General features: G+C 40.7%; 1 long non-coding RNA gene across 2 annotated transcripts; it reads left to right on the forward strand.

The window, feature by feature from the left end:
* The first annotated feature begins 30155 nt into the window (after positions 1 to 30155).
* Positions 30156 to 39998, forward strand: LOC101706958 (uncharacterized). 2 transcript variants are annotated; one of them, XR_015446693.1, is made up of 4 exons: positions 30156 to 30463; positions 31533 to 31661; positions 34256 to 34419; positions 39671 to 39998. It is a non-coding gene; the product is annotated as an uncharacterized LOC101706958 (long non-coding RNA). The 2 variants fall into 2 exon arrangements; XR_001183401.3 differs by lacking the exon at positions 34256 to 34419 and having other exon boundaries at positions 30176 to 30463.
* The last annotated feature ends 32091 nt before the right edge of the window (positions 39999 to 72089 follow it).

Here is a 72089-nt window from a genome sequence, read left to right on the forward strand (position 1 = left end):
GATAATTGTGAAAGAAATGAACAATACTATTGATGAACTACCTCCTCAAAAAGCTCTGATCCAGGTAGTTTTATAGCAAAATTCTTATACTTTTTTGAAAAACAAACTATTCGTGCCACATAAATTCTTACAGAAAAATTAGATAAGATTTTCTGTTCATTTTATAACTCAACCATAACCTTGATACTATAACTTACAAGAAGAACACAAAGTAGGAAATTGTAGACTGATCCCACTTATAATAAGACAGTAAAATTCTAACTAAACTAATAGCTCTAATGTGGCAACTCAACAAATAAATAAATAGATGGTAAAATTACAGCTTTTTTAAACATACAGACTATTAAATATCATAAGCCTATATAACAAATCACTTCAAGGACATAGGAAAAAATTAACATAATTATTTCAATACATATCAAACATTTAATTACCAATCCTGAATGTTTTTAAAAAGTGCTTAGTTAGCTGGAGAAACTAAGTTTAATAAATATCAAATAGATTTTCTGTAAAAAAAAAAAAGGGCTTAGTAAACCACTAAAATATATTACCATAACAATCCAAATATTTATTAGATCAACAGTGAATATTTTCATTCATGGAAAAATGTCACAAGTGTCCCTATAAATACCAATTGACAAATAAGTAAGGAACAAAAAAAAATTCATGACTGTATTTAATATCATATGCATTCATATGTATCTGTGTGTATTCTAGCTGATGTGATACTACACAAAACAGATAAATAGAAAGTGGACAGAAAGAGATAAAATTTTCTCCCAATGTATAATTGCTTGTGTAAAAACAAAATAAAATAGGCACCATGTAAATGAGCAAAAACATAAATTAAGATTCAATAGTATTTATATTTTTATATTACTAAATATATACACACAATTGAATAACTATGAAAAAATTATACAATTCACAATAACAATACACATGATACTTAATATAACTTCAAATTGTACTGTGTAGGACAAGTAGAAAAAGTATAATACTTTACAGAAGGACATAAAAAGAAAATCTAAATTGGTGTGTAAGTGTTAAAAGAAAAATATCAATTCTTCTCAAAAGGGATCTGTAGGCTCAAAGTATTTTCAAAAAAAATCCCAGCGTCCACATTCTTTAAAAACTCCTTCGGAGAATTTAAGGTGCCAAGTAAGATACTCCACAGTGAACTACGCAAGCAAATGCCCAGAAGAACTTCAGCATCATCAGGCAACATTTCCTGAGCTTGTAACTTTGAACAAACAACAATTACCCGCACTGGCAACGAGAGTCCTGTGCGCACTCTGGAGCACCTGGCCAGCATCTGAAGGCTCTGGCAGGTGCTCAGGTGTGCCATCAGTAATGAGACCAGCTGGTGCCAGCAGGGAGCAGAGACTGCTCTGAGCAAGCCATCCTCAGCTGGTCTGTAACCTCACAGCCAGCAACAGCCTGCTACATGAAAAAGTGAACAGACTGCTATAGAGCTGCAGCCTGAGGCTCCCAAGGAGAAAGGGCACTAGAAATGGCAAGGTAATGTGAGCCGGGAGCCAGAGGATGCTGCTAACAAAAATTTGAGAAAACGGTGTTATGTTGACCACCAAAGGAGAACTTGAGCCTAGTCTTGCTTCTCAGATGACTGAAGGGCCACTGTGATGGCAACTCCCATGCCTGGGAAGAAGACAGAGGGCTAGTGGACTGGTTTCTACTTGCCCCAAGCACTGCCATACTATAATGTGACAACCATAGGCTGACAAGTGCCAAAGGGAATACAAATCACCCTGCCCCACTCCAGGATGTGTCTCTTTACCATAGCCCAATGTGAATGCCAAGGTGCAGAAGAGAGCAGAGGATGGGCTCTGTGGCCAGGGGGCAGGAAGGGAATTTCTCACAGGTGCACCATGTCTGCACAGCAGCCCCTGAGAGTGTTCAAACACCTCTGGCACATAAAAAGAGGACACTCTTCCCCTGCTCACCCACTGAAGATAATCTCTGCTTCATTGTGTGAATCCTCCCAGCATTCCTATGTCCTTGGACATCAACTCAGACTGGGATTCCACCCTTCCCTTCCCACCTCACTCAAAACTATAATTTCAATCTCATTCAAATGTCTGCTTGTTTTATATGAGAAGAATATTTTGCAACTCTATCAGAATAACCACTCTGAGCCCCATATTCCCTGGCACTTTGCTTCTATTCTCAATAAAGCATGTGTTTTGCCTCGTCTTTTGCTCTCATTAGTTGACTTCAAGTCTGTAGACTATAGGCTTGGAACAGTAGTTTGCTCACCAAATATTCTCAGAATGCTTAATAAATATTTTAGGGGCTGAGGATTTAGCTCAGTGGCACCGTACCTGCCTTGCAAGTGCAAGGTCCTGAGTTCCATCTCCAGTACTGGAAAAAATATATATATTTTTGGATGAGCTTGATTTCTACTCTGCCTATGATTAAGCTTTGGAGAAGAAAGTGTCACTTCTTCCTGTGGCATCTTTTAAGGTCTATTAGGACACAAAAATGGTTAAGTTCTTGCATATTAATTTACTGAAGAAAAGTACAGCCCATAGGCTTCCTGTTTTTGCCTGAATTTTGCCTATCTGGCTTCTTGTAAAAATGTCCAAGCAGCCTCCTCTAGCAACTTGCCCCAATTCTATGTTCATTCCAAACACTTGCTAGAGACCAGCTTAATTTAATTTTGTTCTGACAATATGATGTTCACACAAAAATTCTTGAATGTTTCACACTTGCCAATGTTTGAACATGGATTTCTTTCACACTTTCTGTTATATTTTCTTCTGGAGGTTCAGTTTGGCAAACTCTACCCTCTCCTTTAGAAGTCCTTTCTTTGCCAATAAAAAAATGTTTCTAAGCCAAAATTTCATCCTTCCATTCACACATACATATATAGTGCATATACCTCATGCACAACTCAATATAGAGTCTCACCGTCCCCGTGGAGTGTGCAGAGGGAAAGGAGGCTGGTGGGACATGGGCATGCACATCTGGTCTCCTTGTGGAGACTAACCTGCCAGCTGCTTGCAAGAAGCCCACCCCAGAAAAATGGGGTTGGAAAGAGCAGCTGTGGAGCCTTTCACTTCAAAGATTATCATTGTACTTCTCAGCTTCAGTGTGTGTGTGTGCCTGCCATACAGCAAGAAAATGATTCCCAGTCTCAAGGTAGCCAAAAGCAGAGCTACAGTTGCAGCCAGGATGACCCTTGCAGGAGAGGGTGTGGAATGTGGCTCTTCTCCCAGCCAGAAATGCTTGTCCTGGCCACCCTCCTCAGCCTCAGAGGCATGCAAATCTCCATAAAGGCAAAGAAAATGCACACGTATGCTGAACAAATGCTGGTACAAGAACCAAAAGAGCCCCTCATCTCCTGAAAGCTATTCTGTACAAGGTGACAGAAGGTAATTTATTCCTTCCGTGGACAGGGGACTCCACTGATTGACTGAGTCTGTCATCACCCAGTACAGACTCACTGGCATGCAGGAGTCCACTCAGCTGCTGGCAGACTGGCTTGGATATCACAGCTCCCTGAGCTGCACCGACTTCAAAGTCCCTGCTTTATTGCCATTTCTGCCACTAGGCACCTACGCAGCAAGTGTAGTTCACAGCAACAACATTCTATGACAACTGAAAAGGATAAAATGGCAAGTGAAAAGGGATGAAGGAAAAGAAGAAGAAAATGTTCAAATCTCTGCTACACGCCCCCTTGAGCATGCTGGGAGAACTGGTGTCCATTGCGCAGGAACAAAGGAGGCTGTGTAGAACAGCAACAGGCAGAGGTATCTCATGTTCCAGGGGGGCAGCAACCCCCTCAGGGGCATCTGAGAAGAACACAACCTCTCACAACTTGTCAGCACATGGGCTCTTCATCACATCATCAGCTCCTAACTCACCATGCAAGGATAGTGGGAGGATCAAAAGCTCTGGAGACATAACCCTGAAATATTGAGTTTTTGCTCTCTTTTTCCTAATTATAAATCAGAAGAGATTCCTTTAGCCACTTTGAATCGGCATTATATGTAGGCGGTGGCCCAAGGGAAACAGGAAGTGAACCCAGAAAAGTAAACCAGGCATTTGAGGGGTTGTTCAACCATGAACAGAAAGTTTCAGTTAGGCAAGTGTAGAATAAGTTCTAGATCTGTTGTACAAAGTGGTACCTGGAGTCAACAATACAAGACCATACACTTAGAAATTTGTTGAGAGTAGATTTCATGCTAAGTGCTCTTACTAAAGCAAATAAAATAAAATGAATCATCCAGTTATATAACAGCAGCCACACAAAAGTAAGTTGAAGCAAAATCTTAATGGAGCAGTTTGCCAGGCACAGGTCATATCAGCTTCCCTTCTCTGATCTATACCTTTCAAGTAGCTGTTCAGGTCTTTCTTCCTTGATTCCTCAGGCTGAAGATACAGCAGAGCCTTTCCCACATCTGCATCCCTGTACAGTGCCCAGGGGATGCTAACCAAGCCAGCTTGAGAAGTCATTCACCACAAGCCATGGCCCAGCCTCCAGGAGGAGGCCTTGCTTTCTAGAACCATCCTCTCTCATCAGCCATAACTGAGAGGACTCCAAGACCCCATCACTCTGACAGAAGGTTGCAGGCAGAGCCCTGATGCATTTTTATTTTAGTCAAAGTAATCCATTGGGCTTAGTTGTTATTTTTTAACAGTCATTAAGGTATAACTGGTGTACAATAAACCATACATATCAAAGTGTACAATTAAGGGGTTTTGACAAATATGAATAATGTTCACACCAAAGATATACACATCCTAACCCAAAGAATCAATGAATGTTAATTTAAATGGGACTTTGTAGATGTGATTAAGTTTACAATCTTAGGATGGGGAGATTTTCCTGGATTACTAAAATAGGTCCAGTGCAGCCCAGTACAGTGACATGCACTTGCAGTTGAGCTACTTGGAAAACTGAGGGAGGAGGATTACTTGAGCCAAAGAGTTTGAGGGAAGCCTAGGCAACAAAACAAAAGCCCCACCTCAAAAAATAAAGAAAAAAGACACCCCCTACGTCTCCACAAGAAGGCGAAAAGAAAATGAAAGGAAAAGAAAAGAAAAAAGGAGGGAGGGCTCAGTAGGAGGGAGGGCTCAAGGTCCTGCTAAGAAAAAGGTAAGAAAGTCAAACTGAGCAGAAGGTGAAGTGAGAAGCAGAAATTGAGAAGCAGGAACAAGGGTGGCATCTAGAAGCTGAGAAAAGCAAGAAAACACATTTTCCCCTAAAGCCTCCAGAAGGACTCATCTCCACTGATACCTTGATTTTGTCCAAAAGAACCATTTGGTACTTCTGACCTCCAGAACTATAACAGTATATTTCTGTTGTGTTAAACCACTACGTCTATGGTAATTTGTCATAGCAGCCACTGGAAACTAACACAGCATACATCTATGAAATCATCAAGACCATAAATTATACCTCCTTCTTACCTTTCCCCATTGTCCCCAGGTAAACACTGCTCAGATCTCAATCACTACAGATTAATTTGCATTTTCTAGAATTTTATGTAGTGTAAGTGAAACACTCTTTTTTGATTGGCTTCTTTCACTCAGCATAATTATCTTAAGTTTCATGCATGATTTCTTCATACATCAATAGTTCATTTTTTATTACTGAGTAATATTCTAATAGACATCATAAGTCATATATTCATTACCTGTTCGATTGTTTTCAGGTTTCAGCTATTACAAATAAAGCTACTACAAATATTCATGTTCAGGTCTTTGGATGGTGTTATAGGGTTGAATTTTGTCCCTCAATACAGGATATATTAAAGTCCTAAATCTTAGTACTCAGAATGTGACCTTATTTGGGAGGATTAGTTAAATTGAGGTCATCCAGACTATCGAGGGCTCCTAATCCAGTATCCTTTTAGAAATGTCCTTATAGAAGGTGACAGTTTGAAAATAGGAAGAATGCCACAGGACAATGAAAGCATATATTGGAACTATGCAGCTGTAAACAAAGAATGCCAACGATTGCCAACAACCCACCTGAAGCTAGGAAGAGGAGACAAGGAAGGAGTCTTCCTACAGATTTCAGAGGGAATATGGGCTACTAACCCTTGGTCTCAGACTTCCAGACTCCAGAACTGTTAGACAATATATCTCTGTTCTTTTAAGCCCCCAGTTTGTGGTCCTTTGTTACAGCAGCCCTAGATAACACAGATGGACACATGCTCTCATGTCTCTTGGGTAAATGAGACAATCTAGCTGAATCTCATGGCAGCTGCATACTTAATCGTTTAAGAAGCTGCCAAATTGCTTCCCATAGTGGCTATGCCATTCCACATTCACACCAGCAAGACATAAGAGTTCCAACATGACCACATCTTTGTCAATATCACTTTTATAATTCTATCCAGCCCAATTAAAGTACAGTTGCACTAAATTGTGGGTTTATTTGCATTACCTGCATGATTAATGATTTGGAGCATCTTGTTTAGTGAAGGGTCTGTTAAAATCTTTGGGCTGTTTCAATTAGGTTGTTTGTTTTCTTAATATTGGGTTGAAGGGTTCTTTATATATTCTGGATACAAATTTTTTTTAAAATATATGTTTTGCAAATATTTTCTTCGAGTCTGTGACCTGCCTTCTCATTCTCTAAACAATGTCTTTCAAAGAGACAAAGCTGTTAATTTGGATGAGGGTCAAGGCAAGAGCCTTCTGAGTGCTCTACTCAAACATATCATATACAATGAGATTTTTCAATCTGGCTTATCAAAACAGGCACTTTCGGCCGGGGATTTAGCTCAGTGGTTCTGTCGCCTGCCTGGCTGCCTCACAAGCACAAGGACCCAACAATCCTCGGTACCAAAAAAAAACAAACAAACCAGGCACTTTCTAACCCTGCGTGAGTGCTGGGCACTGTTCCTTCTAATCTTTTCCTACGTTTCTTTCCCTGGCCTCATGTAGATTCCTCACACTTTGGTGCTGATTAGTGCTCTACTAAATCTAAGAGATGGGCCTTTGCAGATCACCAACATTCTCTCTATTGTACTCTTTATTTGTAGCCCTGTCTGCACCAGCACACTGTCATGGGAGCTCTAGCCCTGTGAACTTTTTTTTCTTAATGTTCAGTTTCATTTCCTCACTTCAGGGTGGCCACTGAGCTCTGCCTGGTTGCCCTGTACCTTCACTGTGGCCTGAGAACTCTCTAGAGGCAGCAATCCAGGGCGACTACAGGGTTCCCACATTTCCTTCTCATCTTATTGTAGATAAGTAAGTTAATTAGATATCTTGTAGGCAGTTAGACAGGGCCTCCCTTAAGGCACCCGCCCTCTAGGAGCCAAAACTGCAAGGAGCCAACAGGGAGAACAATTGAGGCACATTCACTGGTTAGCATTACAAAAACAGGAGGCACTATTTCCCCTGGGGATAGATAGCAGTGATTGATATTCTAAATAGAAAAATTCCTTGTTTGTGACTTGTTTCCCCATTGGATCCCCATTTAATCAATATTACCCAGGTGACTGTACTTGTAATCTTATTGGTTGGTCATGGTTGTGTCCTACCTCATGCCCACCTTGTAAATTTCCATTGGGTCTTATAGTTTTGTCCCACTTTGTACCCCACCACCACCACATGGCTTTTATGTATAAAACATCTTTGAAAAGTGGGGTGGGTGGGCAACCCACTTTCTGGTCCCCCTTCTGTCTCTCTTAGGCAGAAGCTTTCTTTCTCCCAATAAAATTTTTCCTATTCTTAACCTCCATTGGCCTTAGAATTCATTCTTCGATTTTAGAGAACACGAACTTGTGTTTTGCATATCTAGCAGGTTTGGGAGTTATATCTCTTCCCCCTATATCAATCTCACATAGATCACAGTTTTTCACAACAGATGCCCAGTGCTTGTGGCTCTGTCTTGTGCAGTGTTTTAGCCCTTACAGGTAAGAGAGCCGCAATTCTTGGTTCTTGTCTTGGGAGGAAATAGTACCCTGTCCCAGTATACTCTAATGTGGGACTCCCCACATCAATGCCTGCTTCTGAGAAAAGAGTAGACAACGGGCTTTGTGGGGTAGGCCAATATGAAAACTCCAGCTTCTAAACAGAGCCAAAAAACTATAGTTTCCATCGCTGATATCTAGAGATGAGTGACACAGGTATCTCATTTGCTTTTTTTCTTTCTAATTGAAGACCCAGCAATACAAACACCTCTGTCATTTCATACCATGCAGGAGAATGGCAAATGTCCAGAGAAGAGGAGTGAGGAAGCATAGACCATTAAACTTTTGATCTTTGGGAATGACACATCATGTTTCAATAGTAATTTGAGATGATGACTACCAGCCTTGTCTGACTGGAAATGGGAAGGAGCTGGAGAAGCAAGGTTAACTCAGGACTCACGACTGCCTTCCTACAGGAGCCTTTCCTGGGGATGCCCTGCAGCGGGGCTCAGAATACAATACCTCACAGTAGGGTACTTTGCATGCTGAACACACTGAAGTAAAGAAATTGAAAAGACCTTAGAAGCAGCCTCAAAACCTAGGACTTTCTGACCTTCTCCTGTTTCTCCCACAAGTGCACGATGGAACTTTCTCTCTGAAGTTCTCTTACTGGAAGCTTCCCCAGAAGAACACAGTTGCCTTCTATCCCTTCCCTAAAATCTTATTAGCCAGGGAAAGTTAAATTTATATCACAGAAAGAAAGACTGAGAAATATCACCACATAAAGACATTTGTCACAGTCACGTCTGTTCTTTAGTCCCATTCAATTTCCAGCATTATTTACAAACTATTGTCTTTGGACCCATTCACCCCCTCCCCTCAAAAAATATTTATTTCTTTTTAAGAATACCTGGAACCCCACACTTCCTTCTCTCCTGTGAAAGGTATGTGAGAGTCAACCTTCTTTGAGTTTCATATTTTGTATGGCTTCCACATATGTGTGCATGCTAAACAACTATGTTGGTCTGTCTATTGCTGGTTTATTTCAGCAGATGCAAAGACTTCAACCTTCAAAAAGGGGAGGAATAAATCCCCTGTTCCTAAAACTTCATAGAAATTAGACTGAAAATGAACCAAGAAATCAATAGTCCTTCAAAGAGGCATCTTTATGAGAGCACAGAAGCTCTTCCCGTAAACCACATCCTCACCTTCCAAAGATGCCCAGGATCATGAGACTGGCAAGGACAATGAGCCTTTCAAGTGCCTAGGTGCTTGGCTCTGTCTGCCTTCCAACAGAGGCAAACTCTACCTCAAGGGCCATTTTCCCCTTGAAACATGCCTCAATTGAGAGGTAGGAACTGACTTCTCTGACTACCATTCATTTCCTCAACAGATGCTTATGGAACATAGGCTAGAATTTCTGGAGATACAGAAATGAGTAAAACACCAACATCATCTGGTTGAGAAAAGAAATGGATAAACAGGCACTCAGAAGACAAGCAGAAAATGTATACTACAGACAGGTAGAGATGAGGACAGCCGACTCCTAAATATTAATATCATAAGATAAAATAAAACAATTAATATTGACTAAGCCTTTCCACCATCAGGCCACCCAATGGCTAGAAAGGTCTAGCTCTCATTGTGCTCTGCCTACAAGTTCCAGATTTACCTTCCCAAGACACCCACACTAAGTCTGCTCACTTTCCACTGAGCACTTTTTCCTTACGGAATATGGTACCCTAAACCAGCTTCTTCATAAGGAAACCAACCCTAGCTTCCATGACCAGCAAGAAATGCCAGGTGGTCTTTTGGAAAAAGACAAAACAGATTGGAGTCCAGTCATTATTAGCTCTGTGGCCTCCAGAAAGTGGTTTAATCAGTGTTTCTGTTTTCTTAAATATCAAAAAAACATCATATTATTATATTATGAAGAATAAAGGTGACTGTGTTTGAGCTTTAACACTAAGTATAGCATATCATAAATTCTCAATAAATGGCATCACCACTGTGGGGGGGACCCTTAATCTGATGAAGTTTTAAGCTTCAAAGAGCATTTAAAACAAGTCTGCAGGATAATGAGGTGGGCTGTCTGATAATTGTTTACTTACTCTCCACAGCATCTGTGCAGCCCATTTGTACCTTACAGTTCCATAGCAATTTGGTATGGAGCAATTATTGTGAGCAACCATGACCTCACTTCCCTCTCCCTCTGCATCTCTCCCACGGTGCCCAGGACACTGGTGTGAGTACAGGAAACCTGTTGAAAGTGAAAGCCATAGGAGAAAATATTCTGAGAAGGCTGAGTTTCTTATGGATTTTTCTCAATTTTTACTCTTGAACTTGCTGGAGATAGGACAAACACTATTTAATTTCTGTAAACTTAGTTTTTCTTTTCTGTCCTGTTTAAACCCTGGTCTAAGTTTCTTATCATATTTAGAAAAGTCAGTTTGTGAAGAGTGATGATCAAAAGGTCTATTGTGATGACTAATGTTATGTGTCCACTTGACTGGACTAAGGGATGTCCAAATGGTGGTAGGTGTAACATCATTTCTGAGTGTGTCTCTGACAGTGATTTTGGAAAGGATTATTGTTTGAATTCACAGACTGAGTAAAGAAGACTTGCCCTTACCAATGTAGGCAGGAATCATCCAATCCATTGAAGGCCAAACATCATAGTTCCTGGTTCTTGGGACTTGGACTCAGGGTATTACAGGAAATAATACAGGAAATGAAATATGAAATATTGTATCTCCCAACCTGTTAGCTGTACAATACACTGAGTTCTTGTTCTCTAAAAATCAAAGAATGAATTTTCGGAACAAAAGAATTTAAGAGTAGGAAGTTATTTACTGATAGGAAAGCTCCCGAAGGGAAGGAGGAGTGCTGAGTGGGCAGCCAGAGATCCCAATTTACAGAGAAATTCTATAGGGTGAAACCCATATGGGTACAATGTGGGTCACAGCTATGATCATCGAATAAGGTTACAAGTATAGTCACTTAGGTAATAGTAGTCCAATTGGGAAACAAGTCATGTAATAAGCATAGAAACAAAGAACAAAGTGAGATCCCAGTGAGAAGCCAGCAGGGACCAGAGTGGCACAGTTGTGGGCAGATCCTAGCCTGGGTCCTGACCCAACCCAATCAGCTTAGACCCACAGGCCTAGCCAAAGGCCTGCCTAGCAAAGAGCTGCACAGGCCCACAAGCAACAACCAGAGGCCTGTTCTGATACCATCAGTAAGTGCACTCAGATCCCAGTGAGAAACCAGCAGGGACAAGAATGATGCACTTGCAGGCAAGTCCTAGGCAGAACCAAAGGCCCAGCCAAAGAACCACCTGGAAAACAGCTGCACAGGCACACAAGCAACAGGTAGAGGCCAACCCAGACACCACTGCATGCAGACCCCAACCAGAAGACTGGTCAGACACCAGCAACTCGGGTGCACAGCCCCCAGCCAAAGCTACCTAGAGGGGCTGGCCCCAGCCAGAGGCATGACAAGATATGATCCCAAGTATGCACAGGACCCAGCCAGAACCCAGCTTGGACAACAGGGCAGCACAGGGATCCACAAGGCCATGATTCTGAATCCAGGAAGTGGCACAGGTGTGAGCAGCACAGAAAAGGACTCTCAGTGGCTTGCTAAGAATTGAAGACTACTGGGTGAGCAAAAAGTCACCTCAACAAAGGCGCAGCAGGCTGCATCTGTTGAAATGAGAAGATATGTAAACAAGACTCAAAAATGAACTTCCAGATCACCTAAGGCAACCCCAAAGAGCAACAAGATGGAACAATCTAATACTCAAACCACCTGGACTACCTGAACTGGCAACAAAAGAGGATCTGGAAAAAATGAAATCAGAAATAATTTCTCAGATAACAACAGAGATTGTGTCCATAGTGCAAGACACGATTAATAAATCTAGAGCAGACACAGATTTATAAAAAAAATAGAGATGAGGAACATGATGAATCCGAACATAGGAAACAAATGGAATCCATAAAACAGATACAAACAAACTTCCAGGAGATTAAAAACTCCACTGAAAGTTTACACAGCAGAATGAGCCAATGTAAGGACAGAATTTCAGATATAGAAGACAGGATATCAATTAGTGATATGAAAAAGAAAAATTTCTTAAAAATAGTAAAGGACCACAAGAAATCAATCCAGCAGCTATGAGATGATACAAAGAAGAATAACATAAGGCTGATCTACTGATCAGAGTCAATGAAGAAACAGGACAGAGTGCAAATGACATTAAAAAACTGTTCACAGAAACAATGGCAGAAAAATTCACAAGCAGGGGGAAAGAACTTGACATAAAGATAAGGGAGGCATATAGGACTCCAAAGAGCCTTGATCAAAAAAAATTTACACCTAGACATATAATAATTAAGGTTCCAGAAACCTAACAGAAGAACAAAATTCTATAAGCAATTAGAGGAAAGAAACAAATCACATACAAAGGAAAGCCCATCACAATCACAGGAGACTTCTCAACACAAACCCTCAAGGTAAGAAGAGCTTGGAGTGATGTATTCCAAGACCTAAAGGAAAGCAGCCTCCAACCCAGATTGATGTACCCTGCAAAACTATCTTGCAAAATTGATAGAGAAATAAGATAATTTAATGACAAAGAGCACCTTAGGAACTTCATGAATACAAAACCAGCACTCCAAAAATTTTAGAAGATATCCTAGGAAAAGAAAGTGAGCATCACAATGCTAGAATGTCCAATAGAAGGAATCCATAAGGCATGACAAGAAATTAAATGCAAAGAGGGAGAATCCAACAAAAAGAAAACGTCATGACAATGATAAGTCAATATGTATCAGTTATAAGCATCAATGTTAATGGTCTCAATTCACCAATCAAAAGAAATAGACTGGCAGAATGGGTCAAGAAGCAAAATCCAACAATATGCTGCATATATGAAACAAACTTAATTCAAAACGAAACTCATAGGCTGAAAGTTAAAGGGTAGAAAACAATACTCCATGTGACAGGAACCCAAGAAAAACCAGGAGTAGCTATGCTCTTTGCAGATCAAGTAGATTTCAAACCAACACTGACGAAGAGACAAAGAAGGACACTACATCCTTGTAAAGGGAACACTCCAACATGAAGAGATGACAATCAAAAATATCTATGCCCCAAACACTAGTGTGCCCAACTATATAAAATGCATACTAATGGACATGAAAAGTTATATATGGGGCCGAGGATTTGGCTCAGTGGTTCCGGCGCCGGCCTCATAAGCGCAAGGACCTGAGTTTTATCCCTGGAACCAAAAAAAAAAAAGTCATATATGCACTAATACAATTGTAGTGGGGGAGCTCAATACCCCACTGTCACAAATAGATCAAATAGACAAGAAATAAGTAATGAAATATTAAACCTCAATCAAACTCTTGAACAAATGAACTTAACAGATATTTACAGAGTATTCCACCCCACAAAATCAGAATACACACTCTTCTCAGCAGCACATGGCTCATTCTCCAAAACAGACCACATACTCACACACAGAACATGTTTAAGTAAGTGCAAAGGAATTGAAGTTATCCCCTGCATATTATCAGACCATAGTGGGATGAAATTGGAGATCCATAGCAAAAGAAACAGGAAAAATTTCATTTCATAAACATGTGGAAATTGAACAACACACTTCCAAATAACCAATGGGTCACAGAGGAAATTAAAGAAGAAATCAGACAGTTCCTTCAAATAAATGACAATGACAATACAACATATTGGAATCTATGGGCCACAATGAACCCACTCTTACGAGGGAAATTCATAGCAGTGAATACACATATTAGGAAAACAGAGTGAGCCCAATTAAACAAACTGGTGCTGAACCTCAAGCTTCTAGAAAAAGAAAAGCAGGACAACCCCAAAGCTCATACAAGGGAGGAAATTATAAAGATCAGAGGAGAAATCAATGCAATGGAGACTAAGAGAACAATGCAAAAAAATCAATGAAGTCAAGAGTTGGTTCTAGGAAGGAATCAACAAAATTGACAAATCCTTAGCCAACCTTATCAGAAAAGGGAAAGAAAAGCCCCAAATCCATGCAATTAGGAATGAAAAGGGTGAAATTACAACAGACCCAATAGAATTTGAGAGGATCATCAATACCTACTTCCAGAACCTATACACCAATAAGATGGACAACACAGGAGAAGTGGACAGATACCTAGATACATATGAATTACCAAAGTTGAAAGAAGACCTAAAAATTCTAAACAACCCAATATCAACCAATGAAATTGAAAATGTAATTAAAAACTTATCAACTAAGAAAAGCCCGGGCCCTCAAGGCTTCACTGCTGAATTCTATAAGACATTTAGAGAGGAACTACTGCCACTACAGTTTAAATTCTTCAATGAAATTGAAAGGGAAGCAATACTCCCAAATTCATTCCTGGAAGCAACCATCACTTTGATCCCCAAAGCAGAGAAAGACCCAACCGAAAAGGAGAACTATAGGCCAATCTCACTAATGAACATAGATGCAAAAATCCTTAATAAGATACTGGCAAATAGAATGCAGAAGATCGTCAAGGAGATCATACACCCTGATCAAGTGGGATTCATCCCAGGGATGCAGAGATGGTTCAATATACGAAAATCAATCAATATAATACACTATATCAATAGAGTCAAGGACAAAAAATATATGATTATCTCCATAGATGCAGAAAAAGCATTAGACAAAATCCAACATGCATTTATGATAAAAACCCTACAAAAAATCGGAATAGATGATGTCTACCTCAGACTGATAAAAGCTATCTATGAAAAACCAACAGCCAGTATCATACTATATGGTCAAAAACTGAAATCCTTCACACTAAAATAGGGAACAAGACAAGGATGTCCACTATCACCACTCTTGTTCAATATAGTTCTGGAAACATTAGCCACGGCAATTAGACAAGAGAAAGAAATAAAAGAAATAAAGATAGGAAATGAAGAAGTCAAATTGTCATTATTTGCAGATGACATGGTACTGTATATAGAAGACCCCAACAACTCCACCAAAAGTCTTCTAGACTTAATAACCAAATTCAGTCAAGCAGCTGGTTACAAGGTCAACACACAAAAATCAATAGCTTTCCTCTACACAAATGACAGACTCACTGAGAGAAAAATAGGGCAAATAATTCCTTTCACAATGGCATCCAAAAAACTGAAATACCTAGGAGTCAGCCTAACCAAAGAAATCAAAGACCTCTTCTCCGAGAACTGTAGCACTCTGAAAAGAGAGATTGAAGATGATATCAGAAAATGGACAGACATCCCCTGCTCCTGGGTAGGAAGAAACAACATAGTGAAAATGGCCATACTTCCAAAACTGCTATATAGATTCAATGCAATTCCAATTGATATCCCAGCAGCATACTTCATGGACCTTGAGAAAACAATCCAAAAATTCATTTGGAAGAAGAGACCCAGATGGTGGGAGTGTAGAATGGTACAACCACTGTGGAAATCAGTATGGAGATACCTCAAAAACTAGGACCAGAAGTACCATTTGACCCCACTATTCCACTGCTGGGAATCTTCCCCAAAGAATTAAAAGAATCATACCACAGCAATATATATGCACCCATGTTCATAGCAGCAAAATTTGTAATAGCTGAAACTTGGAAACAGCCCAAATGCCCATCAACTGGAGACTAGATGAAGAAAATGTGGGTTTTTTATAAAATGGAGTACAACTCAGCCATAAAAAATGAGAAATTAGAGACATTTATAGCTAAATGGATGCACATTGAGGCAATACTCTTAAGTGAAATAAACAAGACACACATATATAAATACTGAACAGTTTCTCTTGTGTGAGAAACTGAAAGTATAAACAAGGACTAAAACTTATAATAGGTAATGTGAAATAGGAAGAAAAGGGGCAAAGGGGAAAGGGAAGTGGGAGGGATAGGGAAAGGAGAGAAGGGAATGGAATTAGTATGAGAAAATGGAAAAACAGGAACAAAATCTTTGTAAATAGGGAGGAATGGAGGGGTTGAAGGGAGGGCTGGGCAAGGGTGAAAAATAAGATCCAAGAGAGATTATGTAAAAGTGCAAATTTCCAATGATGAATGTCATTATATTGTATACCTAAAATGTACCAATGATTAGAATGAATAATCAATAATGCAAAGTTGGAAGAAAAGGTCCAAAGGGGTAGGGGTAGTGGGAGGGGCAAGGGAAAGGAAAGAAGAGAAAGGAAAAATGATGAGAAATAGAAAAAATGGAAATAAAGTCTTTGTAAATAGGGAAGGGTGGAGGGGGTGAAGGGAGGGCTAGGAATGGGGAAAAAATAAGAACCAAGATGCATCATGTAAAGGTACAAGTTCCCAATGAGAAATGTAAATGTGTTATATAGTTAAAATGTACCAATAAAAGAATTTAAGAAAAAAAAAAGAAGAGACCAGAATACCAAAAGCAATTCTAGGCAACAGAGACATGGCAGGGGGTATCACAGTCCCCAACCTGCAACTCTACTAAAAAGCTACTGTGATAAAAACAGCATGGTACTGGCAAAGAAACAGACCTTAGGACCAGTGGAACAGATTAGAAGATGCAGAAACAATGCCAGACACACTCAGCCATCTCATCTTCGATAAAGGAGCCAAACACCCTCACTGGAGGAAAGATAGCCTCTTTAATAAATGGTGCTGGAAAAATTGGGCTTCAACTTGCCAAAGATTAAAACTAGACCTGTATCTCTCACCATGCACTAAACTAAAATCAAAATAGATTAAAGATCTAAATATTAAAATAGAAACTCTGAACCAGTTGGACAGAGGTTAGGTAGAACACTTGAAGACATCAGTGTAGGAAAAGATTTTATGAACAAAACCTCAGGTGCCCATGAACTAGCACAAACAATCAACAAATGGGATCTCTTCTTATTAAAAGGCTTCTGCACAGCAAGAGAAACCACCAGCAGTGTGAAGAGACAACCCACAACATGGGAAAAAATCTTCACCTGCTCTTCCTCAAAGGTCTACTATCTTGAATCTATAAAGAACTTAAAAAGATCAGACCTCCCAAATTTAAAGACCCAATCCAAAAATGGGCATCTGAAATGAACAGACATTTCTCACACAAAGAAGTAGAAATAGCAAATAAATACATGAAAAAATGTTCAACATCACTGGTCATTCGAGAGATGCAAATGAAAACAACACTGAGATTCCACTTCACTCCAGAAAGAATGGCTGCTATCATGAAATCAACCAATAACAAATGCTGGTGGGGCTGTGGGGAAAGAGGAACCCTGCTCCACTGCTGGTGGGAGTGTAGACTGGTGCAAGCACTGTGGAAATCACTATGGAGATACCTCAAAGAACTAGGACTGGAAGTCCCATTTGACCCCACTCTTTCCCTGCTGGATATCTTCCCCAAAGAATTAAAAGAATCCTACCACAGTGATATATGTGCACCCATGTTCATAGCAGCACAGTTTGTAATAGCTAACACTTGGAAACAAGCCAAATGGCCATCAACTGGAGACTGGATAAAGAAAATGTGGTTTTTTAGTATAATGGAGTACTACTCAACCATAAAAAATGAGAAATTAGAGACATTTATAGATAAATGGATGCACATTGAGGTGATACTCTTAAGTGAAATAAATAGGACACATATATATAAATACCAAATAGTTTCTCTGGTGTGAGAAACTGAAAGTGTAAATAAGGACTAAAACTTATAACAGATAATGTGAAATAGGAATAAAAAGGGCAAAGGGGAAAAGGAAGTGGGAGGGGCATGGGAAACGAAAGAAGGGAATGGAATTAATATGAGAAATGGAAAAATTGAAAGAATCTTTGTAAATAGAGAGGGATGGAGGGGTTGAAGGGAGGGCTGGGCAAGGGTAAAAATTAAGAACCAAGAGAGATTATGTAAAGGTGCAAATTTCCAATGATGAGTGTCATTATATTCCATACCTAAAATGTACCAATGATTAGAATGAATAATCGATAATATAAAATAGGAAGAAAAGGTCCAAAGGGGTAGATGTAGTGGGAGAAGCAGAGGAAAAGAAAGAAGGGAAAGGAAAAATGCTGAGAAATGGAAAAAATGGAAATAAAGTCTTTGTAAATAGGGAAGGGTGGAGGGGGTAAAGGGGGGCCTAGGAATAGGGAAAAAACAAGAAGAAGGATGTATCATGTAACGGTACAAGTTCCCAATGAGAAATGTAAATGTGTTGTATAGCTAAAATGTACCAATAAAAGAATTTAATTAATTTAAAAAAAGAAACAAACTATATGTCCTATTAATATTAAATTACATTTTAATGATTTATTAAGATGTATCAATAAAATATGAAGACAAACAGGCAAGTAGCATATAGTAAAAGGTTTTTTCCATAGAGGTATTTTTATATTGCTTTTTGTTCTGATAAGAATTGATTATACAAGTTGTATAATTAAATGAATGTGTGTGGTTTGAAAACATGTGACCTGTCTTAGAGAACAGAGAAAGAAATTTAAGCAAAAAGTGAAATAATAGTGTTATATGATCATTTTTCACTCAGTTTTCTAGACCCTCTAGAAATTCCAGAATGGATGGATGGTTTTCAAATTAGTACTGCAAAAGGCCTAAAAGAAGTCAACTATGAAGTACCCAGGCCAACTGTACAACCAGATCAAAAATTATGCATTTGATTATTAAACTAAAAATGGAAAAATGTGCCTAGATTTTTTTCACTTCTCAGTCTTATTGCCATGAGATTTGTGTCCCTGATACAGTGTTAGCACATAAACATCACTGCAGAAAATAAATAAATAAATAAATAAATAAGCAATTGAAAGGAAGCAATACTCCCAAATTCATTCCTGGAAGCAACCATTACCTTGACCCCCAAAGCAGAGAAAGGCCCAACTGAAAAAGAGAACTATAGGCCAATCTCACTAATGAACATAGATGCAAAAATCCTTAATAAAATACTGGCAAATAGAATGCAGAAGATCATCAAGAAGATCATACACCCTGACCAAGGGGGATTCATCCCAGGGATGCAGGGATGGTTCAACATATGCAAATCAATAAATGTAGTGCATTATATTAATACAGCCAAGGACAAAAGCCATATGATCATCTCAATAGGTGCAGAAAAAGTGACAAAATCCAACATGCATTCATGATAAAAACTCTACAAAAAATTGGAATAGACGGTTTCTACCTCAATCTGATAAAAATCCATCTATAAAAAACCAACAGCCAATATCATACTAAATGGTCAAAAACTGAAATCCTTCACACTAAAATCAGGAACAAGACAAGGATGTCCACTATCACCACTCCTGTTCAATATAGTTTTGGAAACATTAGCCACAGCAATTAGACAAGAGAAAGAAATAAAAGGAATAAAGATAGAATGTGAAGAAGTCTAACTGTCATTATTTGTAAACATGATACTCTGTACAGAATATCCCAAGAACCCCACCAGAAGCCTTCTAGACTTAATAACCAAATTCAGTAGAGTAGCTGGATACAAGGTCAACACACAAAAATTAATAGTCTTCTTCCACACGAACGACAGACTCACTGGGAGAGAAATGGGGCAAACAATTCCTTTCAAAATAGCATCCAAAAAATTGAAATACCTAGGAATCAATCTAACAAAAGAAATCAAAGACCTCTGCTCTGAAAACTATAGCACTCTGAAAAAAGAGATCAAAGATGATATCAGAAAATGGAAAGACATCCCTTGCTCCTGGGTAGGAAGAAGGAACATAGTGAAAATGGCCATACTTCCAAAACTGCTATATAGATTCAATGCAATACCAATTGAAATTCCAGCAGCATACTTCATGGACATTGAGAAAACAATCCAAAAATTCATTTGGAACAAGAAGAGACCTAGAATAGCAAAAGCAATTCTAGGCAACAATCACATGGCACGGGGTATCACAATCCCCAACTTGAAATTATACTACAAAGCTACTGTGATTAAATAGCATGGTACTGACAAAGAAACAAACCTGAGGACTTGTGGAACAGATTAGAAGATGCAGAACAACTGCAGACACACTCAGCTACTCATCTTCAACAAAGGAGCCAAACACCCTCACTGGAGGAAAGATAGCCTCTTTAATAAATGGTGCTGGAATAATTGGGTTTCAACTTGCCAAAGATTAAAACTAGACATACTATATCTCTCACCAGGCACTAAACTAAAATTGAAATGGTTAAAGATCTAAATATGAAAACAAAAACACTAAACCAGTTGGAACAGAGGTTAGGTAGAACTCTTGAAGACATTGGTGTAGAAAAAGATTTCCTGAACAAAACCTCAGTTGCATATGACCTAGCACAAATAATCAACAAGTGGGATCTCTTCTTATTAAAAACCTTCTGCACAGCAAGAGAAAGCTCCAACAGCATGAAGAGACAACCCTCAGTGTGGGGAAAAAAATGTTTACCAGCTGTTCCTGAGACAAAGATCTACTATCTAGAATATATAAAGAACTTTAAAAATAAGACCTCCCAAATTTAAAGATTAAATCCAAATTGGGCATCTGAAATGAACAGCTATTTCACAGACAAAGAAGTAGAAATAGCAAGTAAACATATGAAGAAGTGCTCAACATCACTGGTCATTCAAGAGATGCAAATGAAAAGAAGGCTGAGACTCCACCTCACCCCAGGAAAAATGGCTGCTATCATGAAATCAACCAATAACAAATGCTGTGGGGGCTGTGGGGAAAAAGGAACCCTGTTCCACAGTTGGTGGGAGTATAGACTGGTGCAACCCCTGTGGAAATCAGTATGGAGGTACCTCAAAGAACTGTGACTGGAAGTCCCATTTGACCCAGCTATTTCCCTGCTGGGTATCTTCCCAAAAGAATTAAAAGAATCATACCACAGTGATATATGTGCACCCATGTTCATAGTGGCACAGATCGTAATAGCTGAAACATGGGAGCAGCCCACTTGCCCATCAACTGGAGACTGGATAAAGAAAATGTGATTAGTTAAATTAAATGGAGTACTACTCAGCCATAAAGAATGAGAAATTAGAGGCATTTATAGCTAAATGGATCCACATTGAGGCCATACTTTTAAGTGAAATAAATAGGACACACATATGTAAATACCAAATAGTTTCTCTGGTGTGAACAACTGAAAGTCTAAATAAAGATGTAGTAAAATGTATAATAGATAATGTGAAATATGAAAAAAAGGTGCTAATGGGAAGGCAAAGTGGGGGGAGGAAAAGAAAGGAATGGAATTAATATGAGAAAATGAAAAAACTGGAAACAAAGTCTTTGTAAATAGAGAGGGATGGAGGGGTTGAAGGGAGGGCAGGGGAAGGGGGAAAAATAAGAATCAAGATATATTATGTAAAGGTACAACTCTCCAATCATGAATGTCACTATATTGTATACCTAAAATGTACCAACAAAATTAATTTAAAAAAAAAAGAACAAAGATTCTCCTAGGAAGTGGTGGGTCCAGAGGTCTCTGGTCACCCACACCGGGGTGGTTGATGTCTATGTAGACTTCATTAGGCCCACTGTTTGTTCTTTGAGGAATTATGAAGGTCTGGTCTTCTTGTCTTTATCTTGAGGCCTGGTTTTCAGCCAATGTGTCTCTGATCACAGCTGTGGTGTGTTTCACCTTTGTCCTAACCCTCTTGAGGACCTAGCCCTATCTGACTGCCTATAATATTTCTTCATAACTCATCTGTGTATAATAAGGGTCTCAAACTACAGTCCGTCCACCCCTGATTTCAGGACTTCAGATGCAGAAGAGGGAATGGTATATCTCAACCTCTGTATTACTCAATTTCCTATTGCTGAGACAAAGTACCTGACATACATAACTTAAAAAAGAAAAGGTTCATTTTGTCTCATGGTTTCAGAGATTTCAGTCCATGGTTGGCTGGCTCTAAGAAAGAAATATGGCAAAAAGGCTGCTGTCCTCATGGCGAGCTGGAAGCTGAGTGAGAACAAGGGAGCCAAAGAGAGACAAAGGGACTAGGGACAGGATAGATCCTTCAAAGGCACATCTCTAGTGACCTTCTTCCTGTAACTGGGCCCCAACTTCTCACGGCCCACTGAGCTCTGAACTCATCAATGGATTAATCTCTGAACATTGCTGCATTGGGAATCAAGCCCCAATACATGAGTCTTTTGGTGACATTTCATATTTGAACCATAACAGCCCCTGTAATTACATGAGTCAATTCCCATAATAAACCTCGTCATCATAGATAGATAGGTAGGTAGGTAGGTAGATAGATGGATGGATGGATGGATGGATGGATGGATGGATGGATGGATAGATAGATAGATAGATAGATAGATAGATAGATAGATAGATAGATGATGATATGGGTGTAGACATAGATGGATAGATATAGATACGCATCTCCTGTTGGTTCTGTTCTCCTGGAGAACCCTGACCAATGTAGCTCTATAGTGTCTCAGGTCCTTCTCTAGCATACCCAGGTAGCTGCTCTATCTGGACAAGAGAAGACAGTTCTCTAGCTCTTCACTGTATAGCAGTTTAAAAAGATATGTGTACTCACCCTCAATATTTTATTTGTAAAATATAGAAAGATAGTAGATTACATATGCATGGGCTAATGTTACGCACACCATAAAATACACACTACTCACAGGGAAATGGGTGAGATAAGAAATAAATAGAAGTTAAAATACTTCCCTACATCCCTCTGGATCATCTGCATATCACAACAGTGACTTCTGCTTCGTTGCCTCTCAGAGAAGATGGAGAAAGGGATGAGAAGATGTCAGCATTCACATGTGGCAGGCACTGTGCCAGACTCAGGGTAACTTGACAAGAGTTTCCCATCCAATATGTGCACTCTATTATCACTCCCAAAACTTAAAAACATGTTGAGATGTTCTCTATTTGTTGCAAAAGCTGAATAGTTCAGCAGGGCTCAAAGTCTCTGAAGTAGTCCTAGACACCATTTCTCAATAGATTCCTATAAAGTGCTGGCTGATTTCTGTTAGTATCATATTAACTCCTGTGTAGACTCTGAGGTGAGTCACCCCAGAATGATGAGGTCAGGGTCTTTCCCAAGTGTCTATGTGCATGAGAGAATGGAGCTTTGGGGACTACTTTCTTGGCTTATTTGGCCACATGGGAAGAAAGGGATCCTGAGGCTTTTTATTTGCCCCTCCAAGGAAAGGGTTGATAAATCTTCTAGTCTTCCAGCCCCACATCTCACTGCAGCCCTTTCCTAAGAAAGCCCATTGGAAGTGACTGTCCAGGTGCATTTGCACTTTGTTGTCCTGCTCTACCACAGCCCTGCTTGCTACCAGCACACATACTTACAACTCCTGCACTCTCTCACACATGCACACACGTATATAACACACTTCATGGATTCAGACACTGGTGCATGCATGCAGTCATCATATAAGCACACATGTACATGCACACACACACTTCTTGGGCCTAAGGTTCTCTTCCCCAGTTGCCTGAACCCTAAAGCAGAGAAATAAGAACAAGCAAGAATCCAGGTTTCATATTTCTGATAGATTAAGTGCAACTTGGGAGCTGGAGGGAAAGCCAGAGATGGGGGTGTACTGGTTGGCCTCCCTCTGAGAACACCCACAGCTCCGAAAGCTTAGTCAATAGCCCATTGTTTGTGGTGAAATTAAGAAGATAAGAGAGTGGAGGAAGTTAGTCTAAAATGCTAAGAAGCAGGCAGTTACTATCTGATATCTTCAGCTGCCAGCCTCCTGCCAAAATGTTTGCCTTTCAAAGGCAGATTGTGACTATGGATTTTAAATTCACATTCCAGAGCCCTTCTCTTCCCATGTCTCCCCAGGACCACTGCATCCCCCCACTGCCAGCCTGCATAGCCCCCCCATAGAATCCTTCCCCCTCTCCCAACTCTGGTCCTCCTCCTTGCTCTTTCACTCTCCCTTTCCTCTTCCCACCCCAGATAGTGCCTCCAGCTGCCCAATCTGGAGATGTCAGTCCTGAAGTAGGTCAGTGGGAGTTCTGGATGGACTGGTCCCCATTTCTTCCTGCTCTAATAGTAGAGAGACATGCTGTTTGCCCAAAGCCCAGGGAAGACAGATGACTGAAACCAGAGTTGATCCATGGAGCAGAAAGCCTTGGCTGGGAAGGGAGGAGATGGTCAGCCATAGGACCTTGGGCAGCTCAATCCACCCCATCAGGCCTCTCATCTGTAAAGCAAAAAGCCCATTTTTATCTCTACTTATAAAAGAAATGTTAAGAACCAGGCTAGATGTTGTCAAGAGTCTCTTGCAGCTTTCAGGAGCTACTCCACATCTCCGAAAACCAGACAAGAAGAATGTTAGTCCATTCTGAACCAGAAGCCACTTTGACTTCATAGATAAGTAAGGATTATGATGCAGCTTACCAAATGAAATGACATCAGGGTCAGGTTCAATGTCATAGCCAGTGATAGTCAATTTTTTAGAGCTTTCAATGATACAAACAGCCCACTGCACCAGGTGTGCTATAGGTTCACCACCTCTGGCATAGACTTTTCTCACTTTGAATGAAAGGAGAGTTGGTCACAAGACCATATTTAGTTTTGCAAATTTCCTTCCAATTCAGTTTTCTGCAGCACCAACAGCACAAAGCCTCCAAAGATAGATTCCCCAAAGAGAAAACTGTCTTCACAAAACATCACATTTGAAGTTTCTGTGACATAGACTGATTTTCCCAGTTTAAATTGAACCAAGTAAAAGCCTTGGCCTGAGAATAAGGAGGCAAATAAAATTATGAGGATTCAGGAGTGAATTGGATGTGTCTATGTGCTCCCTCTGATGGCTACCATATGACCTAAGTGGTGGAAGAAGAGAGGAGAGGTCAGGAAGCTTGAAGCCACCCCAAGACTCACAGAGATCAGTGTGTTCTATACTCAGTTCTTCCATTTGTGCTGAAAAGACAGAAATCATTGGTCACTTTAGGATGGGAAGGCAAGACTTTCCATACAGAGGGACAGAAAGAGCCCAGTTCTGGAGCCAAGAAAGCACCATTCTCAGGAACCTCAGAGCCAGAATGGCTCAAGCAGAATGAATGAGGGTGATAGGAGGGGCTGGACTGAAAGAGATAGGGGGCTTTGAGGCTCAAGGTCAGGGTTTGGGGAGAGGCCTATGTCTGTGTGTCTGTTTTCAGAGAAGAGTAGTACCCCATTGTATAAAAAACCACATCTTCTTTATCCATTCATCAGTTGATGGGTATTTGGGCTGTTTTGTACCTAGGGAGGGAAGGGGAGGGGGCTTGAGGAGGGGGAAGGAGAAAATAAAGGCAGGACGTATCATGTACAGGTGCAAATTCCCTATGAGGAGTGTTATCATTATATATGTCTAAAATGTACCAATAAATGCCTTACTATTAAGAAAAGTTTAAAAATTAGAATGACCATGTTAAAAACAAAGGAAAAAAAGAACTTGTCTTATAAAAACCCAATAAATAAATGCAAAAAAATTACATCTCCTTGACTTTACCTCCTGAATTCCAACCTTTTATTTCCAATTTTCAACTTAAGATCTCCATTTATACAGTAACAGGCATGTATATGGTCACAAAGGAATTGTGGGCCCCTGCATCTGCTTCATCCCCATTTCAACATATGGCACCTCCATTCTTGCAGCTGCTTAGACCAAAAAATGTGGTGTCATCCTTGACTTTTCTTTCTGGCACCATATCCTACCCATCAGAAATCTGGTCAAATCTGTCTTTAAACTAGATCCAGAGCCAACAACTTCTCACCCTCCCCACTGCTAGATTCTGATCCAAGACTCCACCATCTCTGCTAACAATTCTCCCTGCTGCCTCTTCTGCCAATCCAGTCTAATCTCAACTGAGAATCCAGAGCAATCTTTCTTAAACATAAGGCAGAAAGCATCACTGATCTTCTCAGACATTCCAACAGTTTCTCAGCTGGCACTAGATAGAATCTAAATATTCAGGCCACCCTTAGCATGGCCTAGAATTCTCCAGGTTGCTCACAGTGAGCTCTGTCCTCAGAGGCCACTGTTCTCCCTGCTCATTGCACTCCAGCGTCTTCTCTGCCACTTCTGAATCTTTGCCTCTGCAGGAAAGAGTCTTCCTCTGGGTCCCTGCAAGGCTCCTGAAGTTCATTCAGGGAGACTTTTCTTGACCACCCTATTAAAAATAGCAACAAGGGCACACAAGTGCACACATATACACACTCGCAAACTGCCATCACTCTCTAGTCTGTCATCCTACTTGGAATCTTTTCACCACTTATCCCTCTTGATATGTTATGAATTTATTTATTGATTGTTATTATTTTCCTTCTCTCCAAGTCCATTCAAATACAAGCTCCTTTTTTTTTTCTTTTACTTTTTCTTTTCTTTTCTTTTCTTTTTTTTGTAGTGTTAAGGATCAAACTCAAGGCCCCCACATGCTAGTCAAATGCTCTACCACTGAGTTATACTCCCAGTGCAAACCTCTTTTTGTTGTTGTTGTTGTTTGAGACAGGGTCTTGCTATATAGTTCAGGCTAGCTTTGAACTCACTATGTAGCCCAGGCTGGCCTCGAACTTATGGCAATTCTGCCTCAGCCTCCCAAGTGCTAGGGTTATGGGCATGTGCCACCACACCCAGCAAACCTGTTTTTGTGGGGTTTTTTGTTTTGTTTTGTTTTTGAGATAGGGTCACATGGTTTCCCAGACTAGTCTGTTCCCAATTTGCAATCCTGTTTCAGCCTCCTGAGTAGCTGAGATTACAAGTGTGTGCACCACCATATCTATCTAGAATACAAAGCAGATTTTGTGCCCTCAGCATCCAGAATAGAGACTACCACATAATAAGCTTGAATCAAATAATTGATTTCAACAAATGAGTGAATGAGTGTGTTAATGAAATGAGTGGAGGTCAGAGAGTTGGTGTGACTTTCCCAAAGCCACACAGCTATAAGTGGAAGAGCTGGCTTTCTAACCCAGAGCTGTCTCACTCTGCCTCTCAGGAGGCATGGCACATGGGAAAATCCTGATAAATCAAGCCCTAACCCATTAAACACAAATGCTTGGCAATATCAAATAACACACTCAAAGCCCAAAATAGTTACCATAACTTCCTTAGAGGCTTCTGCACCAGTGACTCGCAATTTAATGGACTGGGAGCCCACAGGCTCCTAACTACTCCTTTCTCCATCCCTTTGCCAACAGAACACGTGTCTTCACATAGGGCTTCTCTGCGATCCCTGAAATTAAAGCATGCACAGTGCCCACCCTTTGGAAGCTCAGCAATCTAGAACAAACACTGAGACACACAGGGCTGGCCTCATAAGCTGGAAACCACATGGTTTGATTTTAGGGACTGGGAAAGCTTAGTCCAAAAATATCTACCCCTCCCAAATGCCACAGTGCCTGGAATTCCATCATTAGAGAGATATTTCTGAGAGTTTAAGCACTATCTCTGATTCTGAGTCACTTTGTTTTAGGTATATTTTTTGAGACACTGCATGGTTATTTTTTAAACTGATTCTGAGTTTCTTTCTTTTAGTACATGAGTTATGTCATTTACATTTACATTTATTACTACAGTTCTATCATCCTAAATTTCTTTTTTACTGTTAATGCTTCACTTATGTTTGCTTTGTTTTCTTTTACTGTATAACCTCATTTTAATTCTACTCATTACTTTTTCAATATTAAATAAGGTGTTTAACTTTCTATTTCTCAAATTAATTTCAGAAATCAAATAGTATCTATTCTCTCCAAGCAAAGAAAGATGAGAAAATCAATCATCTTATGATTCTTCCCATTTTCTTTGCACCTATTCCTGCCCTCTCTACCAACATACATCTTTTGTTATTATGTTATTGGATTTTTCTTCTTTATGGTTCTATTATTACCATTACGGTTATTCTTTTTAAATTTGGTTAGGTTTTTTTTCTTTCATATATTTCTTTTAAATGAAATAAAACTAAGCTGGGCATGATGACACATGCCTGTAATCCCAGCACTTGGGAGGCTGAGGCCAGTCTGACTACACAGTGAGTTCAAGGCCAGCCTGAACTACATAGCAAGACCTTGTCTCTAAAAAGCAAAAATAAAAAAAAATAAATCTTTGGAAGAGGCCACAGGTATTGGACAGCGACATCTTTTGATGAATTAAATGGTCAAATTACTTTTATTTCTTGCAGTGAGTTCCCTCAGATGAAGAACAATGATGAGGAAAGGGGCAAGGAAAATACAAAAAGGGAAATTGGATGAAAGAACGAGAAATACACTGAAGCCAGTTACTTACTTTTCTGTTTCCCCTTTGGTTGAACATAAAAACAAAGGGGAAACATAATGCAAACTAAATAAACACTCCTAGGCGGCACCAAGATTTCTGATATCCCTTTGGTGTAGAAGAAGACAGAAGTAATACACAGCTGTGCCCCCATCAAAGGTTGTTGCGCGGTGGGGGCTGGTGCGGGAGGTGTGCAGAGGAAGGGAGGCACTGGATTTTCCAGGGAGTCCTTCTGCACACCGGCTCCTTAACATCAGACTTGGAGAGAAAGGACTCTTCCAGCCACAACCCAGCCCACATCACCTTCTGTGCACAGGTCCCTGGCCAGGTGGGCCTCACATCATAGGATGGGGCCTGTACTCAAAAACAATGTCCCGCTCCTTCCAGGCTGAATTCCGTCTGAAACTACACTGGCTTTCTTTTTCTCAGCCCCTTGTGAGAACACAGGAAGCCCTGCTTCCCCAATCCTGAAATATCTGCCTCAGGAAGGAAGGGATATTGTCTTTCCAGGGCCCCTTGCTTGTGAACCAATTCCACAGCCTGCCTTGGAAATGCATCACCAAAGCAAATCAATTCAGATGTTCCTTGCAAATGGCATGTTTTAAAGATAATGTTCATATCCATTTACACAGCCAGGAAAAATGGTTAGGTCATGAAATCAACACAAATTTTGTACAAACAAGTCAAAATACTGCAACACAGATATATTGTGTTATTGCTTTGTTTAATTTGATTTTTTTTTTTTTTTTTGTACTGGGGAGCGAACTCAGGATCTTGTTCTTTCGAGGCAGGTGGCAGCTAAGTCCCCAGCCCCTTAATTTGATTTTTTGATTGGGGATGATGGACAGTATTTTTTCAAGAGAGAAAATATTCATTCATTTCAATATTTTTGCCTTAATTGGTGAATAATTTGTTAACTCACCTTTCACTAGGTCCAAATGAAACTCATGCTTTCTGGAAAGCATACAAACCTTCAGTTAGTTCAACTGTATTTTATGATCAATTTTTATATATAAGTAGGCTCCGTCAAAGGATCTTAAGAGGTAAATATAATTGAGTTAAAGTGCTCTCCTATATTAAAATGTTTTAATTAAAAACATTTGCCAGGCTAGGCATAGTGGCACATGCCTATAATCCCATCATTCTGGGAGGCTGTGGCAGGAGGACTGTAATGTAACTTTAAGTCCAGCCTGGGCAATTTAGTGAGTTAGTAGGACCCTGTCTCAAAAAGGGAGGGAGGAGGATGTGGCTCAGTGGAAAGGCCCTACTTTCAATCCCAGTCCCCTTTCCTCCCCCAAAAAAACCAACTTGCCAAAGACCAGGGTTGTAGGGATGTCCTGTGGCCTTGTGTTGAGGTGCTAGCATTGTATGTTTCTATCATCCAAAATGGCTTTTGTGGCTGACAACGCTTTCTGGATCATTACCCATGATTTCTAAGATGAACTCTGGCACTAAATATGCTCACACAAACTTCAGGTGGCCTACATTTTGAAGTACACAACAACTTCACCTTTCTGAAGAAGGCTGTCCAGTAAAGTCCAGAAATGAATTTTTAGAGGAAACTGTGCCTTCAAGTCACTAAATTCCAAGGCCATTTTTCTTTCTATTCCTAAGAACCCATCATCACAGACTTGAAATGTTATTTGCACACCAAACACAGTAATGCAAATAAAAAATAGAAATTAAAAAAAAAAAGTTCAAATACTCTGCCTCCTTTCTCAATCCTTATTCCCATGGGCAGTTTCCACGTTTTCAAGCACCTTCCATGCTTGTCCCTGTTCCCTGAGTTCTGCTACTCCGAAGCCACCTGGCCCTGTTCCCTCTCATTGCCCACCCAAGTGGCCCAGCTTCAAGTGTCCTCCAGCTCCCACTGTGCCTCTCTGAGCAGCTCCCAGGGATGTCCCTATTGAGGAGCAGAACAAAAAGCCTTTTACAGACTCTCCCTGGCAAAGCCAGAGTGAGGCAGGCTTTGAGGAGCTTGCCAAGGAGGGCGAAGGCCTTGCTTTGAAAACACTTCTCCAGTTTGCTGACTCGTGGGACTTGGCAAGCCCAGGGAATAGTGCTGAAGGGAAGAAAGCCCCTGGAGGGGCCTCCCGGGCGGCTGCAGGCAACCCTGCTCTTTTCATTGGCCCCATGTGACGCCCACAAGGGAGCAGGCCTCGAAGGCCTTGTAAATGAGTGTTTGCAGGGCCCCTCCCTGACTACAGCCCATATGTCAGGACACACACCTCCGGACTGCTAAATGGCTGAGAAAAGGACAACCGTTTTCCGTGTTGGTACGACATGCAGCATTGGCCAGTCAAGGATTGAGATCAGTCAGAGGTAAGCAAGTATGAAAAGGGAGCAGGAAAAATCTGTCAACCACAAGAGACTTTTCTCCTCTGCCCTGAGCAGCATTCAGGCCCATGATTCAGCACAAATGATCATCCTTAAGGCACCCCTGGCTTGGTTCAGTTGTGAATTAAATGCATGACTTCTTTGTTGTAACTCAGTTTTCTACTCTGTAAAATAGGCACAAGAGATGTGGGCTCATGGGAGTCACTTACTAGAGCCCTGTTGTTTTATTAGTGGGCAAATTGCAAATCCAAGTCCTAAATGCTTAATCAACTGACCTCCATTAACGGTAACACAAGAGCAAGAATTCAAGGGCAGCCACCTCACCCATTTGTTTATTTTTCCTCCCTTGGGCTAAAATGGCTCCAAGGCCCCAGACTCACAGCAGGCCTGCCTCTTCCTGTGGCAGCCAGAGAGACTGCAGAGGACAGTGTTATTCAAGGTCATTTAAAGGAGGCAAGGACCTACCTTCCACAAAGGGTCCTTGTGCAAATGCAAAGGCCAGGGATTAAGGATAGGACTCAGCCCAGGGCAACTCCTTGCTGAAATGTTAGGACAGAAAAGAAAGACTGGAGGCTGGGGGTGCAGCTCAGTGTTAGACTGATTGCCCAGCATGTGAGTCTGGGTTCAATCCCCAGCACTGCAAAAAAAACACAAAAACCCAAAAAACAAAAACTTGGTCACTTCTAGAAGGCAGAGTGACAGACCAAAAGCTTTCTGTGAGTTAGAAAAAGGCACATGCTCTGAGTGGAGGAAGTAGAAACACCTCTCAGACAGACAAGTTAGGGAAGGCGTGCCTTTCTGAGCCACCCGTCGGGACAAGAGCCCCTCGGCGGGTGAGAGTGGGCTGGAGGTCAGCCCCATTTCCCACCGCTCCCTGGGCACCCTTGCCCACCTGCGGGGGCTCTGCCTGGAACTGCCCGCCTGTTTGACAGGGAACTGTCACAGTCAGGCTGGAAGCTTCACACCTGTGTAGGAAGGAACACCACAGCATCTTCTTAAGAAGTAAACAATGTGACCCGATTTAATTCTAATTTTTTTCTTTATGCCTTTGAAGTGACAGTTTCTGGGGAAACCCTCAATACCTTTAAGGGGAGATCAAGGACTCTATTGAGTTGCAGAGAAGTTACTGAAGCCATTCATCCATTTGGCCAACAGCCATCAACGCAGGCCAAGGGTGTACATGGTAAGGCACAAGCAACATACAGACTTGGCGGGAGACAGCACAGCCCTTGCCTCTGGAAGTTCACAACCGAGCACAGTGCAAGACCAACAGGTGCTGACAGGCACAGAGGGTGGCCACTTCATTTATTTTAGAACCCAAGAGAGCTTCAAAGAGGAGTTAACTTCTGGGGTTGCTCTTAAAAGAGGGATAGGATTGCCAAGGCTAGGGAAGCCAGCCAGAGAGTAAAGCAGACAAAAACCTATGGAGTTCAGAGAACCTATGCCAGGGCCAGATCATAGGGTGGAAGGAGTAGGAAGCCCTAGAGGGCATCTGGCCCCATGAAAGGCCGTGGCAATGAAGAGGAGTCAGGACACTGCTGGGGGGTGGTGAGAGGGTTTTTGTTCCATCTAACCTCAGAATAACTTCGACGGTGTTGGGAGGCCAGACTGTGGGGACTTGGGTTTCCAGACTAGATATGGGGATGGGGGGGCGGGGTGTGGCCAACACAGTGAACACAGGAGCGACAGTGGGTTTGGAAGGACATTGTTCAATTTGGTAACAGAAAAGTCAAATTTGAGCTGATAACAACTCAGTGCTGTAAAAATCTCTAGCTATTTAAATAATAAATTAGCTACTTTTAAAACTAAAAGGCACAGCAATTGCTAATAAACTGGGGAGATTCTAAGAGCCTCTGCCTTTTTGGTGGCTCTGGTACTAACTGGATCCATCCTCAGACTCTGAGGCGCATTAGGATCAGGATGGGAGGGAGGACACACAGACAGTGTAGGTGCCCGAGCCTCACCCCCAGGGCAGTGGGGTCTGTTCCTCCCACGGCGACACCAATTCCAGGTTACCCAGTCAGTAAATCAAACATCAAGGAGATACCTTTAAACTTTCAACTTCTTTCTCATTAATTAACTAGAAATATCTTCACCTGTTTACTTTTTAGCTAAAAAATCTCTTTAACTGATTAAATGAAGTGAATTCCCACTAGCCAGCAGAAAGATGAGTGACCACTGGCCCCAGGAGAAGCTAAGATAGCAGAGGCTGTTAAGTGAAGGTGAGAGTCCACAGAGAAACAAAGAGACAGAAACTGGGAGAGAAGGGCTAACAGGAAGCAGGTCCGGGCACTGCTGGCAAAGCAGCTCAGCAGTCATGGATAAAATGCTGTGAAGAGTGGGCACGAGGGAGCTCTAGACTGTGTCCTTCATCCTCTGAGACCCCACAGCCTGGGGGGTCAGATGCTCAGCCTGCATCAGTCTCAGCAGCTCCACTCAGAGAAGGCCCCATGAAGTCTGTAGGTGTCCCTCCCTAGGTTGTTCTGCTTCGACTTTGCACCTCACAGCTTACATGTCCTGCAGAATCATTTCAAAGTTGACCAAGACTTGCTAAATTATCCCATAAGGACAAAAAAAGGTATGGCTGGAAAACAATAGCAAGCAAAGGTGCAGTGCAGCTGAAAATGTACCCATCATCACAATGTAATATCCCAACCAAACAAGCTTGGTGTTAAGACCGGCTCCACCCCAAAAAGAGAATCTACTTTCTTTTTATCGGAAACCCAAACCACACTTGAACCTAACTGGCCTGATTATGATAACCTCCTAACATGTACAGGTAAAGTGACCCACCATGCCAGGCTCTCCAGGATTCTCCTGGTTTTGGCATTTGAAAATCCCATGTCGTTGGAAACCCCTTGATTCCAGATAGTCAGGACAGTTGGTCATCAAGGGTACAGGTTATGGGGCCATGAGAATATGAGTTTGGGAGCAAGATGGATCCTAGGACTCCTAGACTCCCTCTTAGTAGATGTGGGCCATTTAATACCTCTGGCTTCATTTAGATTCCTCCCTCGACAAATAGGGTTTTCAACACCTGATTTGTAAAACTGTTTACAAGGAAGAAACTGTAAAGTAATAGAAAGCAAGCAGGCGGGCCAGGGCCAGCTCCAGCCCCCTAGGGGAACCCTGGGCTGGGCTGCTTGTGTGACAGGGACCAGCACAGCACAGCCAGGATGGGAAATGACCACCATCCAACACCTCTGCCTCTCTCTCCTGGCACAAATCTGCCTGACTGTGCAAGCTGTGGTTGCCACTAAAGGTTCCCCATCCCTCAGGGGTTGAGCACTTGCTGTGTGCCTCAAGAGGAGGATTTCTGTGGCTGCTTGAGAACCACCACACAGAGACATGTGGGGCCAGATAAGAAACCCCCATCCCCAGGCACAAAGGTCCTGCCGCTCCTGCTGTGTGTCCAGGCAAGAGGAGGGGACCAGCCCTGAGGCCAAGCCACCAGTGTTCTTAAGTGTTCTGTGTTGCTGAATTTCTGTCCCCATGGGACACTCCACTGCACAGTTCAGCGAGAGAATGGCAAGAATCTTCTCATGCCTCTGTCCTCTGAGCTTGGCAGAGCCCTGAGTCTTCTCATTAGCCAATGAGGTCTGGAGTGTGCTAGTCACAGTGAGGTAGTGAGTGCCCCGGAGAGGAGCTCAAAGCAAAAAATGCTGGCCCTCTTTCGGTCACAATGGCAAGGAGAAGAATAAAACTCTTTTCTTTTCAGATTTTGAGGGTCCTTGCACTCCTCTGTGGGCTTTTTCAATAGCTGTTTGTCATTTACAGGTAAACAACCGAGAGATAGGAAAAAGGGATACTGGTAGAGATGCAAGTGGTTTCTCTCTGACTGGGCCCCTAACAAGTGGCAACCCCAAGATCCTGCCGTCCATCCAGCAGTTTGGGGAGGCAGGCAGCAAACAAACTCATAAAGAGTAGAATGTGAGATGATGGTAAGTGCCCTAAAACAACATTAAAAAGGTAATGTAATAAGCAATAGGGACAGGAAGGAGTCTTCTGGATTGCAGGTGAGGGAAGGCCTTTGTGAAGGAGAATGTTTGAGCTGGGACCAGGTCGATGCGATGCAAAGGAGTCAGCCATGCCAAGATGCGGGGAGGAGTGTTCTAAAAACAGCACAATGGGACAAGGACTCTAAAGTGGGAGCAAGCATGGGTGGGGTATAGAATTGCAAGAAAGTCAGTGTGGCTTGAACGCCAGGGAAAGACAGTGGCAACCTGGCAGAGATAGAGAGGCGACATGGGCCAATACAGGGTGTATTTTTTAATGTTCACCCACAGGACTTGTTGATGGATTAACTGGGGTTGGGAATAAGCACCTAGATTTCAGATGAATAGAAAAAGATGGAAGAAGCCTGCTTTGGTTATGTCCAGCTCGAGGTGGCTGCTGACTGTCCTAGGGGAACAGTCAAGTGGGTGGCCGGGGAGACAGATGAGAGGGGCGCTAGAGCTAGAAACAGGGGAGAGAAAAACTTACATGGAGGGTTGAGAAATGAGACTCTTTGCTGCCTTGCCCAGCTTCCAAATGCTCCTGGCTACCCACACCCTCTGAAGCCTGAGCCCTTTGGTGTTTTAAACTGCCAGGCTGTGCACCAGCTCTGCAGGCTTCTCATGCTGGTTCATGGAAAGATCTGGCCCACTTCCTGCCCAACTTTCATGTATTCTCTCAGCCAGCATGCATCCAGGGCTTGTTCTGTGCAGGTGCTAGGCCAGATCCTTGCCCTGCAGAACCAAAGGCTGCACTGGGGGAGGTGGCTCGTGTGAAAGGAGATGGGAGGACAGGGAGAGGGTGTGGCCGCAGGAAGTGGCAGGAGAGGGGGCAGGCTGTCAAGAGGCCAACTTGCCCGACCCTTCCCACCTGAGGACTTGGGCTAGGTCTGACTGCAGGCTGTTAAGAGGCCTGCAGCTGCTCGAAGAGATGACCTCTTAGAGCTTCCTCCTGTTCCAAAGTGCTGCAGTTATCTGGAGATTAATTCCAAGCAGACAAATCATTTAAGGAAAAAGCAAATTTTAGAATTCCTTTACATCAATTATGCTTTTCTATTTTAAACCTAAACTTCGTGATAATTGCCTACAGCCTGGGCAGTTCCTCCCCAGACAAAACAGTTTTTCAGTTAAATTCTGTGCTTTGCACTTCACAGCAAGGACACCCACAGAACAGACTCCAGCCCACCCCTCCTCCTCCTTGGGCTCCACCTCAGAGTACTCAGACCAGAAGGTGCAGCAAAAGCTCTTTTGTATCAAGTACAGCTATTATAGGGTGTGGCCCCCAGTAGACACTACCTTCTCTATTATTTTGACAGTGTGACTTCCTGTGATATTACTAAGTATCTCCTGTAATCTTGGTAACAAAGGCTCATACTTGGGGTTTTTTTTTCTCCTCTCAACAATATACTTGACATTTACTACATCATCAAACGGTTTCTGAGGTTTTAGGGCTAAAGCTCTGAACGTATTACTTCCTGTCCCAGCAGCAGTTCAGGTGCCCTGAGCAGCCCTGAGGCCTCAGAAGTAGGGCTGTGGCTCTGCTGTTGACTTTACCAGACCATCCAGCGATTTCAAAGGCAGCCTGTCCTCAGAGCAGATCCTCCCAAGGGCTGAGAAATGGGCTCTGGACCTGAAACCACTAGCCGTCCCATCCTAAGATCTGTTCCTTCCAGCCCCTGAGCAATTCACTTAACCTCTGTGCTACACAGATTAATAGTATGGGGCAAGATGAGCTCTAGGGAATGGACAAGCATCCAATTCCCTAGAGTTGAAATACAGGCTAGAACTGCTCTCAGGACCAATGAGGTGACCTCCATGAAAACTGCAGTAGAACCACACATTTTTCCTAGAGGTAATTAAACCTCTCCCCAGTGACCTGGTACCATGGGGATTTGATGGACCTGCACTATGAAATATGGATTTGTGGCCACTAGGGCAGAAAAGTACTCATGATTTCTCCAACTCTTTATCCCTCCTGCACCATTTACAGCATACCCACTTTTGAGCAGGCCCAAATCGAGACTCAGGGACGAAAGGATGAGTACAGCAAAGTCTGTCTCCTCCAAGGACAGAATGTCTAGGAAGTGGGACTGCACAGAAACCCACAGCTTACCACGGGCAGGGCTGGAGAAGGCCTGAGTGGCACAGGAAAGGAGCCCTTAATTATTCCCAAGTGATTGGAGGGGGGAAGGGAAGGCAACTTCCCAGAACAGCTAATACTTAAGCTGACTGAAAACTTTAGTAGTGGTTGAGCAATTGGACATTTCAGGCTGAGGCAGCAGCAGATGCCAAGGCCCAGGCCCAGAGTGAAGTGCTTGGTGAATAACACTGATCCATCAGGATGACCATGGTGTACATGGGGCAGTGCTGGAAACCAGGCCAAGGCTTCAGTATGTGCTGAGGATTATGGCTCTACCTCATTCCAGGGCTTAATCGGTGGAACACAGTATAGATTGTATTGTCTAAAGGTCAGGGGCACTGATTTGGGAGGTGAGCTAGACCTGAAATTGAATCCCTGATTGGTGCAATCCAGGGAGAAATACTAAATCTTCTAAACCTCATTTTCTCCTCTATAAAATGGGCATACTGATACCTGCCTCACAGATAATTTTTTGTAAGATAATAAATGTACTGCGCATAATACCTGGCAGTTTTAGTAGCTGGTTAAAAGAGAGGTAAGGTCTCAATTTGTGCTTCTAGAATTATTGCTCTAGCACCATTTGGAAGGTGGGTTGGAAGGACACAAGACAGGTGGCAGGAATGAATCTAGCTGTATGAAAGCACACAAGCACATGTACCACTTGATAGTGGGGTAAACAACATACTGAAGAAACGGTGTGATTTAATTAAAAGGGAAAGAGGAGGAGTCAGAAAAGGCTTCATAGCAGAGGTGACACAGGAAATAGGTCTTGTCAAGAGGAGAAACAAGAGAACAACACAGATGAGACATGAAAGCATAAAAGTTCAAGGCATAGAGAAGCAATGAGAATAATCCAGGGCCATGGAGGAGGAACAGGGATAAATGCTTTCCTGGGTCCACATCCAGGAGGCACATATTATATGGCAATGCATGTGCCTGGGCCAGGGCAATTATGATGAGTCGGGGCCAGACCTTGGGTTAGACCTTGAATGTGGAATTTATTTGCTAAGAAATTTAGAATTTATTGAGTACCTATCAAGGAACCTATTCCTTTGTTAAAATTGTCTGGGGAATTCTGATCACTGACCCATAAAAAAGTTTTCAAGAAAGTAGGGAAATTGCAGTGCAAGTATGGCCTCTTGGTCCTGGGCAATGAACCTAATCTCTTCATGCTGCACGATAACCCAGGCAGGCACATTAAAGTTAATAATAATGCCACGAAGAAATAAAACACCAAGCCATTAAAGAACTTACCCAAAGTCACCCAATGAGTAAACGGACAGGTGGGCTGGGAACTCTGAAGTTCAGAATAGAACCCCCTGTAGGTAAAAGACTAGAAAGTTTTCTTTTTTTGTACCAGGGATTGAACTGGGGACCTTGCATTTGCAAGGCAGGCAGCAGAACCACTGAGCTAAATCCCCGGCCCTAGAAAGTTTTCTTTCTAGAAAGTTCTGGCACTCATGTAGCCACGGTTGTACCAACAGGAAGTCAAATTGCCATACAAGGGCTCTTGGGACAGATGGGTCAAAGGAAAGGGGTTTCTCAGTACACCAAGAAGGCACAAAAGCACTTGAGGTTTGTTTCACCTCCCTTCCTGGAGGGCAGTCCAGCTTGTGTGAGAATTTTTTTTTTTTTTTTTTGTACCAGGGATCAAACTCAGGTCCTTGGGCTTTTGAGGCAGGTGGTGGAACCACTGAGCTAAATCCCCAGCCTGAGAATTTTTTTTTTTTTTTCAGAAAGGGCAACACATTACCCACACACATAGGTGGTTTGGGGAAGAGCTGCAAGCATTGAGGTGAGAGAAGCTGAGTCCATCATGACTTCCAGGGATTTCCAAAGTGAAATCAGTCTACTCTCTCCCCACTTCAATCAACTCTGAGAGGCACAGTTTGAGGCCCTTTAGGGGTCATTGCTGAGGGTGGGAAGATTGAGCTTCCTTCCTCCATGAAACTGCACCTTCCTCCTCCACCTTCTGCTCTTGGCCCCGTGACTGTTCTCACTAAAGATATTAGTCTTCCCTGGTCATGCTAGCTCAGAAGTTCTGAAGTTATGTGCAGAAACAAGGGGCCAGGCTACCAGTATCTCAAGGTTATCTGAAAATCCAAGGTTCTCCAGTAAGTTTGTCAGGGAGAAGGATATCTGCTCAAATCCAGGGAAGATTTCAGTTGGGAAGTGGGTGCTCTGAAGAAAAGACCAAATTCCAACTCAACCCGAATGTGGGAAAGGAAGGGTAAAAAGGATTAAACAATGATTTGGTGAAAACAATTATGAGGTCTATGTCAGACACTTCAAGTCCATTCAGTTACATACCACTTCCATTTCACAGATAAGAATCATAGACAAAGAGGGAAATAGCAGAATGTGAACGAGGAGCTATCTGACTTCAAAGCCCATGTCTCCCCTCCCTGCCACTCTGCCATATAGAAGATCTTTTTCCAACATTCAATCTCTTTAATCACAAGAACTGAAGGCAGCTACTTCGGCATCTCTGCTTTCTGATCCATGCAGATAAGAAGCTAGAAAGTATGTACTGGGGATAGGAAAGCTCAGAAACAGACACCACTCCATGCCTTCTCTCCCTCCCCTTCTCAGTCACCCTCATGGCGCATCTGACCATGAGCAGTCTTCATCCCAAACCTTGCCCCTTTGAGAGCAGTAAAGGACCAAGAAAGGTAATCTTCCTTGCGTTGGTATAGAAAGTATATTTTCCCCTTGTTTCCAAACACAGGAGCCTCCAGCAAACCATATTTCTTTTGATGATGGAAGACAGAAGTGTTCCCTCCCTATGAAGCTCCTAGGATATTGGTTGAGAGAGCAAAACATGGCAAAGCCAGACAAACCAAGTTGAAAATATCTAGGAGATAACTTCCCCCAGGTCCCCTGGGGAGTCATTAAATTCTGTGTCTTCATTTCCTCCAAGGTAGAAAAAGGGGTAATAATTCTGACCTACCTCACCAGAGCATTGAAAATAGGAATAACTAATTAACGCTAGTGCAGCACTTTTGAAAGTAAAAAGCACTTTGCAATAATTAACATGGTTTCTGCTTTCATCTCCTGCAGCCTCATAAACAGAGAACTGGTTCCCGGATAGCCATGATGGCAAAAGCAAGCCAGGCAGCTGGCTTTCCTGAGGAGGCACATGGTGGCTCTGTCGGGGCCATCAAAGTTGTCTCAGGGCTTCCGTCCACTGGAGACTGCTGCAAGCTGACAATTTCAAATCCATTTGCATCCACTTAGCTTTCCAGAGACCAAGGCATTTTTCAGCTACAGCAAACAACACATGAATGTGAAGCTCGGAGCAGGCAGCACAGGGCAAAAAAGGATTGGGAAGTCTCTGGGGCTGCTGCTAACTTGTCTTGAAAAATCAAAATGAACTTTTTTCTTCAAAGATTCTGCTTCAATTCATCATCATTATAAAAACACTCAAGTCCTTGAGGTCTGAGGCTGCAGTGAATGCATACAAAATGGGTTTTCTGCAGGGGAAAAAACATATAATAATGTCCTAAAGCTCTTCTTTTGAGCTATGGGCAGCAGGGAAGTCTGGTTTGAAATCCAACCTTCACCTCCACTGAGCAAATTTTGTTAATTAGGATGTGTTTGCCCTCCTTAAGGCACCTTCTTTCTCAGGAGATTTGTATCTGGGGAGGGCCTTTCCGAAAGGTAGAACATCTTTAATTATTCAAACTGCTGGACCCTGGAGCATGATATCCCCTTTGCCAGCTGTCATTGGCACCCCAAAAGTAACACAGACTTCATTAGTGTATCATGGAAACTCTATTATAGATGGGGGCTGGGGGTTGTTAACCTGGTTTATTAGTGTAACACTTCAGGTCCATATGGTAAAAGGGCTTCTGTGGGCTGGGCTGAGACTCACCAGGCATGATAGTGTTTCTTAGGAAAGTAAGTTCTGATTTCCAAGTGGCTGCCTTTGAATCTGGAATGCAAGCCATTTCTAAGAAGGAAAATGCCCTGAAATATTAGATGCATGTTTTTTCCCATTATTTCAGAGGTGAGGAATGCAGTTATCTTGAACTTCCTTTAGATAGATGGTTTCCTTTTCTCCTTCTCCCCCTTCTTCCTCTTTCCCCACCTCCATGCCATTTTATGAGCTGATAAACCATTAGTAGTTAACATGGACTTCTCAGAAGGCAGTCAAGGATAAACTTTGCCAGAAAGGGCTGATTCAGGTGGGGTTACATGACAGGCTCTGTAGTCCCGAGGGACACTTTTCCAGACTTGAGCATAATATGAATTCAGGGAGGCAAGAAAGAAGAGTCACAAGATGAGCCCTCAGGACATCCTTGCATAAACCCCCAAAGTCAGGGGCTTAAGAAAGAGATGTGAGGAAGAAGATAAGATCCAGAAGCAAAGAAATTTGTTAGAGACAGACTGGCAAAGACAGAAGACCATAGCAAGGACAATTCTGAGTCCAGCAGTGGACCAGGTACAATGACAGCCAGCTCTCCCTACCCATGGGTTCCATATCAGTGGCTCCCACCATCCATGGACAGAGAATACTCAGCAAAAATATTACATCTCTACTGAATGTGTACAGACTTCTATTCTTTATCATTATTTGCTAAATAATATAATAGAAAAACTCTCTACATAGCACTTACATTGTATTAGGGTAGAAGTAATCTAGAGATAATTTAAAGCATACAAGAGAATGTACATAGACTATATGAAAATACTATTCCATTTTATATTGGGACTTCAGCATTTGCAGATTTTGGTATCTTCAGGGATCGTAGAGCCTGTTCCCCATAGATACCAAGGGGTGACTATACTTGATGAGTTTTGGATAGGCCCAAGTGAAAAGCAAACATAGATTATGAACAACTCCTTTCACAGTGAAAATCAAAAGGCTACTCTCCTTCCTCCAGAGGACAATGAATTCCCCCCCCTTAGAGCCAAGTGGTGCAAGCTTGGTAGCCCCTTCCTAGGTCTACTGGAGAGAAGGTAGCAGTCAGGCCAAGATCCAGTATGCCCTGGAACTCCCTGCTAGAGGTGCTCATGACACCTTCCCTCCATGAAATGTGGTCAATGTCAGAATAGACAAGTAGGGAGAGAAACACCTCACTTCCATCCTGGTATGCAGAGGCCATACTGAAAACCACTAGCAATCTCAGCAACACAGCACTGGCCCAACCGATGGATATGATCACAGGCATAGCCAGCCTCACACAAGGCCCACAGGCTAAAGACCACCTCTGCATAGCTGTGTCAGTCAGTAAAGCATCTTTCAAGATTAAACAAGAAAATACATTAGTGAAGGATGTATGATGCCTTCGTATAAGACTTTACATTCAATCATTATTATAATCTTGTGTAGGACACACTTTCTAAGCATGAGACCTGTGCAGTGATATGGGACACCACAAACCTAAAGGGACCCCACTTGTGGCTAATGCTCTGCTATCACTTTCCCGATATTCTTTATTTCAGAACAAAGAGCCTGCATTTTCTTTTCTTTTCTTTTTTGGGGCAGAGGGAGTACTGGAGATCGAACTCAGGACCTTGCACTTGGGAGTCAGGTGCAGTGCCACTGAGCTAAATCCCTAGCCCTGCATTTTCATTTTGTATTGGAGTCTACAAAATATGTTGTTGGTCCTTGTCCAATGGGGGAAAAAACACAGGTGTTACCAACTGCCCCATTTACAGATCCAGAAAAAGAGGATTAAGCAGGTTAAACGGCTTCCCTAGGCTCACCTCACTAGTAAGCAGCTAACTCCAGCTCCAGACCTCACACTTCCTGTGTTAGATAGCTTTGTGCCACTGGGACAAAATGCCCGAACAAAAAACAACTTAACAGAGGAAAAATCTATGTTGACTCATGGTTTCAGAGGTCTCAGTTCATGGTCACTTGGCTGCCCCCAACAGGAGCTGTCCAAACTGGGCCAGACTGGACCAAGCTGGGCCAGTCAGATTTTCTTTCCCGGGAATCTGGAATTGGCATCCAGCCAACAAGGGGCAAAAGAAACAGCTGGAGCAGTTGTTGAAACAGAGGAAGGGTAGATTCGGGCATAGGACAGTCATGTAATAACATTTGCATCTCCTATCCTTTCTCCCCACACTCCAAATTTATGACTCCCAGAAACATAGCTAGAGGAAAAGGTCAGGGTCTACCATATTGCCAGGAGATAATAATCCAGACATTTTAGGGGAAACTTCCTTATGTGATCTCACTTGTGGCTGAAAACCTACCAGACCTGCTGGTCATGGGAGTTACATGAGGATGGACAGCTGTGATTGCTAACATTTCTTATTCATGCTGCTACTATTGTTTAATCTGTATAAATATATGTAGCACTTCCTATATTCCAGATACTAATCTAAGTGCTTTACATATATCAATTCATTTAATTTTCCTAAAAGCCTATAAAATAGGTATTACTATCATCATTCCTGGTCTATAAGTAAAGAAGCTAAGGCACAAAGAAGTTATGTACCCCACCCAAAATCACACAGCTCATATGTGGTAGAGCCAGGCTTTGAACTCAACAGCCTGACTGCAAGCAAAGTCTGAATTCTTAACATTCACCAACTACCTCTCGAAATATTATCCTGGCTGGTCTGAAATAAATAACATGCAATTTCCACTTCTCAGTTTAATTTTACCTAATCACAATGCAATGTTTTAAAAATGTTGCTTATTTAGAATCAAAAAAGCCTCTGAGCAGTCAAAATAAAATGACAATGCAAAAGCATGAGCACTCAGTCCCTAAGATTTTCACTCAACCCTCATTTACTCACATTCTCTCTCCCTCTCCTCTTCTTCTTTTTACATGTAAAAAAGAATCTAGGGTAGAGTTTCACCTAGGATGTGGACCATTATCTGTATCCAAATGATCCAAAATGTATCACTTCCTCTCAGGTACAGCTTTCAATCTGTCCACTTGGGGTTCTGCATATCCGCAATTTTGATCCCAAGGAAGGATCACACTACAGGGTCTTACCCTTTCCTACCAGCTGGTGTGTGCTCAGAACATGCACAACTGGAGCCAATATACACAGGACTGTAGAAATGGGCCCAAAAAACCACCCCATGGGACTCTCAAAGTCAAATATAGAAAGTCATTGGGGTCCTCTCTTCAGTTTGCCTTCTGCTAAGGGAAAGGAGTCAAACGCATTCGGAACTCTCCGTCCCTTGTCTTGTAACCATCCTCTTTCTCACTGAGCCCCTTTAGACTTTAGATTCTCTATTGAATGCTTCACTCTTTCTTAATTTTTGCTTTTTAATCTAGCTAACTCTGGTGTAATATCATCTTTGTTTTTAAATACCTTGTTCTTAAAAGGCCTACAATACGGTATGTATACATATAAACTTCCCTTAGTGAATGTATCCATTATCTATAGCAAACATGTACTAATAAAATAGTAAAATAAGTATATAAATACTTCCTTCTTAGTAAAGTGTAAATTCTACCATATGTAATATAGTTCATTCAGTAAATATTTTGATCTATGTATTCTGTATTTTATTATTATGTACAGTAAATATATTTAATAAAATTCTTTAATTCATAAAATAGATTCCTTACCCAAACTGCTAATAGAGTTGTGATTTGGGTTCTCCAGAAAATGGTCATGGTGTTGGTTCTCCCCTGTCAGCATCTCACTCTTAGCAGATGCTTTAAAATATTCTTATTTGAATTGACTTGCTAGGCTAGGTAGCTTTCAAGAACTGGGTGTGTGTAGTTTCAGTCCATCTGTCTACTCAGCAAGGTCTTGGCAGCACTAACTCTTCCTTTACACCTAACACATATTTATTATTCTTTACACTTCTTTCCTTAAATTCTGAAATCTTTTTTTTTTTTTTGGTACTGGGGATTGAACCCGGGTCCTTGAGCTTGCTAGGCAGGTGGTGAAACCACTGAGCTAAATCCCCAGCCCCTTCTGAAATCTTAATTACTGGCAATACCACCCTGAATGACTCCTGCCATCAGCACTGGAACTGACCATTCCTTCAACACTTACAGAGGATTTTGCTGTGCACCAAGACTAGGAACTAAAGCAATGACAGCTATTTCGTTTGTCCCCAACAGCCATGTGGTAAGTGTGACTCCAAGGTAAGTAGGACAATTATTCCTTTTTAACAGATGAGGGACAGAGAGGTGATGTGACTTTCTCAAAAACCCAGATTTTATATTAAAAAAAAAAAAAAAGAAGCACAGATTCAAACTCAGATCTGTCTAACATCAAAATCTATTCTCTGGGGACTTGACCAGCCTTTCCCAGCTGAAAAGTTCCAGATAAGTTCCAGACAGTCATTGATAAGACAAATGCTTATCACCCACCTTTGTAGAAATGAAGACTCTCGTACAACTGGCTCTCCCAGAGCACTCACTTGAGTTTTCTTCTTTAATGCAGTAGAGAGGTTTCTCAGGAAAGAGATATCAGATGGAAATTTGGGTCCAGGAAACTTTCCACAGAGTGCTATGCGGGCTCAGACCTGGAAGTAGAGGAAATAGGATGAGGCAGGGAGAGGTTGGACCTCAGTGCAGTCAGAACCTTGACCTCAGCTCACTCATGGTACCAATTAAGTATCCAAAATTTAGTGAAAGAGATTGAGCCTTTATACCCCACAGTGATGACCCCCTGGATATGCACTGCCCCAGGAAACAGACATGACCTTGGCCCAGGAAAATCCCAGAGAGGGACTCACCTGACTGCTGTCATTGCCCTCACTTCTGGCTGCTGAGGGAACAACTGTTCCATGGACAAATGCACCTCAGAGAGGACCTCCAAATAGTGCCACTAAAGAAGGTCAATTTTGTATATTTTTCTTACATTCTTCTTTTAAAGATCCCAGAATTCCATTTTATTATTTTTCATTCCTTTCTGTTTCCAAATAAAGATAACAAACTTTCTCTCTGTTACTTGAGAAAGACTCTGGGCAATAGTCTCCCTGACTCTACTGAGCAGGGGCTCTGAATAGGTGTGCCCGGGGGTGAGTCCCTGGCTCCAGCTCATGCCCTCACCCTGCTCCCCAGCCCCAGCCTCTGTTCATGACAGGGTTCCTGGTGCTCCTCACCTGGACCATGGCCACGGCCTTCCATCTGCCCCATCTGTCCTCAGATCCACTTGGCTCACCTCTTGCTGCCCTCTTGACCTTTCTGGAGTCCAATCTGCTATGTCCCTGCCTTGCCTGATGCACCCAGGAATTATGCTCTTTACCCTCACATTCAGGACCCTTGTGATCTGGCCCCTGCTCACCTCTTCATCTTCCTTTCTTGCCCCTACACACACACACTCACACCCACACACACCCACACACACACACCACAATATTCCTACCTCCATGCCCTTCTGTACACTCTTCCTTCTGCCTGCAATGGCTCATGTTTATTATGCCAAGTTAACCCTACCACAGCCCAATTAAGATGTTTTCTTCTCCACAAAGGCTTCCTCATTGCCATGATCTGAGCTACCCTTCTCTGCCTTCAGCCCATTCCCAAATCCCTTAAACCTGCATCTACCACACCTCATGTTACTTGGAAGTTTTCCAGCCTCACTGGTCGGGAACACCCCATGGAAGGACCGCATATTTTCCTTTCTGTATCTGACCATAGCTGAGAGAACTCAGGATAAGCTGGTTGACCTGAACAAACCTACCTTCCTCCTTGGCATCTACACCAGATGCTTTCTTCATCTCCCACAACTCTCCACTTCCTTACTCATCAGAATCCTGGCTTGCCCCAAATGTGCACATTTTCTTTATTTGCAAAGTGGGCACACAGCAAAGATGTGTCCCACAGTAAGTAAAACTAATGTTAGAAAAAAATTCTACATTGTAAAAGAAAAGCTAGCATGATTATTTCCCATTATAGAAGACTGTTAGCTTAGGTTTCTTTAACCAAAAAATGCCAAGCATATTCTCAAAAGAGTACATGCATGATAGGAGGTCATCTTCAAACACTCATAGTGATCATCTCACAATCTTTTTACTTTCTTCTTTATATTTCTATGTATTATTTGAATCTTATATAATGAACATATATAAAAATTAGAAAACAGAAATCTAATTTCATTGTGTAGAAAACAAGAAAAATAATAGGCTTCTAAGTAATTTTTAAAAAATCTCTACACAGAATTTTAACAAAATAAATGGTCACACATATACACAGAGTCAAATAACTAGGCTCACTAACAAAAAAATGCACATTTGTAAGACTCTATGCCCAAATGCATTTTCAAACATTCAATTCCAAGCCTTTGCTTCTCCTCTATAGCTCTCTGAGTCAGAATGTTTTAGAAAACTGTTTGCCATCAAGGCAGCACTGTGACATCAAGGTTGTAGACCATGTACCATGGAGCAAGCTCACAGTCAAGGGTTCTCAACTCCAGATCCATACAGCAAACTAACTCTTGATGAATCAACTGAACTCTCTGAAACTGCACTGTTTCAACTAAAATAAGACAATCTCTGTACCATCTGCTTCACAGGTTTCCAGTACAAAGAAAAAGGTGACAACAACACATGTACACTTGCTTTAGAAAGTAGAAGACTAAAATCACCATGCTCATAACTGGTAGAAGGGTTCGGTTCAAAAACAATATTCTAGTAGTGGCCAGTCCCTCATACCTTAGGGAACCCACCCCATGCCCCTTGTGTGTGGGGTTCATCTCACTTTAGGGCTTCCCTACAAAGGCCATTCTCTGTCCTCATTAGTCCAGATAGATTCCCAGGTACCTGAGCCTTTTCCCATCCCTGCCTCAAATGTCAACCCCTAGGACAGCATGAGTGCTCACACTGATGAGCAATAATCATCAGCTGAAAGGAAGCCCTGAAAAAACATATTCTTCCCTAAGCACATGGATATTTTCATTTGTCGTTTTACATATTTATGGAGGAGCATGTCAAAAACTAATTTGAAAAAGCATTTGGTTGCCTAACCTAGATAATCCTTTCCTTGCTAAGTTTTAGGGCGGAAAGAGCTATGCAACCTATAGGCTTACTTCTTCCAACAAAAAAGCAAAATCACTTTCACCTAGATAAAATACCACTATGTCCTTGCCAGGAGGGAGGGAAATTGTCTAATCTCTGCATGTCTTCTGAATCATGGCTCATCAAGTATCTTGGATTTAATCTCATGACATGTGAATAAGAATGCTCAGGCCAGAACTAGAGACCCCCATGCCAGCCCTGCTGAGCCTACTGGACTGGGTTCCATTTTTTTCAGTAGTGAAGAGGGTGAGGGAGAGTGTCTATGAATGACAAAGTGAACACCATCTTTAAGATACTCTCCGGGACCTACCAGCAAATATTCCATCAAAAGAAGATGAGATTTCTAATTCTGCCCTTTTTGTAAAAACAAAACTCTGATATGCCTTCTCTAAACAATAGTATCTTTGGGAAAGAAAGGTTTGTTACATACACCTAGTAACAAAAGGAATGAAAGGGGTTTTTTTTTGTTTTGGGGGGGGGGTTTTGGTATCGGGGAAGGAATGAAAGGTTATCGAGGTTCATTACTATCATAAAATCAGTATAGAAGAGCTATTAAGAGCTTGGCCTTAAAGCCTAAAACACTTGGGTACCTTTCCCAGCTTGACCAGTTATGTACCATGTGGACATAGACTAGTTGCTTATCCTCTCATTGTGTCTATCATCCTGTCTATAAAATGAAGCTGAAAAGCCTGATTCAATCATAGTTGTGATGGTGAGAGGAGCTCATGAATGCGGAGTACAGAACAGACAGTCTGGTTCATACTGAGCTCTCAAAACACTAGCTGCTACAACATCGTGTGTTCAAGCATCAGTGATCACAAACATCCAACACTTGGTCCATTCAAAGTCCTGTCCCGGGTATGGATATCCAAGGCTCTCTTTAGGAAGAATGTTGAGAGATCTGAGAGCCTGTCAAGTATAAGAGTGAGTTTGAACATATTCAAGAAACACTTATCATCATCATGACTTTTCTGAAGCAGATTGTGTCACATAAGCATTAATGCTTTTGCTTTTTTCGTTGTTGCTATTTTTGTTTTGTGGTACTTGAGACTGAACCCAGGGCTACATCCCTTGCCATTTTTAATTTTTTTTTTCTACTTTGAAACAGATTTTCCTTAAATCACTAAGTTTCCCTGTCTAGGATCAAACCTGTAATCCTCCTGCCTCAGGCTCCCAGAGTGCTGAGATTACAGGCATGTACCACATCTGACTAAGCATTAACCTTTAACCATACAAATAATTCAAATTAACAGGTTTAAAAAGCAGATTCAAACAAAGAAGTGTCATTGTGCCTGGGAATTGTTAGCTGGCTGCCCTTGTGCTTAAATTGGTTGTTTCTTAGGAACTGACCCACACAGTACCGTTGAATGACAAGTTGAAAATTACAGGGTCTCACTTCCATTACTTAATTCCAAAGTTTATGGGCCACACCATAGCTAAATGAGAGTCCTTGGCACCATCCGCTATAACTTTTTATGGAACTCTCATCCACTTCTCTGGTCCTTTGTTCTCAGACATTCTCCCTTCTTCCCCAAACATGGAGTCCTGTCAGCTGGTCTTGTTGACCACCATACAGAACAGCCTGTACCTCATAAGGTAAGAATGTTCTACATTATTGCTACAAGCTGTTAAACTTTAAAGCACAGAATAGCATTTATGTTTCCAGCTTTGGAAAAAGATAAAGCACTGACTTCATTGCTGTTTGTTTCAGAATTTACTCACATTACAGCTCTGAAAACATTTCACTGTTTTGGCCCACTTGGCTTCCTTGAGGGAGGAGCGTACACTTTAACAGCAGAACCACTGTGTTAATTTTCGGGTTAACCAAAGTACACTCTGGCTTTGGCAAAGTTCCCAACAGCTGGTGCTTTGGCCCCCAGATGAAGGGCCTTCACTGTATCAGTCTCCTCACCATCCGTGCAGTAATGGACCAATTTGGAAGGAGCCACTGGAGGGCTTTGTACTTAGTTGATAGTTAAAAGATTAGTAACAGAGAGTCAGGACCTTTTCTGAATGCTCTCAACACTGCTTATCCAGAGACCCAGGAGGCAACAAGGCAGGGACCTTGATGTGCTGAAAAGCAGATTAAAATGGAAACAGATTTGTTATAAGACAGAGGTCTTAGAACCCAAAATTAACTTATTCCAAACATCCATCTTTGCTTCCAGTCCAAAATTCATTCAATGCAACTCTGCCAATGCCAACTTCCAGAGAAAAACAAGTAGCTGCCAGTTCCTATAGATCATTCTTTCTCACATAATTCAGTAAGCCCCCTAATAAATTTGCAAAACTGTAAGAGGAGGAGCCCTATCTTTTGTATCTTTATATTACAATTCTTATTTCAAATGGCTGACAGAGAAAACTCAACATAGATATTTGTGAAGTGAACTGAATAAAGACATCATACTCAGGGGCTTAGTTTTCTAAGGAATTCTCAAGCTTTTGAGGAATACTGGGATGGCCTTTTAGCTCCAGTCACATCATAACTAGAGATGAGTATTCAGCTACACACACACATACACACACATACACACACACACACACACCCTTTACTCCTGATGCCCCATTGTTTCCCTAAGCCAGAAGTCAAGGACCAGGATGCAGATTTTCTGGAATGCACCTCCCTGGAATTCCCAGCGTATGTTGATCCTGTGAGTAATAGTCAGGCACTGGCTACCACTATCTGTCATCAGATAATATCCTTTTCCTCCCACAAGCCAAATGAATTTTGAACCTGAAATACCCTTAGAAGGATATTTTCCTTTCATTTCATAGTCTGGCTGCAGCCTCAGACAGGCAGGGAGGCAGGATACAAAGGTCACCATGTAGCAGGGATACAAGGGCACATCCCTACTGGCACTGGGAAGCACAGCCCAGGCCTCTCATCAGGGCCTTGTCAACCAGTGTCTGTCCATCATGACATTTGTCTCTCTAAAGGCTCACCAGCCAACTTCCCCTTTAGCCCTATTATTGTGAGGTGGTTGGCTCTACCTTATTCCTATAGGGTAGCCTAAGTGGGTGGCTATTTTTCACATGTCACAATGTTGTACTTCACTTTCTATTGCCTGGACTTATTTAATATGCTAGCCATAATATCTGGTTTGCCACTCCCTTTCCAGTTTGATTTCTTTCCTGAATGTGCTTTCCAGATGCCTGTCTCAGTGTGGGGCAGAGATTTCTCGTTAAGGATGTTCCAGCCGTGAACTCTACTGAAAGACAAGTGTCCCCTCACTCCCTGTGGGTTCTTTACTCTTTGAGCACAGCAAAGAAAAGAATCCTGGTTGGGTATGTTAGATCAGGGTCCCCAGAGAAGGACCTCTTCTTGCTGGAATTGTGCTTTTCCATTAATTAGATTGTCAGAAATCCAAGAATCATTTTTTTCTACTTTATCTTCTTTTTTTTTTTTTTTTTTGTACCGGGGATCGAACTCCTGTCCTTGCGCTTGCGCAGTAGGCGGCGGAACCACTGAGCTAAATCCCCGGCCCCTTTATCTTCTTAATATATTACTGTTTTTTATTATTATTTGAATTTTTGTTACAATTTACTTGTTAATATCAGTAATATTTCTATGGATTTCTTATGGAAATTTGTGAAAATTAACTTTGTTTTCTTTCTTTTCCTTTTTTTGTTATTTGTGTTTGTTTGTTTGATATGGGGTCTTGCGATGTTGCCCAGGCTGGTTTCAAGCTCCTGGATGCAAATGACCCTCCTGCTTCAGCCTTTCAAGTACTATAATTACACTCAACCATCGTGCCCAGGTAAAATAATTTCTTTATATGGTGCATTTATAATTATAAAGGTTGTCAAAAAGTATATGCTGAACAGGGAGAACTATTTTCACAAGGCATTGATGAGAATTAAACCCTCAGTTTAAAATGTTACATATCTGATGGTGGGAAAAATTGATCACAAAGCAGCTCTGGCTCCTTCCATTTCAAACCTTAATGTCTTCTATTACCCAGATGTTTCCGGTGCCAGGCCCTAGTGACTCTTCACATCAGTTCAGTCGTGACACTGGTAGAATCAGCATAAGGATATTGGAAATATTCCTGGAAACCACTCCTACACTCTAGAATGGCTAGAAATATTTATACACAGAAGTGACTGTGAATGCCTCTAACCCAAACTGTTTGCCTAACTCCACTTTCCTTAGCCCAATGCCCAAGATGCCTGAAATCATCAATTCAAGGAAAGAGTTTAGTGGAGAGAAAAATCAGACTAGAAAGAGACAGTGTCTTAATGAACTATCATTATCTATTTGTACAAATTTTCCCAAAACTCTATGACCACATGAACACTCTAGTGGAGACTTTACAGTGTTATGAAAGTGAAGAGGCTCAAGTTGAGGCTTTATCTGTATGTAACTTAACTCTGGCACCAGTCAATCAAAAAAGACAGCAGGCATGAAAAGCCAGCTCCTTTTTCTGATGTATACAAGCTGCCTGAGCATTCCTGCATGCTGACTACTGATGCTTGTAAGTATCTGCAGGTAATACACTTCCACAAAGACGTATTCTAACTTGTTACAAATTGTGTTTTGCCATATTTTTCTTAAAGACTTCATTCTTGTCTACCTTTAAACTCTCCTTTGCTATATTTTTTGTTTGTTTGTTTGGGTTTTGAGACAGGGTCTCCCTATGTAGTCCAGGCTGGACTCAAACTCTCCAAAATTCTCCTACCCCAGCCTCCCAAGTGCTGAGATTATAGGCGTGTGCCACCACCCTGGCTTCTTTGCTGTATTATCAGGCTCTTTCATTTTTCATGTGTTTTGCAGCCATGATCTGCATATAGATTTTAAAATGTTTGTTGTATTAAGGGGCTTAATAAAGAAAGAATTACACAACAGACAGGTTTTGGAAGTCCTCCTTTGTGAGTGTCTTTAGTTGCTCTTTAGTTTGCATTGATTCAAAATGTTTACCTTTCGTGGTCATTTTGACTTTGGGGAAGAGCCAGAGGTTGCATAGTGCCAAATCTGCTGAATAAAGTGGATAAGGACATACCATAATGTTTTCACAAGGCTCCTTTGCCACTGGAATGCATTTGGCAGCAGTATTCACCATATTTTATTTTCTAACACCTTGTAAAGGCACTCACAAGTGAGGTCCTCTCTTCAGAAAGTAGCAACAATGGGACAGTGTGTTCAAATTGAGAGGGAGTATTCTGAGGGAAATTAATGGCAATGTGTCTTTTACTGTAGTAAATTTTAAAAATTTAAATGTTCACTGTATATTTTAATTGTACTCTGTAAGAATAGCTTGAATTAAAATGCAAAATGTGGACTTAGGCAAAGGAAAGTATTAAACAATAAACTAATGACTGAAATGACCAAGTTAAAGAGAGTCCTAAGAAGCATTTCCCAGGTCAAGAGCTAGATTTGTGTCTGTTCACTGGTTTCTCCTCTAGTAGAATCTAAGAGTATTGAAGGCAAGGGCTATATATTCATCTCATGTGTACAGCCTGATACATGTGCAGTCAGCTTTACTGAATAAGAAAAGTAATGAGTTGTGATGAAAGACTAACAGAAACTGTGCTGTGTTAATGAATGAACACATGAAACAACAAGTATGAGGAATGGTCATGCTTTTTTGTTGCTGGTTAGGAGTCACTGGAAATCTTGGCAAGTGTGACTCTGGCAAAGGTGAAGCAGAGGAAGTTAGATCTGAGAAATTCCGGAAGAGTGTTGTTTATTAAGGAAACTCACTGTGGATGCTGTTGCAGGATGTAGGAGTAAGATGGAAGGGAAGTGCAGTTGTTAACAGGGCCAAACATCTGGGCTTTTTTGTATTCAAAAAGAGGAGGTAGGATCTAAAGAAGAGAAGAAGGGAGTTGGGGGACAGGAGGCAGAGTAGAGTATCATCAAGATGAGTGTGATAAAAGGTCTTCACACAAGCAGTGACTCAAAGGCTAGTGTGGTGCGGGGTCCTGGATCTTGGCCCCCTTTTAGGAAATGTGTACACCATGGGCCATGACACCAGCAGGAGTAAATGAGTGGCCTGGTGAAAAGGAGTGATATCCTAAGAGAGGTCATGGGGGCACAGGTGACGGGAGAGGAAGCCACATGTGGCACTCACTAATGGCAACGATGGAACCGGAATGCTTGGAAAGTCCCTCATGGGAGACAAGGAGCATTCTACCTCGGCCAAATGAATAAACACAATATAAAGTTTTCTTCAGTGGCCCCCAGGATTTGCCATCCTCCTATTTCCATGGAGGACTCCTAAAGTCAACAGAATTATCCTGTGGGTCAGAGCCATGCTGAAAAGCAGTGTGGGAAGAGCACAGCCTACTCTACTATATTTTGACCTTGGAGTTTATTTCCACTCTGTCTTTTTCTTTGATCCCAAAGTTCACAATAGCCTTTCCTTAGATGTGTGCATGTTTTACCTAAGTAAATTACTCTGTGGTAGTAACCTTTTAATTTTCTTAATTAAATGTGCTCTGTATCCCAGTTAGCCAGATCTATGTTGAGTTTTTTGTTTGTTTATTTGTTTGTTTTTGGCACCAGGGATCGAACTCAGGATCTTGTGCTTGTGAGGCAGGTGACGGCACCACTGGGCTAAATCTTCGGCCTATGTTAACTTTTAATGTAATCACCAAGATGATTTCCCACCCAACACAGCATTATACACATATTGAGGTTTACACTATCCACTTATTCTGGTTCACTCTTCTTAGGTTAGCTTTTCCCACTTTTTTTCTCTATACCTTTTGATTCTTTGACCTAAACACAAAATGAACACAAATCTAGAAAGAGAGAAACAGAACAAGAGAGTGAAGCTCATTCTGGAAGCAAAAAAGAGAGGCCTTTCTATTTCATTGGCTGGCAATAAAGCCTGAAACTCCATCACCATGTTGCCTGGCAACTTAGGAAATATTTTTGTGATTAAACAAAAAATATCTGGAGTAAATTCACAATGAAACAGCTAAAACGCATTATATCATCCTGCATTTCACCATTAAAACATGAGTAGCAGACACTTTGGGACAGATAACCCTCAAGAAAACAAAAACAAACATGCTGGCAATGCCAAGAGGCAGGAGGGACCAGGAAATGGCCTGGACTGGGACCAGAAGTCCGAGGCAAATCTCAAACCCTTTGAGGCACTTGGTGTTTTTCATCCGCAAAAAGAACAAGTGGGATTAATGAGCTCTGACATTTCATAATTCAAAAGAAACAGTAAAAACTAGGAGCATAGAACCAGTCATTTTTTTGAACTGCAGCATTTATTATGCTTGGGTAGGCTATGAACACAGGCCTAAAGGGTGAAAATCATTCATCTTGCCTTAAATGAAATCCACAGTGGGGTTGTTAGGTTCCCATAAGCTATCAATGCCTGCTTATTACAAGTAACCCCTTCTTTAGAAAAGCAGAAGCTCAGCATTATGAAAGCTGCTCATCTCATTAAGAGAAACAAACAAACAAAACCCTCCTGGAAATTTCTTCAACACTATTACAACAAGCAATCCCAGAGTCAAGAAGTCCAGGCAAACTTAAAGTAACTTGTTTGTGGAAATCACAAATGAATAGGCTATAAAAATATCCAAAAAGAGAAGGTGTGGTTGCAAACTAAAAACTGCAGCAACAAAGCTTTGAAGAATATAGTGTGGCTGTTAAAAATCAAGGATGCTGGGCTCCAATCCTGGCTTTACCATTTACTGGGCTATCTTTTTTAACTCTCTATATCTCAGTTTATTCATCCATATGGGGGTCATAAGAGTAGCACACAGCCTCACAGACTTATCATACCAGTGAAATGAGTTAGAAATGGGCTTACAATAGTAGCTGACATAGAGTTAGCTATTGTTGAATAAGCCAGTAACTGCTAATACCAGTACTAGAGTTTGGATTCAAAGTCCAAGACCACTGATTATTAACAGTTGACCTTTGGCCAACCTTCCTGGCCTTTCAATTCCTCATCTCTAAAATGGGAATAACCATTACTGTGAGAATTAAACAAAGTAATGTTTGTGACATGCACAGAGCAGCTATTATGAATCATTACTATCCAATAATCATCAAGAAATTTCTCTGCAATTTATTTAGCTTCTGTTGTTTTATTAATGCCTTAAAAATAACAATGAATGGTGAAGACAGTCAATTTTATATGCATTTTACCACAATAAAAACAAATTAGAAAAAAATAACAATGGATGCGAAAGACATTTCAAGAAGGAAAGAATAGTCTTTTCAACAAATGGTGCTGGGAAAACTGATATCCACATTCAAAAGAATGAAGTTGGGCCCCTTGCTCACACCATATGCAAAGTTTACCTCAAAATGAGTCAAAGAACTAAATATAAGAGCTAACCTTTTAAGCTCATAGAAAAAAGATAAGCATGTCTTTATGGACTTGATTAGGCAATGGTTTCTTAGCTTAGACATCAAAACCACAAACGATATGCACAAAAAAACAGATAAATTGGACATCATCAAAATGAACAACTTTTATACTTCAAAGAGCACCAATTAAGAAAGTGAAAAAACCCACAGAATGGGAAAAATTACTTGTAAATCATACATCTGATAAGGGACTTGTATGCAAAATACTTGAACTTTTAAAACTCAATAACAAAAAGACAAATACTTAATAAATGGATAAAGAATCAGAATATACATTTTTCTGAAAATATACAAGTGGTCAATAAGCACAGAAAAAGATTCTTTTTTTTTTTTTGGTACTGGGGATCGAACTCGGGTCCTTGCGCTTGCACAGCAGGCGGCGAAACCACTGAGCTAAATCCCCAGTCCAGAAAAGGATTCTTAACATCATTACCCATCAGAGAAATGGAAATCAAAACCAAATATCACTTTATATCCACTAGAAGGGATATAATAAAAAAGACAGAAATAACCAAGTGTTGGTAGGGATGTGAACAAAGTTGAGCCATAATATGTACTGCTAGTGAGAGTGTAAAAGAGTGCAAATATTTTTTTAGAAAACAGTGTGACTATTCCTCAAAAGATTAACCATATGGTAAATGATATGACATAGTATATGATTTGATAATTCAAACCTTAGGTATACACTCAAGAGAAAAACGTACATACAAAAGTTTGTACACAAATGTTCATACCAGCATTATTCATAATAATCAAAGAGTGAAAACAACTAAAATGTCCATTGACTGATAAACAGATAAATGTGCTATATCCATAACATGGAATTGTGTCCAACAATAAAAAGAAATTGATAAACACTACATGAATGAAACTTGAAAACCTTGAAAGAAACCAATCACAAAAGGCCACATATTATATGATCCCATCTGTATGAAAAGGTAGAATAGGCAAATTTATTAGTGAAAGCATGTAGACCAGTGGTTTCCTAGAGGTGGGGATATGGGAGAGAACAGTTAGTGTGGTAGGGCCCCTCCTGACATGTCATGTGGGGTGGGGGGACTTTTTACAATGTAACATATCAGCTTCTGTGTAGGCATGTGTAGTTCTGAGGCAACTCTGTAACATAAATTATACCCAACCACACTGCAGAATGTTAATGTATACCCAACCAGACTATAAAATGATAGTGTATGCCCATATAAGGGAGACAAAGACACAAAAACTGTATAAAAGGGTGCAACTACACCATGTTCAGCACTCACCTTTTGGATATGAATCCACCACTTCCTGAGAAAAACTGCCTCGGTATCCTGTCTTTCTATACTAAAATCCCATTGCATTAGGGGAAAATGAGGATTGACTGTTGATGGGTGTGGTTTCCTTTTGGAGTGATACAAATGTTCAAGAATTGGGGAGTTTAGTGATTGATCCACAATTGTAAATATCCTAACCACCATTGAATTGTGCACTTTAAATTAGTGAATTACAAGGTGTGTGAAGTGTATCTCAATAAAACTATTATTAAAAATAATAATGGAAACATCAGAAGCTCCAAGAACTGCCCCGCATACCTCCAGACAGGCCCCAAATTTATCTTCCAGCAGAGGTAGCAGAGGCTGCTGATGGAACTGCCTGGATGATTCCCGAAAAAGCCTGGAAGACTTCAGACCAGTGGCCAAATGCACATGAGTTCCCTGTGGTCCTTCCTTCCTTGATCTTCTACCACAACAACAATGTGTTTCCATTTAAACTGATGTAGATATGCACTTGTAACAATGGTGAATGGTCTCATTTCTGAATATTAGCCTAAAATGCAGACGAGGAGTGCTCCCATGTCCTTAGCATTAGGTAGATCTTTGGTCAAACTACAGCATTCTCTTTTACTACTTTCTCCCTTGGGCTCAAGATGTGTTGTCTGAAAAGTGAGAGATAGCAGTACAGTAATACCTCAGCTTAGGAATGCTCCTGTTCATGAACAATTTGGTTTGCAAACAGAAGCATTTGGAACAACTTTGCTTCCATTATCGAACTTTGTATCAAGTGACAAACATGATCGCAGCCATCTTCCCTAGATGAACACAAATGTGACCATCTTGCCCAGAATCATGGAACCAATTAAGTGCATGAACCAAGGTACCACTGTACCTCCTTCCCAGAGCTACTTGAAGATTGAGTAATGTCATTAACAAGCTCTTAAAGCAACCTGGCTTCCACCTCTTATAACACTTTGTCTCATAATCATTCCATCAACTCAGTGCTTGTCTAGTGGCTGTCATCCCAATGGATTGTAAACTTCAAGAAAGCTTTATTCATGGCTGTGTTCCCTGGGACACAGACTATTAATAGACAGACTATTTTGTGCAATGTGGTGCCTGTGGCACATGTTATATACTCAATAAATGTTAGCTCTTACTAGTAATACCCAGCTCAAACAATAAAAACAAGCAGTGTAGTCAAGGAAAGACTACCTGGTGAAACCTTTGACCTCAGAACCCTATTGAAAGAATGTGAACTCCACCAAGAGGAGCGAGTATTGTGTTTTCTGTTGCAAAGAAGGACTCAGAGACTCAAAGTCTATCACACCTACAGACCACCAAGAAATGAGCTTCTTCCCCCAGACTCTCCCAGCCTGAGCCACATCACTGCTCTTGAAATTCAGCCTGATCTGTGAGTCTGAATGAATGTGAGCTGCGTGGGTGGCACACAGTATGAGCTCCAGCGAGAGGCCCTAGTTCTTTCCCAAGAAGGTGTGACTTTTGATTTCCTTCAAGTACGATCAAGGTGGGTGAAGCAGTGGTGTTGGAAGGCTGGTGAGCTGTGGGCTGGCTGAGTCAGTGTTGGACAAGCTCCCCTCGGGAATTTCCCACAGGGAGGGGAGCAGGTGGCAATTGTCAGCTGGGAAATTAACCAGGTGTGACTTTGAGATCCATAGGTAGATTACAGTCTGCCCACAGAAAAGCCTGGGCCTAATTAATGATATTACTCTGAGTGGAAGTGAGGCCTTATGCTTGGAATGAAGTCCTTCACCTTGGCCTTTGTCTCCAAGTGATATCCTTTTCTACCTCTCTAGCTCATGGAGTTGTTACTAGAATAAATCAATGAAATTATGTATATATGAAAAAAATCCTTAGAGACTAATAACGAAATATCATCTGAAAAAAATGGTTGGGTTTTCAGATGGTTTTTGTTTTTGTTTATTTGTTTTGAAGTGCTAGGGATAAAACCCAAGAGTTCATGCATGCTACGCAAGTCCTCTACCACTGAAATACATCCCCAGCCAATACTGTGTTACTTTTACGAACAAAAAAGTTTTAATAAAAATATATTGAGACTTATACTCCCATAGGAAGAGCCATGGGAGACATACATGATCAGGGATCACTGGTCAGGCTGGAAGAGACCCCAGATGGGTATAAGCTAAATGACCCAGGCCCCAAACCCACAGCTAGAAGCCAGGCTCAGCCTGAATTGAGGTGGATTTGAAAGTCCCAGAATTGGCACACCCACCCTAATCCTACTGACTGCTAGTGATTGCAGCCTTCGTGGATGTGGGCTCTGACTGCTTTCTTTATCTACCAATGAAAGCAGGGACAGATATTGAATTGGACACCATCCCAAAATTGTAGACCCCAGAAGAAAACCATATGTTCAAAATCACAGAGAAATTTCTTTCTTTTTCTTTTTTTTTCTTTTTTTACTTTTTGTTTTCATTCATTTCTTCATTTGGTTGAGTTGTTTTTGTTTTTTGTTTTGTGAGTGTGACATTGGTTTTTTCTGGTTTTTTGTGTTCTTTTTCTTCTTTCTTTCCCTCCTTTCTTCTTCATCAGTTTTGTGGAGCTTGGGAAATCTTCCTTTTTGTTTCTGCCTTGCTTCTTATCTCTTTTTCTTACTCTTTTTCTCTATTTTTTTCTCTTCTCCCTTTTAATTTTTCTCCCCTTAATTATTTCTGTCTTATTTTTATTCATATAATTTCTTGCTTTTTTCTCCTTCTTTTTCTCTTCTATCCCTTGACAGTTTTTTTCTTACCTCTACATGATTCTATAAATATTCTTCTATTCCCCAGTAAGATCTTTGTAGCACTTGTCTCTTTTCCTTCTTATATCATAGATTTTAAGGTTTCAAAGTTTTCCTGTTGTATTCCCCCATTCCCAAGCCCTATACTAGTATAATCATTAACCATAAACTTTGTTAATCTTTTATAATTACCTCTGTAAAATTATTGTTGAATTTTTTTTTACCATTAGCAGAGATATAGCTATCATATGTAGTACATTTTAGCTGTAAGTCAATACCTGGTTGCCTTAATGTTTACATCCCAATTGCTGATTTCTTTTCTAAGATTAAGGGTAGTACATAATTGTTTCTCATGATATCTTAATATCTAATTTGTCTTGGAGAATACTACTGTGATTGATTCACTTGATATTGACAGGGTCTCATAATTGTCACTATTTCTCTGAAGCCAAAACTCAGATTGCCTTTGTGACATTAACAATACTAGAGCATATTCCTAGAGAATTTGGTTGCTGGGCTAAGTACACTGCATCCCCCTCTCCCAAATTAACCAAGGTTGTTGGATCTTTGATCTGTGGCAAAGAATTATAGTTAGCCATGGCCAAATAACATCACTAAAAACCAACTCGAGATCTCTAAATTAGCAACGAAGTCTTTAGACTATATCCATCCACACAAAACACAAACCAAAACAAACAAAACACTGGAAACACAAGAAGAAAAGGCAACAAAATGGCTCCAAAAATTCCCAACTGTCCTGAAACCAATCCAGGGGGCAATGAGGGGCAGAATAGCACACCCAAATTACTTGAAAGGATAGCAGAGGAGGTTAGAAAAGAGGTCAAAGAGGTACTCAAAAGGATTAGAGAAGATATAACTAAACAGAAAATGGAAGTAAAAACAAAAAAAGACGAACAAGCTTTCAGAAGACACTCATAAAAAGCTAGATGAGCTAAACTAAATGATACAAAACACAAATGACAAGTTTACCAAAGAATTAGAATCCATGAAAAGGTTTAAATCAGAAATCCAGGAGATTAAAACTCATATTGAAAGTATGAGTAGCAGAACCAACCATGTAAGAACATATTTTCAGAACTAGAATACAATGGTCCCTTCAAAACCAACTACTCAAAGACACCTTAAAAGTAACAGGAGACCATGAAAAATGGATCCAGCAACTGCTTAGATGGCACAAAGAAGGTTAATCTTAGAATAATTGGAATAAGTGAAAAATCAAAAGACAACACCAAATGGCATAAAAAAATATGTTCACATAATAATGGCAGAATATTCCCAAATATAAGTAAAGAAATAAACATACAGCTAAATGAGGCATTTCAAGCCCAAATAGCCATGCCAAAAGAGAACCTCTCTGAGCCACATTATACTTAAAGTACCAAAAGTCCATCACAGGGACAAAAAAGTTGTTAGAGAAAGGCAATGAATTATATATAAAGGTAAACCATTAGAATTACATTAGACTTCTCTAAACAAAACTTAAAGGCCAAGAGGGCTTGGAGTAACCTAAAAGATAACAACTTCCAACCTCAACTTATGTATCCTGAAAAACTTTCCTTTTAAATTGACAGAGAAATAAGGCATTTCCATGACAAGGAACACCTAAAGAAATTCATAGACATCAAATCAGTCTTACAAAAATATTTTCAAGGATATCCTAGAAAGAGACAATAAAGCCAACAATGCCATTAGGTTAAAAAGAATGAATACACCTGGCAGGATGAGTAGCTAAGCAAAGGGCAGGGGATGAGGAAATCAGCAACAAGAAAATAAAGCAATGACAGGGATAAGTCAATAACTCAGTAATAACTCTCAATGTGAATGGTCTCAAGTCCCCAATCAAAAGGCACAGATTGGCAGAATGGATCAAGAAACAAAACCCAACAATATGCAGTACACAAAAAAACACATTTAATTCAAAAAGAAACTCAAAGATTAAAAACCAAAGGATGGGAAACAATATTCATGGAACAGGAACCCAGAAAAAAAGCAGGAGCTGCTCTCCTAATTTCAGACAAAGTGAATTTCAAGCCAAACAAAGAAGGTAGTGAAGGTATATTGGTTAAGGGAACAATTCAATAGGAAGAGATAATAATTATAAAAATATACGCACCAAATATTGGTGCACCCTATTTCATAAAACAAACACTAATGGGCATGAAAAATCAGATAAATACCAGTGCAACTTTGAATGGGAAACCTCAGTACCTCTTTGTCACAAATCAACAGATCAACTAGACAAAAGATCAACAAAGAAATATCAGAGTTAAACCAAACCTTCAAACAAATGGATTTAATAGATATCTACAGAGTTGTGTTTGTTACTTTTCTCTTTGCTGAGACAAAATATTTGACATCAAAAGTTAAAGGAGGAAAGGTTTGTTTAGCTAAAAGTCTGTGGAGGTTTCAGTCTATAATCAGCTGGCTCCAAGGTAGGGTGGCACATGGCAGAGGGGCAACAGTTTGTGGCAGCAGACAGGTGAGAGCAAGCAAGCAAGGAACCTTAACAGCATCTTTTTCCCCCTTTTATCTTATCCAGACTTCTTAGGGTGGGTAGCACTCACACCCTTAATCCTAACGCCCTTGAGCCTAGCATTGCACCATGAATCAATCACACACTCTAAATTCAGCCATTTCTGAAAAAGCCCCACCTATAACTGCATGAGGCTTTGGGACACACATCAGGCCACAAGCCACAAGAAGATTGTTCCACCCAGAAAAAAACAGAATGCACATTCTTCTCAGCAGCACATGGGATTTTCTCTGAAACAGACTATATACTAGGCCATATGGCCTATAAAGCATGCTTAAGAAAATGGAAAATAATAAAAATTACCCCATGTATATTACCAGATCATAGTGCAATAAAATTAGAAATCAATGACAAAAGAACCACAGAAACTATGAGAACACATAGAAATTAAATAATACCTTCTTGAAAAGTCAATGGGTCACAGATGAAATTAAAGAAGAAATTAGACAGATTCTACAATCAAATGATACTGCTGGTGTGATATATTGGAACCTATGAGACACAATAAAAGAGGTCCTAAAAGGGAAGTTTATAGCTGTGAATTCACACATCAGAAAAACAAAGCAAGCTCACATAAATAACCTAAGAATGCACCTCAAGGTCTTTGAAAAACAAGAATAAGGCCAAGTGTGGTGGCACATGCCTGTAATCCCAGTACTTGGGAGGCTGAGGGAGAAGGATTGCTGTCAGTTCAAGGTCGACCTGGGCTACATAATGAGTTCAAGGCCAACCTGAACTACATAGTGAGACCTTATATCAACAAAAAAAAAAGGAAGAAAGAAAGAAAAACAAAAACAACCCAAACCCACAGCAAGTATAAGGAAGGAAATAATACAGATCAGAGCAAAAATTAATGAAATTGAGACTAAAAAAAAAAGAATCAATGAATCAAAGAGTTGATTCTTTGAAAGATTAAACAAAATAGATAAATCATTAGCCAATCTTACCAAAATAAGGAAAGAAAAGATCCATATCTATGCAATTAGAAATGAAAAAAGATGAAATTACAACAGATTCCACCAAAAACCTGATTATCAGCAGCTACTTTAAGAAACTGTACTCTAATAAAACCAAAAATTCAGAAGAAATCCATAAATTCCTAGATACAAGTGAATTACCAAAGCTGAACCAAGAAGATATAAAAATCCTAAATAAGCCAGAGAATAAGTCAGTGAAATTGAAGAAGTAATAAAAAATAAAATACTACCAACTAAGAAAAGCCTAGGTCCCACTGGATTCACTTACAAATTCTACAAGAACTTTAGAGAAGATCTAATGCCATACTCCTCAAACTCTTTAATGAAATCAAAAGGGAAGTGGTACTCTCAAAGTCATTCCTGGAAGCAAGCATTACCCTGATTCCAACACTAGAAAAAGACCTAACCAAAAAAGAGAACTACAGGCCAAACTCATTAATGAACATAAATGTAAAAATCCTCAATAAGATACTGGCAAGCAGAATGCAGCAAATCGACAGCTCCCAGGAGAGAGGAAGCTTCCAGTGGGCATGCCACAACTCCCAGTGCAGAGGAGACTTCTGGGTTAGCATGCCACAGCTCCCAGTTCAGACAAGGCTTCCGGATAGGTGTCCCACAGGTCCCAGCACAGAGGAGGTGAGCCATGCAAGCACCAGCAACAACCGCCCCCGCATCGATATCAGAAGACACATAAACAAGCCTCAGAACCAAACTTCCAGGTCACCAACAGCAACCCCAAAGAGAAATTAGATGGAGCACTCTGATACTCAACCACCTAGACTCCCTGAACTAGCAACAAAACATGATCTGGAAAAAATGAAATCAGAAATAATTTCTCACATAACAGCAGAGATTGTGCCCATAGTCCAAGACATGATTATTAAATCTAGAGAGGACACAGATTAAAAAAAAATAGAGGCACTAAGGAACATGATGCAATCTCAACATAGGAAACAAATTGAATCCATAAAACAGATGTAAACAGATATCCAGGAGATTAAAAACTCCATTGAAAGTCTATGCAGCAGAATGAGCCAATGTGAGGACAAAACTTCAGATGTAGAAGATAAGATTGCAATTAGTGACCAGGAAAAGAAAAACTGCTTCAAAATTGTAAAGGAATATGAGAAGTCAATTCAGCAGCTGCTAGACAATGCAAAGAAGAATAACATAAGACTGATTGGAGTCAATGAAGAAACAGGAGACAGTGCAGATGACATAAAAAAATCTGTTCACAGAAGTGATGGCAGAAAACTTCCCAAGGAGGGGAAAAGAACTTGACATACAGATAAGTGAGGCATATAGGACTTGATCAAAAAAAATCTACACATAGGCATATAATTGTTAAGATTCCAGAAACACAACAGAAGAACAAAATTCTACAAGCAGTTAGAGAAAAGAAACAAATCACATACAAAGGAAAGCCCATCAGAATCACAGCAGACTTCTCAATGTAAACCCTCAAGGCAAGAAGAGCTTGGAGTGATGTATTTCAAGCCCTAAAGGAAAACAAGCTCCAAACCAGATTGATGTACCCTACAAAATTATCTTTCAAAATGGATGGAGAAATAAGATACTTTCATGACAAAGAGTACCTTAGGAACTTCATGAATATCGAACCACCACTCAAAAAAATTTTAGACAAAATCCTAGGAAAAGACAATGAGGATCATAAAGTCAGGAAGCCCAGAAAAATGAATCCACTGGGCAGGACAAGAAATTAAATGTAAATGGGGAGAAGCCAACAAAAAGAAAAAGTCATGACAATGATAAGTCAATATGTATGAGTTATAACCATCAATGTTAATGGTCTCAATTCACCAATCAAAAGAAATAGACTGGCAGAATGGGTCAAGGAGCAAGATCCAACAATATGTTGCATACAAGAAACACACTTAATTCAAAAGGAAACTCATAGACTGAAAGTCAAAGGGTGGAAAACAACACTCTATGCTACGGGAACCTGAAAAAAAGCAGAAGTAGCTATCCTCTTTGCAAACCAAGTGGATTTCAAACCCACAGTGATGAAGAGAGACAAAAAAGGACACTATATCCCTGTAAAGGGAACAATCCAAGAGGATGAGATGATAACCACAAATATCTATGCACCAAACACTAGTGCACCCAACTATACAAAACAAATACTAATGGACATGAAAAACCATACAAGCACTAATACAACAGTAGTGAGGAACCTGAATACCCCATTGTCACAAATAGATAGATCAACTAGACAAAAAACAAGCAATGAAATACTAGAACTCAATCAAACTCTTGAACATATGAGCTTAACAGATGTTTACAGAGTGTTTCACCCCACAAAATCATAATACACATTCTTTTCAGCTGCACATGGATCATTCTCCAAAATAGACCACATACTCGCTCATACAACACATTTAGGTAAGCGCAAAGGAATTGAAGTTATCCTCTGTATATTATCAGACCATAGTGCAATGAAATTGGAGATCAAAGAAACTGCAAAAACTTCATAAACACATGGAAATTGAGCAACACAATTATGAATAACCAATGAGTCACAGAGGAATTTAAAGAACAAATCAGACAGTTCCTTCAAATACATGACAATGACAATACAACATATCGGAATCTATGGGACACAATGAAAGCAGTCTTATGAGGGAAATTCATAGCAGTGAATACGCATATTAGGAAAACAGAGCATGCCCAATTAAACAACCTGATGCTGAACCTCAAGCTTCTAGAATGAGAAGAGCAGGACAAACCCAAAGTTCATACAAGGGAGGAAATTATAAAGATCAGGGCAGAAATCAATGCAATGGAGACTAAGAAAACAATACAAAAAATCAATGAAGCCAAGAGTTGGCTCTTCAAAAGAATAAACAAAATTGACAAACCCTTAGTGAACCTTATCAGAAAAAGGAAAGAAAAGGCCCAAATCCATGTAATTAGGAATGAAAAGGGTGAAATTACAACAGGTGCGCAGAAATCCAGAAATCATCAATACCTACTTCCAGAAACTATATGCCAATAAGATGGAAAACACAGAAGAAATGGACAGATTCTTAGACATGTATGAATTACCAAAGTTGAAAGAAGAAGACCTAAAAATTCTAAAAACCCAATATCAATAATGAAATTGAAAATGTAATTAAAAACTCAACAACCAAGAAAAGTCCAGGTCCTGACGGCTTCACCGCTGAATTCTATAAGATATTTAGAGAGTAACTACTGCCACTACTGTTTAAACTCTTCAATGAAATTGAAAGGGAAACAATACTCCCGAATTCATTCCTGGAAGCAAACATCACCTTGATCCCCAAAGCAGAGAAAGATCCAACCCAAAAAGAGAACTAAAGGCCAATCTCACTAATGAACATAGATGCAAAAATCCTTAATAAGATACTGGCAAATAGAATGCAGAAGATCATCAAGAAGATCATACACCCTGACCAAGTGGGATTCATCACAGGGATGCAGGGATGGTTCAACATACGCGAATCAATCAATGAAATACACTGTATCATTAGAGTCAAGGACAAAAACCATATGAACATCTCAATAGATGCAGAAAACATTTGACACAATGCAACATGCATTTATGATAAAAAGCCTACAAAAAATTGGAAGAGACGGTCTCTATCTCAATCTGATAAAAGTCATCTATGAAAAACCAACAGCCAATATCATACTAAATGGTCAAAAACTGAAATCCTTCACACTAAAATCAGGAACAACACAATGATGTCCACTATCAACACTCCTGTTTAATATAGTTTTGGAAATATTAGCCACAGCAATTAGAAAAGAGAAAGAAATAAAGGGAATGAAAATAGGAAATGAAGAAGTCAAATTGTCATTATTTGCAGATGACATGATACTCTATATAAAATACCCCAAGAACTCCACCAAAAGTCTTCTAGACTTAATAACCAAATTCAGTAAAGTAGCTGGATAGAAGGTCAACACACAACAATCAATAGCTTTCCTCTACATAAACAACAAACTCACTGAGAGAGAAACAGGGCAAACAATTCCTTTCACAATAGCATCCAAAAAACTGAAATACATATGAATCAACCTAATGAAAGAAATCAAAGACCTCTTCTCTGAAAACTATAGCACTTTGACAAAAGGTTGAAGAGGATATCAGAAAATGGAAAGACATCCCTTGCTCCTGGGTAGGAAGGATCTACATAGTGTAAATGGTCATACTTCCAAAACTGCTATATAGAGTCAATGCAATCCCAATTGAAATCCCAGCAGCATACTTCATGGACCATGAGAAAACAATCCAAAAATTCATTTGGAACAAGAAGAGACCCAGAATAGCAAAAGCAATTCTAGGTTACAAAGACATGACAGGGGGTATTACAACCCATCAACTTGAAACTATACTATAAAGCTACTGTGATAAAAACAGCATGGCACTGGCAAAGAAACAGACCTGAGGACCAGAAGAACTGATTAGAAGATCCAGAAACAACTCCAGGCACACTCAGCCACCTCATCTTTCACAAAGGATCTAAACTTTCCTCACTGGAAGAAAGATAGTCTCTTTAATAAATGGTGGTGGAAAAATTGGGCTTCAACTTGCCAAAAACTAAAGTAGACCTATATCTCTCACCATGCATTCAACTAAACTTGAAATGGATTAAAGATCTAAATATTAAGACAGGAACGTTGAACTGGCTGGAACAGAGGTTAGGTAGAACCCTTGCAGACATTGGTGTAGGAAAAGATTTTATGAACAAAACCTCAGTTGCCCGTGAACTAGCACAAACAATCAACAAGTGGGATCTCTTCTTACTAAAAAGCTTCTGCACAGCAAGAGAAACCACCAACAGTGTGAAGAGACAACCCATAGTGTGGGAAAAAAAATCTTCACCTGCTGTTCCTCAGACGAAGGCCTACTAGCCTCTACAAAGAACTTAGAAAGATCAGACCTCCCAAATTTAAAGACCCAGTCCAAAAATGGGCACCTGAAATGAACAGACATTTCTCACACAAAGGTGTAGAAATAGCAAATAAACACATGAAAAAATGTTCAACATCACTGGTTTTTCGAGAGATGCAAATGAAAACAACACTGAGATTCCACCTCACTCCAGACAGAATGGCTGCTATCATGAAATCAACCAATAACAAATGCTGACGGGTTGTGGGGAAAAAGGAACCCTGCTCCACTGCTGGTGGGACTGTAGATTGGTGCAAGCACTGTGGAAATCAGTATGGAGATACCTCAAAGAACTAGGACTGGAAGTCCCATTTGACCCAGTTATTCCCCTGCTGGGTATCTTCCCCAAAGAATTAAAAGAATCATACCACAGTGATATATGTGTGCCCATGTTCACAGCAGTATAGTTTGTAATAGCTAAAACTTGGAAACAGCCCAAATGCCCATCAACTGGAGACTGGATAAAGAAAATGTGGGGTTTTTTCAAAATAAAATGAAGTACTACTCAGCCATCAAAAAGGAGAAATTTATTGTTAAATGGATGCACATTTAGGCAATACTCTTAAGTGAAATAAATAGGACACATATGTGTAAATACTGAATAGTTTCTGTAGTGTGAGAAACTGAAAGTGTAAATAAGAACTAAAAGGTATGGTAGATAATGTGAAATAGGAAGAAAATGGGCAAAGGGGAAGGGGAAGTGGGAGGGGTAGGGGAAAGGAAAGAAGGGAATTGAATTAATATGAGAAAATGAAAAAATGGAAACAAAGTCTTTGTAAATAGGGAGGGATAGAGGGGTTGAAGGGAGGGCAGGGCTAGGGAAAAAATCAAGAACCAAGAGAGTATGTAAAGGTGCATATTTCCAATGATGAGTATCATTATATTGTACACCTAAAATGTACCAATAAAAGGATATACAAAAAAAAAGAATGCAACAAATCATCAAAAAGATCATATGTCCTGACCAAGTAGGTTTCATTCCAGGGATGCAGGAATGGTTCAACATACACAAATCAATAAATGTAAAATACCACATAAACAAAAGCCAGGACAAATACCACATGATCATCTCAATAGACGCAGAAAAAGCATTTGACAAAACCTATCACACATTCATGACAAAAACCTTGAGGAAAATATCAATTGAAAGTCTTTATCTCATTCTGATAAAAGTCATCTATGAGAAACCAATGGCCAACATCATACTAAATGGAGAGAAGATGAAAGTTTTCCCTCTAAAATAAGGAATGAGACAAAGATGTCCACTATCACCATTTCTGTTCAATACTGTTCTCAAATAATCAACTAGAGCATTTAGAGAAGAGAAAGAATAAAGGGATAGAAATAGGAAAGAAAGAAGTTAAAGTCCACTAAAAGACTTCTAGAAATAATAACAAAATTCAGTAGCATAGCAGGGTACAAATTCAACACTCAAATGTCAATAGCATTCCTGTACACCCAACAACAAACTCACTAGGAGGGAAATCAGGGAAATAGACCATTCACAATAGTATCCTAAAAATGAAATATTTAGGAATTAACTTAACCAAGAGAGGACAGAACTCTGCAACAAAAACTACAATCTGGAATAGGAGATTAAAGAGGATATCAGAATATAGAAAGATACCTCCTGTTCCTGGGTAGGCAGAACCAATATAGTGGAAATGGCCATACTTCCAAAACTGTAATAGATTTAATGGAATTGCAATAAAAATACCAGTAGTATTCCTTACAGAACTGGAGAAAGCAAGCCTAAAATTCATATGGAACCAGAAGAAATCTAGAATAGCAAATTCTGGGCAAGAAGGGCAAGACAGAGCATCATGATCCCAGACTTAAAGTTATACTACAAATCTATAGTGATAAAAACAGCATGATATCAGAAAAAAAAAGAAGACATGTGGATCAATGGAAAAAAAACCTAGAAGATGCAGAAACAACTCAGCTATGTTATATTTGACAAATGGGTCAAATCCTTTCACTGGAGGAAAGATAGCCACTTTAACAAATGGTGCTGGGGGAACTGCTGAAGGGAGGCCCAGGACCACCACCACCACCACCTCCAGGGCAAAGGCTCCCAGTGCCATAAAGGCCATTGTTATGAGTTCCAGAAGACAGAGCAGCAGTGAGCAGCAGAGAGAGGGCCTCCCTGAGGCTCCTTGATGAAAATTGAAGCCCACTGGGAGTGTGAAGAAAGTCTCTGTAATAAAGGTGCACCAGTTGGTGTAGTGGGATCAACACCTCCTACTGGAACCTGGACTTGCTTTGAGAGAAGGCTGCCTCAAACCTGCAGTAGAACACTGAAGTGTTCAAACCTGCAGGAGGTCAGGGAGCTCAACTTGAGCCTTGCAGCCAGAAACTAGCCTGAATCTCAGTGGACTATGGCTGGCTCACTGAGACTCATTGACTTGGATCTGCACCCTGCTGCCCACATTGTTTACAGTGACAGCAGAGACATACCCTGAAGGGGACCCTCTTTCTTTTTTTTCTTTCTCCCTTTTCCATCAATGTTCCTGTTCCTGTCCTATTTCAGATATTTTTTCCTCTTTTCTTCTTTCCATTGCCTTATTTTTACAGAAGAGTGAATACAGTTTTTAGCTTTCCTGTTGCTGTTAGTTTGTTCTGTTCTTGTTTTTGTTCCTTCCTTCTGTCTTTTTCTCCTGTCTTCACCAGTTTCCCAAAGTTTGTATGATCTTCCTGTGCCTTCTGGCTTCACTTCTAACCTGTCCCTCTCCTTCTATGTCTCTATCCCCCCTCCCCAACTCCTTCTAAGTCCTCATCCCAAAGGGTAAATTTGCTATATTGAAGGGCTTATTTGCTGCAAACATATGTCAGGTTGGTCCTTGATTTTTGTTTTTTTCCAGTACCAGGGATCAAACTCAGGACCTTGCGCTTGCAAGGTAGGTGTGGCACCACTGAACTAAATCCCCAGCCCTTGGTCCTTTATTTTGATCTTGTTCACTGGTTAAAGGTGACAGATTAATAGTTACCATAATTTGTCATTTTCTAAGCTGTGTTTGATGCTATTGTTCATGCCAATTGTATTACTTGGGCCAAGGTGTCATGATTGTTGTAATCAGTTGACCTTCCTAATATACCAAAACAGAGAGTGCCTAAGAGTCATTACAGACTCAAAACCTAAAGACCAGCTATACCTGGAAGACACCTCTGACAAGTAATCATTACTTAAGGGTTCTAAATACTAGTAATAAAGATACAATAAGTAATATAAAAGTATCAACCCAGGACTTAAACCAAAAACATCAACAACAAAAATAGAAATGAGAAGACACTTACACAAAGCACAAACCCAGACTTCTAGCTTACAAAACACAAATTCTGGGGGTAAAAAGGTGGAAAAATCTGACAACCCGCTAGACATCCTGAACTGATAACACAGAAAGTAACAAAACAGATGAATGAGGCTCTAGAAAAAATTGAAACAGAAATAATTTCCCAGGTAACCACATAGAGGGTGAGCAAAATGAAAAACATGATTAGAGACTCACAACAGAAACAGATAAAAAAAAAATTGAGGATCTCAGAACCATGATGGAAGCCATGAATGTCCAACAAAGGAATGAAATGGAAACAATAAATGCCCAACATAGGAAAGAAATGGAATCCATGAAACAGATTCACACAAATATCCAGGAGATTAAAAACTCCATTGCAAGTAGTCACAGCAGAATGAGCCAATGTG

The sequence above is a fragment of the Heterocephalus glaber genome, unplaced genomic scaffold (assembly GCF_053883595.1).
Source record: "Heterocephalus glaber isolate CG9 unplaced genomic scaffold, H.glaber_assembly_v1.0 deba00001720, whole genome shotgun sequence".
NCBI classification, from domain to species: Eukaryota; Metazoa; Chordata; class Mammalia; order Rodentia; family Bathyergidae; genus Heterocephalus; species Heterocephalus glaber.